General features: G+C 32.5%; 2 protein-coding genes and 1 long non-coding RNA gene across 5 annotated transcripts; all 3 read right to left on the reverse strand.

Moving 5' to 3' along the window:
• Nucleotides 1–10,858: 10,858 nt before the first annotated feature.
• LOC127703757 (uncharacterized) lies at nt 10,859–18,092 on the reverse strand. Its single transcript, XR_007983027.1, has 4 exons — nt 18,023–18,092; nt 14,693–14,865; nt 12,548–12,697; nt 10,859–10,936 (listed from the first exon to the last, which is right to left on the reverse strand). It is a non-coding gene; the product is annotated as an uncharacterized LOC127703757 (long non-coding RNA).
• A 14,948-nt stretch (nt 18,093–33,040) lies between these two features.
• On the reverse strand, nt 33,041–60,575 carry LOC127703753 (uncharacterized). Of its 3 annotated transcripts, XR_007983024.1 has the most exons (5): nt 60,499–60,575; nt 59,597–59,705; nt 47,268–47,314; nt 45,756–45,905; nt 44,738–44,830 (listed from the first exon to the last, which is right to left on the reverse strand). XR_007983024.1 is itself a non-coding variant. In XM_052207838.1 (4 exons), exons 1-4 carry the CDS (start codon nt 60,554–60,556, stop codon nt 57,107–57,109), a joined length of 372 nt encoding a protein of 123 aa, XP_052063798.1. In that variant the 5' UTR covers nt 60,557–60,569; the 3' UTR covers nt 57,022–57,106. The 3 variants fall into 3 exon arrangements, 1 of the variants encoding a protein (XP_052063798.1); XM_052207838.1 differs by lacking the exons at nt 44,738–44,830; nt 45,756–45,905; nt 47,268–47,314 and adding exons at nt 57,022–57,114; nt 58,037–58,186 and having other exon boundaries at nt 59,550–59,705; nt 60,499–60,569; XR_007983023.1 differs by lacking the exons at nt 44,738–44,830; nt 45,756–45,905; nt 59,597–59,705 and adding an exon at nt 33,041–33,160 and having other exon boundaries at nt 47,268–47,423.
• Nucleotides 60,576–65,568: 4,993 nt separating this feature from the next.
• On the reverse strand, nt 65,569–66,546 carry LOC127703759 (uncharacterized). Its single transcript, XM_052207840.1, has one exon. It carries the CDS (start codon nt 66,544–66,546, stop codon nt 65,569–65,571), a length of 978 nt encoding a protein of 325 aa, XP_052063800.1.
• Between the last annotated feature and the right edge of the window lie 805 nt (nt 66,547–67,351).

Below are 67,351 nucleotides of genomic sequence, written 5' to 3' on the forward strand. Positions count from 1 at the left end.
GTGAAAACATGTATGTGTTGATTTTATTCGTCCATTATATATATCTTATACTAGTTTTGTATTGAAAGTATAAGTAATGATTTTGATTTTTTTTCGAATTTTAATCAGTAATCTTTTTTCAACTTTTCTTTTATCTTTATTTTGTCTCATAGGTAACCCATACAGGAAATTCAATTATTACTGCACCAACAAATATCGATGTCCTAAAAATTATTATTTTTATAACAACAAAGGATACTATTATTATAATAGCAAGAACTACTACAATTGTCGTTATTACAAGGGATGTTGTCTTCGTCGTGGTAAGTAGTAATATAAAATAAGGAGATGTGGCTAGTCAGCTGTCCAACAAAGTCTAAATAACGTTAATATAATTAATAATTAATGAACCGAACAACCTTAAACAATGTAAAAACCCATACCAAACAGTCATCTATAAAATGCCCCCAAATAACAAAATTTCAAACAAAATACCATTGACATGATTTACGAAAAACAGATATAACAGACGGCAACAAATGACAACCATTCAATTACAGGCTCCAGACTTGGTACAGACACATAAAGAACGTGATGGAGTCGAACAGGTTTGTGATCACTCAATCCTCCACCCTTACCTGGGACTATAGTGTTACAGTACAACTTAGACTTTTCAGCTTAGTGATTAGCAGCCAAAGTTTTCAAAAAAATGATCACAATCTTTGTTTTTAACCCTGATATTCGGAACTTTACTGATTTTAACCCAGATATTCGGAACTTCACTTAGAGTTTACAAACTAATTAAGGTTGTAAACCTGCCATTTTAGAGCTGCTTACATATTCTTTTCCAATTTTCCAATTTCATTTTTTCCATATATTCAAATGTTCACTTAAGAATGTTCTTCATTGTCTCAGAAACGATCTGCGCAACCCAGATATTTGAATCTTTGATCCCCTTCATTTAACCAAAAATCAATGATCTTTTTCGACTTGACCCTAAAATAGTAGTTCATAATACGTACATTACTTTTTAAGCATAATCATTTAAAGAGTAATTGATAATAAGTCATCTAAACATTCCTTTCATAATATGGTAGAAAAACCGTTTATGCATATAGTTCAACACCATAATAATTTTAATCCATGGTTTGATATGAAGACCCACTGAAACCTTTACATCTTTTAACAACTACAATCTAAATTAAATTGTATTAAAAATCATTAGCAACCTTCGTGTCGTGTGCACTCACATAATTAACGACACAAACTCTGGGAATGCACGGAAATTATAATTTTAAGATGAATTATCTTATGTTTATGCTCTGAGATTCAAGCAAATTACTAAATGAAAAAGGAATGATTTAAATTCAGAATTATCACGCTTTCTATTCTTACAAAAAGTTATACCTGACTTGTATAAGCACCATTTTATAATGCTCGATCTTGATCACATAGAAACATCCCAAAACAGTTAAAACAGGAAAAAAGGATCATAGCAAAACTTAAAAAGATACATAAAGAAATTATATTTAATCGTATACTTTATTCACATTCCTATTCCGTGGACACTGAATAACAAATGCCGAAGTCTGATCCATTCATTAAATCAAATGAACTAAACCGATATAAACGCATATTGAATGATGTTGATTTTAATTATATCAACAAAATCGCAAGGAATTTCGAAAATGTACCCAAATTGGAAGTGAGACATTGAAATCAAAACAAACAAATAAAGTTAAAGTATAGGCATTTTACTATATGAGTTGTATTACATAAACATGTGAAATCTTCATAAAAGAATGGAGCGATACCAAAGGCATATTCAAACTCATAGGTCGACAACCAAAAAAAAGCCACGGCATTGTCATTTACTGGTATGTTGTTTTATGAAGCTACATGCTTGTCATGAAGGATAATATTTGGTACAATGTACATTATGTTATTCGAGAATAACTCAGTTTTCATTTTTCAGTTTACTAAAGGTCAAGCCAGTATTGTAAACAGTTCGTCGAAGAATTATCCAAACCTGCAGTCGATATTTGATGATGATTTTAAATAATTTTTAAGACACTTTGATTCGTCTGAATGTATACGAATTATTTTTGATTTCAATATATGAAACTACAGCATGGATAATTTTTTTTCAAAAATATATTTTATTTGGTGTTCCTTATCAATTGAATAATGAAATATATATTAAAATAACAGCATTTATCACGTTTTGTTGTTATTTACTGTCACTAAATGTCTAAAAAACTAAAAATGTAAACCTGTCAGACTAAATCTACCTTTAAAATTACACTTGTTTTAATGTTAATGAAGGAGATGTGTGTATAAATATATGGAGATGAGACAACTATCTACCAAAGTTAAAAAAAGTGGATGTAAGCAATTATACTAAATGAGACAGAAGCCCAACAAACAAAAACTCAGAAATCTACATGACAACATGAGACGTTTAGAAAGGTTTTAAACAATATGCCAAGTTGTAAGTATATAAAAGTGGAAAAATTCAGTAGAGATTATCGAATATCTATCATCAACATCAGGCTTCCATGTTGGCAAAACTCATTAAGATATAACAAAAAAAAACTTTGGAAATATAATGGACATGCGAGGAGGTTAGGATGGTCCTTAACATATCACAATCTTCCCTTTTTAATATCGATCAGTGTTCCTTTTTATTTATCTCCCCATTTATCATGTTTATTTCTGTACAGTTCGGTATCCAAACTTTCGAGCATGATTTTAAAAATTAAGGTAATTTCAGTAATGCACAAAAATTATCCATATCATATTTGAAGAGTTCTGTGGATTGATATTTCAGCAAAAAGTCGCTATTCCAATGGATACTGATTTTGCCCCCTCACTTGCTGACTTGTTTTCGTACTCATATGATTTTTTCGTACAGAACCTTTTCAAAGACAAACGAAAATGCATTTTACAAACTTTATTAATTTCATGTGCAGATATATTGACGATGTCGTGTCACCTAATAACTAATGTTGTCAAATTGATAATTTTACCGTAACCGGTTACTCGAATAAACTTTCGACCCATTACCGGTTAACTTATATGACAATTTACGTTCAAAGAAAATGTACCTAAGGTTGACGAGGTGTAGAATTACGGAAATGTTTTGTCTTCTTTCGACCAGCCGTAAAAACCTGGGCCTTTTTTTTGCTGTGCAGAATGTGTGAATTCAGAATAGGGACGAAAAATATGATGTTTTGTGTAGTGAAATGTTGATCTCTTAATAACGTTAATAACCTTAGAGGCAACTGTTGGAAGGTTTATAAGTTGCTTGTTGCCTGTCAATATATACCAATTTTCCAGTGGCATTCCAAAGGTGATATCCTTCATGTCGGTCGACCATTTATTTTGGGATCTATTGTTTTAATTCTTAATTTTTCTCATCCTGAACGTGCATGGAATATTTGCCACTGGACGTTACCAAACAAAAACAATCAATAAATCAAAGACAATGCCTGCAGTACTTTATCACGAATGAATGGTTGTATTATTCAATGCATTAAAATTTATCGTCACACTTTTCTAGAACGCTATGTTTTGTTCATCTCTACACCTTGCGTGATCGACAAGTATACATGAAGTTTGCTTTAAATGATTTGTGTATAAGCATTTTGTTGGAAATATGAACAAGCATTGTGTGTGTGTGATTTGCATTTATACATTGACACCCACTCATGAAATAAGGAACTACATCGTAAAATGTTTATCAGCTGACAACTGTCCAATATATTTTTGTTTTATAGGTTAGATAATACTTGGTCATGTTTTATGAATATTTAACGCCTTAGGCAAAGCCGAGGGTTTTAAATGTTTATAGAACATGACCAAGTATTGTCTGACCAATTTAGAACATATTCACACCTTCTAGTGACATAACAAAATTAGCCTCTCATTGTAATTTTCACATGGTTATTGTAATGAATGTAAACCATTTTGTGGTCATTTCAACTAATGGAATGAAGGAGCAATGAGATAGTTTTGTGAAACAAAAGAAGGATAAATTATTCAAAAATGGAGATTCCTACAGCTACAGGTACAATTTACTTTATAAATCTAGGAATCCTTCATCTCAAAAAAGCACACAATTTTATATAAATCATCATCCATGAATATTAATTAACAATCGTTTCAACATCAGATGCTTGCTTTTTTCATTGATGAATGTATTGTTTTTTTTTAAACTTTCATTTTTATGAACAGTTTTTATTTCTTAAAACATTGAGTGCAAGGTCTCATATAAAAATTAGATTAAATACTACATGTATTTTACCCGCACCTTTGCCCCATTTTCAATTCTTTTTTTAAGGGGGGGGTCATTATTTGTACTAATAAATAACATTTACAATGTTAAAATCTCAACTTAAAATGCTTTTATAGTTCTATTCTCCTGAATTCATCTATAATGAATAGACAAACAACAGTACTCATGATTTTTTTCTTTTGCTCGTTTCCTTTGGAAATTGCCTTGGGGATTGTACACTTCGTTAGTGCAGTTTTCAAGAGTTCACTTTAATAATCAATCTACAATGAAAAGCCAATCATGTATAGCATTATATAGTGCATGGTAAGCCATGTACTATGAAAAATAGAAGGGAAATTACTGATTTTCCATTGGACGAGAAAGGGTGTGTATGTTCTAATGACGTATATGTAAGAGAACGATAACCCCTTTCTTTATGAAAATTAGTGAAAATTGTATTCATTATTACTTAAATTGTTAATAAAACCACAATTATACTGTAAAACGATCTGATTATGTACTACGATGATCATATTGAAATTTAGAACTGTTTTTTTATGATTTGAATATATATTTATATCAAAACTATTAAAATTGAAGAAAGGTACGATTAACTGGTTAATGATTTTGGTATTCGATATTCGGTCCTTCCGACGGTTAACCGGTTAACCGTTGACAACACTTTCAATAACCCATATTTCAGCAAGAATTGACTCGGCATTTATAACAGTGATCTTGATAATCAATTAAGATCAACGTTTCCCCATGTTATGGCAAGCCATGAAGGGTGCGATCATTCTTGATCTGCAACCAAATGGAAACCTTAACCTTCTACATTATTCTCAACCATGTTGCTGGTGTGCCTCAAATAATGCATTGTTCACTAATGTTTACTCAGTTTACTTAAATTAAAACAAAATTGGTTGTTTGTGATTGCAGATGAAAACATGGTTAGTTATATTTATTCCATAAAAAAGGGATTAAAAGTCACCTTGCCAAGATTCAAGTAGGAATTTTTATATATTTCAAGTATGCATTGGATTGCAACCGTAATTTCCACAGAAATTTGCTTGTTAGAATTACACTGAAAATACCGTTGTCATTCCGATTCTAAAAAAAAGGGAAATTCTATTCAAATATCCGTAACTGTCGTAGAATAAGATTCAATAAAGCTATCACTGGACTTCCATCAAAATATCAAAAGAAAAAGCAACAATATATGTTTTACTCATTTTGTGTGGGTACTTGTATAGCTGCGCCTGATGCAAATCAATCTGCTTTGTAACCTATTCAACTTCGAAATATCATAAACAACAAAAGCCAGCAAAGTTGTTAATTTCTGTGTCATTTGGTCTCTTGTGGAGAGTTGTCTCATTGGCATTCATACCCACCTTCTTTTTATAAAGCCAGCACTGTTAGTAAATAACTTCAAGTAGATTCACTAGAATCCAAGCATATAATATTTTTGTAAAGTTACTGTTTATAAAATGTTGAATATTCGATACACTACGGTTTTTAGACCCCCAGGTATAGATTGCCTAAGCCTTATTTGACACGACTTTTTGGAAGTTTCTTTTTTTCAACAGTACTTAACTTTATATTTGATTTGGCAATCCAACTGTTTTTATTCGAATGCCATTATTGAGTCTTGTGTTGACGAAACGCCCTACTGGCATATCAAATTATGTCTGGTATCTTGGGTTTTTACCATAACCGGGTCAATGCCGCTGCTGGTGGTGGTTTCTCCCCGACAGTATCAACAGCCCAGAAGTCAGCAGCACTTTTTTGTTGACATGAAATATCATTGATATATTCATATTTCTGGTTTCTTTGATGAGTTTTTACTTACACTGTTAACGAGTGATAAGGTCCCATATTAGAATCAAACAATGATCTACCAACGGAATTTCATTCACACAGAAAATTTTCTATACCAAAGTATGGTTGGATGGGTTTATTCATGTATGCCTACCTCCTTTGATTTGCCGCCAAAGAACCGTTATAATATGTTAACATTGAAGGAATAGTGTCCAACACAAAATTAAGCGTAGTCAAAACCCACAGTGATTATAATTTGTGCAGGTAAGCTTATTTATCTTCCAATTAAACCTCCAGGTAATGTTATATTCTTCTTGCAATGAATATAATTTCTAATATTTTTACCTGTTTGTTTAAAACGAGGAAATATTTTGTTTTTGGAAAAGATTGATAAAAAACAATCAGCTCACATTGACAGCATAGTAAATAAACTCATCATAGATACCAGGATAGAAATTGTGTACGTCAGACGCGCGTTTCGTCTACAAAACATTCATCAGTGACGCTCGAATAAAAAAAAGGTAAATAGGTAAAAAGAAGTACGAGGTTGAAGAGCTTTGAGGACCCAAAATTCCTAAAAGTTTTGCCAAATACAGTTAAGGTAATCTAGTCTTGGGGTAATTCAGTGAAAGCATATCGTAGATAACTAGAATAAGGAGACCCAAAGAATGAATGAGAAATAGACATAAAGTCTCTCTTAGTCTTCTTCAAACTGTCAGTAAAAACTCTTGTGAAAGTGGGGCGTCCGTTTTATTGTGCGGGAAGTATGAATTCGCAGCCATGTCCGGTCAGAATGCGGACGAAAAATGCGATGACTAATGTAAAGAGAGAGAGTGCCACGCTCCCTGCACGTTTAAAAAACCTTTACCAAAATGGAGTGGTCTGTTGGTGGCCTTTTGCCAGGAAAAATTTAAGTCCCTATGTGTCTGCAGTTGCATTCTAAATTCACACCCTTCATCCCGGTCGACCCCAATTACAGGTCCTTCCTATTGTATGTATTGTTTATTTGTTCTCGTCTTGCACGTGAATGCAATATTTGCCACTGCACGTTAATCAACCAACAAGCAGTCATTAACCTGATAGATATTTTATTCGCTAACAAATTATATTACCTAAAATACAATACTTTATGGAACAAATTGGAGCATTTTGTATGCAAAAGAGTTGACATTTACAAGGTAGTGTTGTATCTAGGGCAGACAAAAAAAAACTAAAAAGAATCACAACAAAATACAAGAACTTTTAGAATGAACAACTTTGTTTTATTTACTGATATTGAAAGTTTGATTATAATTGATGATTTTGAAATTTTTGATACTTTTGTATCGGGATGCATAAGATGTATTTGCTGATGATACACCCAAGTGATGTCGTCACTTGCTTTTATTTCGGTTTTTCATATTTTTAATAATATTTATGAAATTAAAATAAAATTTTATCTACGAATTAGTGTTATAGTATACTATTTTTTTGGCGCAAATGAAACTTGGTATTCTAAAACCTAGTGGCGTAAACGTATTATAAGCCCAAATGAGTTGTAGCATAAACGGACGCAATTTGGCGCAAACAGATTTTTCCCCCAATAATCATGTAAACAAACAAATAGATATATATATAAAGATAAAAAGCACCAACATATCAAAGCATATGTCACAATCACATATATTTAGAATTTACAACATGAATGTTCACATTTCACAAAGTTACCTTTTTTCTAAATAACAGTTTATTTCGATTATTCAAAAACATCTACAAATGCAAATTATTTCATTTCTTTGTAATTTTTTTTAACTTTTCATATAATTTTTGCTAAATATTCCATTCAATTTAAATTTGTGTTTTGTATTAAAAAAAGTTGTAGTTGCTGCATGTTTATGTCCCACTATGCTGTTATTAAGAATAGTTTGTCTAAACAAAAATCTGACCTTTATGTTTGATTTCTTAAAGTAAAAGGGAATAACGACGCACAGATTGATAATCGATATAAATTGTCCTACTACCAATTCAAAAACAAAATAGAAAAAAAAAACAAATACCATAACGGACGTATTCAAAGTTCACCATAAGGTACATTTAACATATTAAGGCATTGGAACCATCACTGATAAGGAATTAAAAACTAATTAAATTTAATTTTCTAATTTATTAATTCATAGGACAAAATCCTTTCACACGCTTTACAATCTTCACAGCAAAAGAACGACATTCTTATTGATGCATCTCATTTCAAAATTTAGTTAGGACTGCCCTTCAGTTTTTGACCCAATGGCTGTATCCATCCATGCAAAACATGGTGTGATTATAACTGCCTCTATGCACAAGGAAACCACTGCTGCACAGGCAGTTGAGATAAATTTCAACAAATCACAGATAGAGTACGTCTATGAAAATGCAACGGTGCTTTCGGTGACGCAAACGTTGTTTCCTTTGTGTTATGTTAAGTTAGCTGAGGAAGCAGCTAGTTCTCTCGTGTATTAAGGTATTATACACGCAGTCAAACAACTGGGACTGTCTTATCAAGCATTTTAGGGGATCACATTATCCAACCTTATCAAGAGCAACAACAAAATGATATCTTTTGAGCTTTGGACAGACGAATGAAGTATCCCCATGTGCAAATCAGGACAATTTTTTATGATAAATGAACACCATAAGATTGGGATCTAAATGTACTTTCATTAGTCGAAAGTTGTATGTGGAACAATTAGGCTTACCCTTCAAGCTCTTAGGTAGTTATAAATTCAGATTTTGGTTGTTGTACTCGGTGGATGAGTTCAAACATATTGATTTTGTTTAGAAAGGTGCAGAATGCTTGATGAATTATAACGGATTCTGTCCAAATACCGTTGATCACTATAGCCACACCCTGTTTTCATTTGTGTTCGTCTAAGTCCGGTCAAGTTCTGTTCACGACTAAATGTAGAACAAATTCAGACACCTCTTCACTGATTGTCTTTTTGTTATATCCTAATAGTTTTTGCCAACACGGAAGCCTGTTGTTGATGATAGGTATACGAAACTGTCAAATAGTTACAGATTTTTAGTGTCAATGGAAGATTATTGCAGTACCCCAGACATGCATGACTACTAGCATTAAGAGGTAGTAGGAATCAAAGTTGATTTTTTTTTAATATGACTTACAATAGAGTCGACTTTGGAATGAGCAATTTTGTATAGTACTACCACATGTAGGTAATGGTAACACGTGCCTTTTATCGAAGGTATTCATATTCCTCATTTAAAAAAGAAGTCATGGCAGGATTTAGGTTTTACTCCAATTAACACAGACAATTTATGTATATATCTGAATATGATATATTACAGATGTTAGTAGGAACTCACAGGTTAGAGCATTTTTACGGAGATTTCGTCACTTGCTTCAGTGCGGGTTCGAAAGTTTCAGATATAAAGACAATTGGATGTTCAGGTTTGGTTATTCTATTAAGATGAATTCAATGTGTAATGTTATTTGCATGAAAATATTCATCTAAGATACCAGACATTAAGAGCGATGGCTAAGGCAATGTAAACATGGGGGTAGAAAGACCTTAGTAGTTCAAATAATTCAACGTTTTATCAACAATTATTTTACAGAAAATTCTAATGACAATTTAAAGCTTATTATTGAGATTGCCGGTTTGCAAGCTTTTGTTGTTTGGGATATTTCAAAGTTGAAAGCGTTCAAAAATAGATCAATTCGAATGAGGTGTAACTTATCAAGTACCCAAACATAACGAGTGAAACATATGTTGTGGTAATTTTGAAGAGTTGTGTTTTTTTTTTTGTGCGGTTCTTTTTTGTATTTGGATGGCATTCCTTTGACAAGTTACCAATTGTCCGCCTTATTGAAATTAATTCTACCACAATTTGGGATCATTGAATGAAATCTAACGTCTTACTTTTTTTTAAATTCGGACTGAGATTTGCAATTCAGTGTTATTCTGAAAATAAATTACTGTGGAAATTTGGGTGCAAATTCAATGCATACTTGAAGTAATTAAGAATCCCTACTTGAATCTGGCCAAAGTGACTTATAACCCCTTTCTATCGAATTAAATTTATCTCTCTATAGGTTGCACTTTGTAAATACAGCTGTTTTACAAACCACGCCTTTTTTTAGGAGATATATAACATTCATATATATTTTGCTTGGTTTACGTACTGGTTCCCAGATATCATATTTATGTTTCATATCATAGAGACATAACTTACAAATGTTACCAATTTAAACACACATGGACAGCGGCCAAATTTAATTCTGAGAAAGACCCAATGTGAAGGGAGGGGTAGTTCATAATTTTATTATAAGTTTAAACTCTTAGAAGTTCGTAGCATATAATTGTTGAAAATATGCACCACAGCCCTATTTTTTGACGTTTGAAAAAAATAGAAGTGCATATAAACTTTCCATTCTAGGATGTGATTTTGTACGAAACACCATAGTCAAAGTGGCACAGTTTTAGTCGAAAAGGAGTTCCTATGGGAAATGGCATTGTCTGTATTTGCAGAAGTGCAACCTTTATCTGCAATTATCAATCACAAAAACTTTGTGAGATTTAGTTACGTTTTCAGTTTCCTGTCGGTTCACGGGTGCATGTTAGGATTAATATAAATGAACATTGTATTCTTTAAGGCCAACTAGCAACCTAGTGAAGAACATAGTATATATATGTCTTTATTCAATTGATGAGGACACAAAAAGAAGTATATTTTGATACCCTTGTTTTATATGTTGAAAATAAAATGAATTCAGACGAATAGTTGTGTCTAAATAATTTTATTTGAAATCATTATAAATGTAGACTGCACTTTTTGATGTTCTCTTCGACGAACTGTTTCCATATTAGTTTCACCTTAAGTAACCTAAAAATATAATAGAAAATTATAGACGTATAACATAATGTACCGAATATTGTCTATCACGACAACCATGTCGCTTTTTCTGAAATGTAACAAAATGGCAGTTAATGAAAATGTCATGTCTTTTCCGGTTTGTCTTTCACAGTTTGAAAATCCCTTTGGTATCTTCCTCTCTCTTTTCTGGACATTAACAATTGTGTTGAATACAACTCATATAAATAAATAAAAAAAGCCTAAACATTTACTTTATTTAGTTATATTGATTTCAATGTCTTATTCCCAATTAGTGTACATTTTGGAAGTTCCTTGTAGTTACGTTTACTGAATTGAAAGCAACATTATTCAGTTGTCGTCTTGTTTTATATCAGTTTAGTTTAGTTGTTTGAATGAATGGTCCAAAACTTCAACAGTAATAATACAATTGTCCAACGAGTAAGAGCGTGTTTAAGGTTAATTTTAACCTCATTATGAATTTGCAATCCATTTATTCTGTTTTAATTGTTTTGAGATGTTTCTATGTAATAAAGATCCTGAAATATTAAAATAATGCTGATACAAGCCAAATATTTACTGTTGGCAAGAATGGAAAGCTTGATAATTTCTTATTTAAATCAATTCTTTTTCATTTAGTGAATTGCTTGAATCACAGAGCTGCAGTATTTCTATATGTAATTCATCTCAACAGTTACAATTTTTCGTGCATAATCAGAAGTTGTTTCGTTAATTTCGTAAGTGCACAATAACGTATAAAATATTTTTTTAATATAATTCATCAGTGGATTGCAGATGTCTAAAGATGCAAAAGTTTAGAATGATTAAATAATATGCATATAAGGGTTTTCTAGGAATAGCTGAAAGCAATCTTCAAATAACTGCTTTATAAGTGATGTACATATTATGAACAAGTATTGTTAGGTCAATTTAAAAAGGTGGAATAGGTGATTAAGACTGAAATGGCTGGGTTGTGCTGATCGTTTCTTAAATAATGCAGAATGGTCTATAATGAACACTTAACTTTATGGAAAATATAGGATTTAAAAATGGGGAATTTAATCTTTACACAACTCTATATTCGGACATGCACAACCTCAGTAAGTATTTAAACTCTCTGTGAAGTTCCAAAGATCTGGGTTAAAATCTTTTAAAAATTATGGTTGAAAATCACAAAGCTAAAAAGTCTAAGTTGTACTGTAACAACATAGTCCTATGTAAGGTGGAGGGTTGAGCGCTCACAAACATGATTGACCACGTAACATTCTTTATGTGTCTGGTCCAAGTCAGGACCTTGTAATTTAATTGCCGACCGTGCGAGAGCTAAAAAGCTAGTCAAGGTATTAAAACACACCCACTATCTATCTGTAATTTAATGGTTGTCGTTGTTGCGTTCTATCATATATCTGTTTTTCATTTGTTATTTTGTCATAAATCAGGCCAATAGTTTTCGTTTGAATTTGTTTCACATTTTGTCATGTCGGTGCATTTTAAACATGACTGTTCGGTATGGATGTTTTCATTGTTGAAGGCCGTTTCATTTATTGTTGCTTATATTGAACTTATTTAGACTTTGGTAGATAGATGTCTAGCCACATCTACTTATTTTATATTACTACTTACCATGACGAAGACAACATCCCTTGTAAGAAAGACAATTGTAGTAGTCCTTGTTATTATAATAATAGTAGCCTTTGTTGTTATAAAAATAGTAATTTTTAGGACATCCGTATTTGTTTGTGCAGTAATAATTGAATTTGCTGTATGGGTTACCTATGAGACAAAATAAAGATAAATGAAAAGTTGAAAAACGATTACTGATTAAAATTCGAAAAAAAATCAAAATCATTACTTATACTTTCAATACAAAACTAGTATAAGATATATATAATGGACGAATAAAATCAACACATACATGTTTTCACTCACTTTTCTATAATGTTTTAGTATATATTTATATTACCTATGAGACAAAATAAAGATGAATGAAAAGTTGAAAAACGATTACTGTTTAAAATTCGCAAATAAAACCAAAATCATTACTTATTCCTTCAATACAAAACCAAATATGAATTAATTGATAAAGATATATGTTGTGGATGAATAAAATACAGTCGACTATTGTTATCAACTTCTACGTCATCGGGTTTTTGGTGGAGAGTTGTGTCATTTGCTATCATACCACATCTTCCTATTTTTTATGTTTTCACTTGCATTTGTATCATGCTTTATTTGTTTTATAATATATATAAAACAAACTCATGATAGACAACAGTCTTATAATGCTGTACACCAGACGTGCGTTTCGTCTACAAAAGACTCATCATTGAAATTTGAATCAAATAATTGGAAGGTCAAATAAGATAATAAACGGGTTAAGAAAGGGATTAAAATATTGCGCTGGTGATAAATACCAATACCGATGCAAGATTGTAATGCGGGTTTTCTCAAAATACAATTGCATTGAAAGGTAACCATGCGTAGCATAGTTTACTTTTGTTGCAAAAATTAAGCAGGCCTTTCAACAAGTGAAAATGAATATTCTGTTTTAAACATTTCCTTTTATCATATCCTTAAATTAAAGATAATAAAATAGACTTCTATTACCTTTGAAAGCTTAGCGCCACTTCCAACAATATTTCAGTTATATTGTGGTGTTCAGTTTTATAGTTCGAGGAAACGGTGATACTCAAGCTTTTTTATTAGAATTTAACGCTACATATTTCTGGAAACATGATATGAAATAAGGAGATGGGGTATGATTGCCAAATTAGAAAATTATCCACCAGATACCAAATATAAAAACTGTATAGATCACTGTAAGGCCTTTAAAAAGGAGCAAAAGCATACCACATAAAAGCTTAAGCTTTGACATGAAAAGTATAAATTTCAAATAAACATGCATTTTGAACAAAAAGATTGATTCGGATGTGATTTGATTGCAGTGATTTTCTATTCCTTTTTTTATCAGTTTGCTGATTTTCCTTGTAGTCGTTCAACAAAACAGTAGGAAAAGGGGAACAACGATCTTACACTTAATCGATCACTACTATGCAAAAAAGTAATTTTATGATAATGATATTAATATATATATGAAGAATGATCGGGTTGTTTTGCTTGATCCTCGTCCGTGAATGGCGGAATCAACTGTTATTATTCTATTGATTAAAAATCATCTCATCTGTATAAAATGCACCCATACAGTTAACATAATGAATGATTATCTGTGCTTTTTGAGATAGTCGCCACTATAGCCTGAAGAAGTATTGGTAGTTAACATCAGCGCCAGAATGGTATCGACTTTTATAACACGTCTAATAAATTGAAGAGGAATGACGACCCAAAACTCCGAAAGGTTTTGCAAAATACAGCTTAAGTAATTACAACTCAGAAATCTTTTTAAAAACACATCAATTCTATACATCAAACATTGAACACAAGTACGATCATAAGACACCACACACAAAATATTAAGTATGTCACGGCGTAGTTGACAAGACAAAATATTTTTTTTTTTGGGGGGGGGGGGGGGGGGGGGGGGTATTATAACTCTGTTTCTTTATTTGATTCAAGTTAAGTTTTCCTCTTAAGGTAATGAATTGACTAAAAAAATACAATTACATTTTCTTTGTTCACGGTTCAAAATGTTTATCGCTTCGAAGTGATTAAGACGAATTCGATAATTCACGCTGCCGATCAAGCTTGGTGTTATCTATAATGGTAATTGCTGTTGGTAAACAGCTGATATATGAAGATGTTTATACTCACGCGGAAGACAGCATCCAGCATAAAAGTTGCATTTATAGTTGTAAGACCTATTGCCATATTTTTGCAATATCCTTTGTTGCCAAAATAAATATATCCGGATCGTCAACCTTTATTAGTGCAATATCCTCTTCCTTTGTAATCATAATCACTCTCGTCGGAGCCGTCAGATTTAACTACAAGAAGAATTTTAAAATATTTGTAAATATTACTAAATGAAAAAGTAAACGAAAATTAAATTGCACTTTTCTAGAAAAGCAATACACATCTTTTTACCGACATCAGGTGTGTAATATTTACACTTGTAAATGTGCGAACTTTTGTATTTCTAAGTACCTTGAAGACAACATTTGTGTCTCCTGAACAGTCGTATGAGTACTTCTTGTCACAAGTGTACCCTCTAATTTTTGCAATATCCTCCATTTGCGTAGCATTTTGACTAGTAATCGTCACAAATAAAATAGCAAATATTAAGATGGTGACAAAACAAATATGAGTATAGCAAAGAAGCAAAACAAGTATCAGTAACAGAGACGAATGGCATACGTAAAGTCTAATAAAACATAGAATACTAAAAGAGAGGCGAAAGTTACCAAAGGGACATTCAAACTTATAAGTCAAAAATAAACTGACAACGGCATGGCTAAAAAAAAGAAAAAGACGAACAGACAAACAACAGTACACAACATAGAAAACTAAAGACTGAGCTACACGAACCACACCAAAAACTGGGGGTGATCTCAGATGCTCCGGAGGGGTAAGCATATCCTGTTCCACATGTGTCAACCGTTATGTTGCTCAGGTAGCAATACACAGGAAAAACCTAAAAATTTACACTCCTAAATTTTATCCATCCTCTTTCCCTTGCTTTCTAACAAATAAGGCCTAATGTTTGTGTTATGTATGTGCATATGAGCATTTTTCATATATTTGATTTCCAAAAGTTAAAATGGTGAAATATAATCTCTTTTAAGTGTAACCATGGCAACAATCTGCATTTATTTGATACACAAAATTGCAAAAAGGGGGTTGAAAATGTCACAAAAGTTCCCAAAATTTGGTCCACAAAGAATTTCAATCCATTAGAGTGATACCTTTTCTAAAACCATTTATCTATCAGGAGGTCAAAAAAAAAATCATATGCATTTCACCTCATTTTTTCATAAAATTGAATTGAAAAGTCCGAGGGTCAAATATTTGTTGACAAACACTACAACAGTTTCTGGACATATGGGCGGTACGGTTGACTAAGACGAACTGTTAAACAGAAAAATGGCCTATAAAACATGTATAAAAAAAATCTTGATGTTCATTTAAAAACACTTTGAAGGCTAAATTATTCTTCAGCTGTCTAAAAATCAGTTTTGTTGCACAAAAACTTTCATATCTAAAAAGTTCACCATGGCCAAAATGCGAAACTAAACTCTTAACTGTGTATTACTACCTCATGTTACGACAATTGGAACATATCCGTCGTCATCTGTGAAATAGATATTCCAAAACGATCAACCAACTCATGATGGCGTTTGCAAAATTTACGAAGGGATGAAATCAACTTCACCACTTAGAACTCTTGGTTTAATAACTTCCTTGTGAGCAACAACCCTCTATCAAGGAAATCATGATAGGAAATACAAGACCTGGAATATCGTATCAACTGGGAGATATATACTCCGTATGCAGGCGCTGCTAGAATGTTGCTACATAGAAAAGGAAAGTTCACAATTAGGAAGCTTCTTCTGTTGTAAATTTTGTTTTCAATCGACTCTCATTGTCGATTTCTAGATGTAAGTCAAGATATGAGGCAGACTTAACTGTATCTGTTGTATCCTTTATCTCAAGTTCGATGGGAGATTGTACATCAGTTTTTGCTAAGGGGTAAGCTATTTCTTCTTGCAAATTTGGGAGAGAGAAAAAAGAATTAAAAATGTTCCATAAAACAATACTTCGTCCATTGCACACAGTAACATACCTCTTCTCAATTCATATTAGTTATGTACCAATCACATTAGTGAAATGAATTATATATATTCCAATATAACATCGCACGCCTTACATAAACTTTCCCTTATATCCATTTCGTATCTATTGTACCTTTACTTATATCCTTCTTCGGTCACAATTTGTGCATTATTTCTCAGAGATATTTAAGATTGCAAGCTGGTATTTGCAGAGTTTATTTGGGTCCTTAAGAGTGACATTAGTGAGCAGGAACATGATTGTGTGTTTTAGTTACGACAGGGGAAATAAAACTTTTTAATACTATTGCATGAGAAAAAGGGAATTTGTTTATATTCGATCAAACAAACCATTGTTATTTTTAGAACCGCATCTGAATCGCATATCGTGTGAGTAGGTAGCTTCAAAACAACGTTTTATATCGGTTTTTTTAATGCTGATATATTTAGAAGAGGTTACGGGGAGTATTCAGTGGACCGAAATGTTTAGCTACCTTGCACGAACTGTTCTGTAATTTGGGAATACAGTATATTAAGAAACGATCAAGATGTTCATCTGAAGTGGTGTTCGTAAAATATTTTGGAATTGTGGAGTAAAAACTTTTATACTTATTATAAGTATATTTATCACATTTTGATAATACTTAATTAGTATTCAGTATATGTAGCAGATGTACATGCAACTACAAGCCCCTTTTTATAGTAGTGAAGTATTAAATATTTTGAATTGTTTGAGAAATATTGAAAAATGTATTTGTTCTTTGTAAGGTGATGGTTGAAGGAGTCAGACCGTTTAGCGTTTGTATATTTATCGACAAACTAATACTGTAAACACATAATTTTCGCGAGCGATTTTTTTTCGCGACTTTGGCAGCGAGTAGAAAAAATAACAGGAATATAAATCGTCGCGTATATGTAAAACTTGGATCTTTCCTTATCTAACTACATCAAGTAAATTAGAAAAGCGCGAAATTAAATCGCCGCGAAGTGGACTAGGAAGGGCTTAACGCGAAGTAAAGTATCCGCGAAAATAAGTTGGTTTACAGTAATCTTATATGTTATAGGAAATTCATCAATATTATTTTGAATCAAGATAATCGAAGATCAACTATGATTTCCCAGAACAGTGTAATGAAGATTAATCCTCTCAAGCATTTAACATTGAGTTAAAAATATTTTGAAATGAATATGAGTCAATTATACTTGAAAATTAAACATTGAACACAATATTTTCCCTTACAAATCTTTCAGATTCGTTAAACGAAATCATAGACCCTGTATTCAATGTTTGACACCTCCAACCCATTCTTATTAGATATCTACTGAGTACTAGAATAATAAAGAAAAAAATATGTAAAAACCAAAGCTCTCTTACCTATTCCGCACAGTGAGGTGATCACAAAGACTGCGAGCATCATCTGGATTGACTTCATCTTGCAAGTGGGTGAGCTTCCATGTTGATGCTGCTTTAAATATGAAAGTAAAGTCAGTTTTGCTAACAGATGCTTCACTTATTACATGCAAGATTTAGCAAAACATACTTAAAAATTGGATTAACCTATAAAACAACCACACATTCATGTCGTAATTATAAAAAAAAATTGTTTAGTTTATAGCTCGTGGCTAAACACAAGATTAGTTTTTAAGTATGAACATATTGAAACAGGATAATATTATATTACATGTATTAGTAATTTTAGTTTACAATACATAAACATTACAAGCAATTATTATTATAACATCGGATAAAATCTGCCTGTAATGTGCATAATAAATCTGCAGTTTCTTCACTCATGGAAATATGATTACAAAGAGATTAAATATGACATTCAGGTAGATATTTAATACCACTGCTTCATCAGGCATCCGACAGTAGACATGTGAATATTTACTAAACCAGGCGTCATTAGTTTGAAATCAAAACTTTGATTCTTTGACGATTTCATATCTTTTGGGCTGGAAAAGTCAAATTTTTTTTTACAAAAAAAATATTTGATTATGCAGTTTTATGAGAATTTGTTTTCCATTTAACCTAACAGGATTTTTCCTATTTGAAGGACCTTTTTCCTTTATCGAATTCACTAATTGCCACGTTTTGATTGTTGATCTTTAAATACTTCAACCAGTCAGTCTACTTTGGATACCAAGTACAGAAAGAAAACGAAAGTTAAAATTGCATATGTTTTCCAAATACAAATGTCCTTGATGACATTCTAAAAAGTATTATATTAATGGCGATTTAAAGTGCGACATATTGAAAAGACACTGCCGCATTGATGTATAACCCGTCTCTTCTTTCATTTAAACCCCCACAGTACACCCCATAATGCAAAACCATCTTCAAATTGGAAACCTACATTAGAACAAATTATGGGAAAGATGACCCTTTGTATACATGTATTTACAAGGCTGATGTCATCGAAACGAACTCAACTCTTTAGTCGTGCAACTACTATAAAATGGAAACATTTTCGATTATATTTTTTTTTAAACCCCAAGTTTTCTTTTACCTGCATTTTTGATATGTTGTTACCGACAATAAGCAAATCAAGGTGTAATTTGGCTCTGTTTGAAGTTAATAACTCACAAGTGTCATGCCATATACTAGTCATCTATTTAATACGTAGTTATCAGATCAATTGTTTGTTCTTACAACATTTTCTCATATATTTCTTATTCGAACCATATACGTGCTCTTGAGACGAAAAACGTGCGCCTGGCGTACAAAATTTCAATCATGGTATCTATGATGAGTTTCTTTGGTGGTGTTTCAAACTTAATGAGTTGTTGTATACAAATTGCATGTATGATTTAACCCGTTTCATGAAAGCATACAGGAGAACTACTTTGTGAGGGAAAATATTTTACAAGAAAGTACTTAATTATGCTACAAATGAAAAATGAGCTTAAATTCAATAAGATAGAGAGTTATATTAGTGTACGAATTGTTATACATAAACACTCATTGGACAAAAGTGTGTTCCTAAAATGACAAATGGATAGTTGGGCAATTGTCCACTGGGTTTTTACCGATGCTTCTCTAAGAGTTATCCCTCTTTATATACTAAACGTCGTTACTGACGGTGCCCCTTAGTGCCAAATATTTAGTTGATTACGTCATTTATGTTGCACTGACGTAAATAAACAAATAATTCGTATGTTTTAAAGATTGCATCCCACGGGAAAGAGATGACACCAGTGGAGAAAAAAAAATGATTTTAGGATTGTCAGAACATGGCAATTCTAGGCAGGAGATAAGGAAATTGTAAGGAAGGAATAGGAGAACCATAAACAAGAGGTTTGAAAGAGGTTTCCCGACCGTGGGTCAAAGGAAAACAATGGGAGAAGTTTCCGGAAGAAAAAGAAAGATCCCAGGCGATAGAAATGACCGGAAGCTTTAACGACTGTTGCGTTCAGACCGGCGACAAACTCTAGGTGAAATCACTGCTGTATTTAATTATCAGACATTGAATCCTGTTTATTCAAGGACAGTCAGGCAACAGCTATAAGTAAGTGGTTAAAAGAGGCACCAAGTTTCGAAGAAAACAACGATTTCCCCAGTAAATCGCCATAAAATGAAACGATTTTGTCGTGAAAAACTTCATTGGACAGTGCGGGAAAACTGGAAATTTTACTGATGAGACAAAAATAAAGATTGGAAACAACAAAAACGTTTTTGTGTTGCGTAAAATTGATGAACGATTACGACCAGAATGTAATAGACTGTACCATGGGAAAAACCTACAAAGCTAAATTTTCTGTCATGTTTTGGGGGTGCCTTTTATTACATGGAGTGGGAACTCTTACACCAATCAAAGAAAACTTAAACAGTGTGGGATATATAAAAATTTTTGATGAGAACTTGTGGCCTGTTATTTCTTATTTCAAGTTTCATTCTGTCCCTCCATAATAGATCGTAATGATGCATCCGCCATCTTGGGAACTCACATTTGTCCAATGACAAAATTGTTATGTGTTGATTTTATTCATCTACCACATAAATCTTTTTCATCATATTTTATTTTCTATTAAAAGTATAAGTAATGATTTTGATTTTATTTCTGAATTTGAAACAGTTTTCTTTTTTCATGTTTTCTTTTTGTTTAATTTTGTCTTATAGGTAACCCATAAGGCAAATTCGTTGATTATTGCACAAGAGATTACGGGTGTCCAAAAGATTTCTATTTTGATAACAACAAAGGCTACTATTATGATGATACCACGAAATACTACAATTGTCGTTTCTGCAAACAATTTTTTATTCGTTCTAAGTAGTTTTATCTTTAAGTCTGTTTTCGCAGATAACTTTACCAGCAATTGTCACAGGCCGCGATATAGCTTTGTTGTGCTGATGCGGCGGGAAGCAAACACCTATCAATCACGGAGACAATCTAGAAATAAAACGATTTTGTATAATTTCTAATTATACAACTTTCTACCAGTGACCAAATGACTTAGAGGTTAACAACTATAGGTAATCGTACGGCCTTCGACAAAGAGCTAAACCCATACCGCAAAGTAAGCTAAAAAATAAAAGGCCCAAAATGGGGTTCAGCATATTTTCCGGTGCCATACCCTCCCTCTAACATGAGACAGTGGTGTAACAGAACAATATAAGAACAAGCAAACAAAATCAGTTGAACAAGGATTTACTCTTCCGATCGATACAAAGCACAAATAAACACAAGCAAAGACACAAAATAGAGATCTGGGAGTACCGAAGTTACTGACAGCTAGTTCAAAGCCAATAACAACTAATAAAATGAATCATGTATCTAAGACTAAAATGTCAATCAGTACATATCCAACATCCAATGAATTTAGTGTAAAGACGTCATTTACAGTCAGTGAAAAACATTACCTTGTGCAATGCAAAAATATAGGTATCGAAAGATTGTAGAACTATGAATGTTTATACAAAATTATGTGTATAACAATATCTAGTTGGGTTTTAATTTATTGATAACAAAATTATAATCTAAACCAATGAAATTCAAAGATTTAGTTAGAGTGTTGAATTGGTAACATTTTAGAATAAGTTTATCTAAAGGATCGATAAGTTACTCGGATCGTATCTAAATTTACGGGCTCGGTAATCAACATCATCATAAAAAATATGATGTACTATCCCGTTTGTAATAAGTTTTCTTCAGGTACAGTCAATCTTCCAAACCAAATCTCTGAATCTTTGAAAGAATTAAGTAGCTGAGATTGTCGGCCAATATATATGACATTATTGATTTATTGTAAGATTTCTTACTCCTTTATAGTCTATAATTTGATCTGTCTTTTTCAATTTGGTACAGATGAAGCGCCTTCAAAATCTAGCAAAGGATTTCGCTAAAAAGGGTGCTACGGACCGTTTTGAACTTCCAGTAAGGTTAAAGTATTCCCTCTGTATTAAAGGCTTCACTGTGACCTACATTTGATCAAGCGGCGATTAAAACACTATTCCTTGGCGCTTGGTTTTGTTTAGTGCGTAAATGGAGGTAGTTCTAAAAAATTGCCCCGTCATTATCAAGTTTATTATAGGAAAATCTTTTTAAAAGATTTTTTTTTTAAATCTTTACAATCATGACAATTAAAGAAATGAATTTTAGAAACTAAATTTATTGACCATAATAAAAACAACTTACATTTTAAACTAATATTACAATACTAGTAAATGATATGAAAATTATCGGCCAGAAATAGTTTGCAATATCGCATGGACTCAGTTTGCTTATAAATCTATGTCTGCCTCAATGTCAGTTTAAATTACATTTATGTCGTCATATGGAATGCCACAGCTGTCTTATGTGGAACTCTGATATTACGTTTTGTTGTTCTATTATTACTTGATGATAGTTTGTCTTTACATAATATGGTTTTGACATTACGTAATGATGTTTTGATATAACTCAGTATGGAAAAGTCATTACTTAATGATATTCCCATATTACATGATATGGTTTTTTATTGACTTGATATAGTTTTGTCATTACTTAATATGGTTTTGTCATCACTCGATGTGGTTTCACCATTATTTAATGTGGTTGTGTCATTAGGCAATGTGGTTTTAACATTACTGGATGTGTATGTGACATAACGTAATGTAGTTGTTTCATTACATGATATGGTTTTGTTATTTCGTAATGATGATTTGCCAATTCTTTATATGGCTTTAACATTACGTAATGATGTTTCAAAATTTAACGATTTTACACTACATGATGTGTTTGTTTCAGTATTTGATGTGGTCATGTCATTCTTTGATGTGGTTATCCCTTTACTACTACGAAGTAAAACCACGTGACCATTTTGGAAAAAATATGTTCTATTTTTACACCGATTTCCATATGTCGTTTGTGTAATGCGCTTTGGATGAGTACCGCTATCCATTAAGTTAGAGTTCAAATTTAAATTCAAGTTGTTTTTCATAGTTATTTGGTATGAAAAAAAGGAACGACAGACAAAAATAAGAAAAAAAGTACTAAAACATTAACAGTAATTTGGACATATCCCAAACCATTTGGTCCTGCCGTTTTTTCCTTAGTTCTTAAATGGAAGCTGTAGATTAATAAATAAATTAAAGATTCTCATTAACCCTGTGTCTCGCCGGATAATTCTGCTGTCAGTGTAAAAGCGTAAATTAAATGTTGACTGACTGTACATTAACCGGTACACTTAACGGAGGAAAACATGTTTTTCTGTAGATGCTTTTATCTTGATCTTGAAGAATAACTCCTATACAAGTTTTATAGCAATTCATGGAGGTTTACAAATTTATCATGTCAAAACAGTTTAATTCGGTAATAATTGAAAAAACCTTATATAGAAATAAAAAAAATGTGGTATGATTGCCAATGAGACAACTCTCAACCACATACCAAATTTCGAGTTGAACTTCGAGTTTGAGTCATATTTAAAGATAGAGTTCCGAATTACAATTGGACTTCAACTATTAAATTGAGTCACCTTTTAGCTTAGAGTTCGAGGTAAACCCTTATTTGAGTCTCATTTAGATTAAGATTAAGAGTTGAAATTCGAGTTATCTAATATGAGTTCTATTTTTTTATCGTGGATCAAGGGCTTTTGCTCGAGCTTCCGAAAAGAGGGTTCAGGGGTAGGTATGTGTACAAAAGATAAACAATTTTACAGCATACAAAACACAACATAGAAATTGAAATAAAGTTAGATGTGGTGTGATTGCCAATGAGAAAATTATCCACCATAGTTTAAATGCATTGGATGCAAGCAATCCTGGGCGACCTAACAGCCTTCAACACACCGTATAGTCGGCCACAAAAGACCACCACGTGAAAATGTGAAACAATTCAAACGAGAAAACTAACGGTCTAGTTTATAGCTAAACAATCTACGAATAAACAGCTGCGCCATGAGCGCATGATACGCCCGTCGTCTTGTGTGTGAATTTTTATGCAATAATCATAAATAGATTCTGACATACGGCGCTACATGCGAAAACCCCCCTTTTTTTTACAAAAAACTCAATATCTCTAAAATGAAATTTTGAATCAAAACCAAAAAGTATACAGATCTTTAGATTATTACATCTAAGAAGTGTATAAAATTTTAAGCAATAATCATAAATCGTTTTTGAGATACGGCGCGACATGTGAAAAACCCCTCCCCCTTTTTTACAGAATACTCAATAACTCAAAAATAAAATTTTGAATCATCACCAAAAAGTATATAGATCTTAAGATTAATATAACTAAGAAGTGTGTAAAGTTTTAAGCAATAATTAAAATTGCTTTTGAGATACCTTGTGAAAGTACAAACCCAGTGATTTGGTTTCATTTGGTAGTTTCCATTCGAGGAAAAGATGACGGGATTGTGGTTACGACAACAACATATTCGTCGTCACCTGTGAAACAGATATTTCAAAAAGTTTTTTTTTCAATTAGTGCGTGGTATATCAGAAACTGCAATTAATAAAAAAAAAGTTTAATATTCATATGTTCAAATGAACATACACGCTAAAAAAAACCTGGAGAATTCTTATTTTATAGAATTGATGTTTTGTTGCTTAGCCCCCCCCCCCCCTACCCCCCCCTCCCTCCCAATCCCCCCCCCCCCCCCAAATTCCCTTTAACTTTAGTGCGAGTTGATTTAAAGTGTCCCATTTGTTGTAAATACAGTACAAGTCTTTTGATTTGTGTCGTACCTGCGACAATAATGTAGCGACAGTGAGATACAACAAACCTATATGCCGACGTCGGTAGTATCGTCGGCGTTTTCATCATTTAGGTTGTTAGGTTTCTAGTTTGAACTGTTTTTATATTTTTCATTTCGCGACCTTTTTAAACTTACTATATGGTATGAATTATGCTCATTCTTTAAGACCATACAGTCACACATATATGTTAACTTCATCGTCATTTGGTATGTGGTTGAGAGTTGTCTCATTGGCAATCATACAACATTTTTTTTATTTCAATGTAAGGTTTTTTTTTGCATTAAATATTACCGAGTTAAACTATTTTGACATGATAAATTTGTAAACCTCCATGAATTGTTATAAAACTTGTATAGGAGTTATTCTTCAAGACCAAGATAAAGCAGTGTTCCTTGGAATCATTTACGAATTTATTATAATACTGCTTCCATTAGAGAACTAAGGAAAAACCGGCAAGTGGTTTTGGGATATCCCCCTTATGTCCGAATTACTGTAAATGTTTTAGTACTTTTTTTCTTAATTTTGTCTGTCGTTCCCCTTTTTCATACCAAATAACTATGAACAACAACTTGAATTTTAATTTGAACTTTAACTTAATGAATAGCGGTACTCATCCAAAGCGCATTACACAAACGACATATGGAAATTGGTATAAAAATAGAACATTTTTTTTTCCAAAATGGTCACGTGGTTTTACCTCGTAGTAGTAAAGGGATAAACACATCAAAGAATGACATGACCACATCAAATACTGAAACAAACACATCATGTAGTGTAAAATCGTCAAATTTTGAAACATCATTACGTAATGTTAAAGCCATATAAAGAATTGACAAATCATCATTACGAAATAACAAAACCACATCATGTAATGAAACAACTACATTACGTTATGTCACATACACATCAAGTAATGTTAAAACTACATTGCCTGATGACATAATAACATTAAATAATGGTGAAACCACATTGAGTAATGACAGAACCATATTAAGTAATGACAAAACTATATCAAGTCAATACGAAACCATATCATGTAATGAATTTTCCATATTGAGTTATATCAAAACATCATTACGTAATGTCAAAACCATATTATGTAAAGACAAACTATCATCAAGTAATAATAGAACAACATAACGTAATATCAGAGTTCCACATAACACAGCTGTGGCGTTCCATATTGTCAATATATCCATTTTGAAACAGTTTAGTGTATTTAAGATTAAGTCAAAGTAACTGAAAATGCCTTATGAAATTTCTTTTTTAGAACTTTTGAGGAAGAAAATTCCGGTAAATTAACTAAAATATTTATACATGTCTAAGCTCTTTCATGAAAACTTTTATGTTAAAGCTTTCATGAAAATAAGAAAAGCATTCGGGGTACCCATGCTTGAGTTTTTAAACTTTTTTAAGATTTCTGTATTTTACTTTTTAAATATCAAATAAACAAATGTTCATGCGTCGTAAGTCCTAGTGACTTCATTACCCTAAAGTTATACAATCACGAAATGCTACAATACATGCCAAGTAATAAATCTTCAAAACTGTCACTTGATTATATTTCCGATAAAATCGACATGTCGAACACAATTTTAAACAGTTCGTCGAAGAAAACATTTAAAGTCGATATTTGATATAATGTTTCCCAATGAATAAATGGATAATTGATAACAGATATATATCCAAGGCACCAAGTTTTGCATGTTTCACTGTTGTCTGTTACAATTGTAGGTACAACAATATCCTTTGATATACAGCAACGAGCGACAACCACTGAATTACAAGCTCATAATTTGGGACAAGCACATACATAATGTTTGATACTGAGATGACCGCTGTGGTCAAATTCGAGGTATATGTCTAGAAACGAGACAGAGGAAGCTGTATCTGTGGTTCCTGTAATCTCTGGTTCAGAAGGATATATTAATGAAACAAAATCAGAAAAGTTTGGATTGTCAATGGAAAGAACTTCATTCTACATGTTCTACTAAAACAAAATCAAGACTGATTTAAATAATACTCAAACATCTATAACGGACAAAAAATAAACAAAAATGCTATTAAAGTTTTTTAACCCAAATCCGAACGACAGAATTATCTAGTAAAAATAGTAACAATTTATCAAAATAGTGCATTTTCTCAGTTAAGACATGTTCTGATTATCTGACTTTGTGCTGGTGTGTCCTAATATTGTATTGATGATTTGTGACAAGACTTTAGTCCTATTGGAATCAAATCTTACAGAATAAACTGGGCACAGAATTGAATTCAATCGGATTTGTGAATCCTACTTTTCCTTTTGACATCTATTTGACTGTATAATAATCGTTTTCGAATAACCGTCACTTCATACTACTTACAGGGCAAAAACGTCACTTCTTCAAAAGTAAAGGAAACACAATGAATTAAAATAGTTTTCATAAAGTATTTAATACCCTTATAACGGTAATTATCACCAACATAATATGCTTACTAAAACACATTTTAAATGATACCTAAGTGCATAAGTTTGAGCGGCATTTTTAACGACATTGTCCTTTTGACATTGATATGTGTTTCATCTCAAAAAAGACCTTTTCTTTAAGATCTTGTATTAGATCTGTCCAAACCCGAATTGCAGGATACGTTTTTTTTGAGAAAAAGGACGCGACGCATTTTGACAAAACTTTGGCTCATCAATCTTTTGCTAAGACACCGATGACGTTCTACAAAGTCTGAGTAGCAACTGCAAGCTTTTGAATAACGTATGAGTTGAGAAATGTTTACTCCATACGCGGTTGAAGTTTGTATATTGCTGCTAAGGTGAGGCAAATTTATAATTTCACAATTGAAATCATCTCGTTTATCATAGATTTTGGTACTTAGATGACCGCTGTAGTCAGATTCGAGGTATATGTGTGTCTAAAAAAGAGGCACACCCCTTCTTATTTGGGACAGTGTTCACTATAATATGCTTATTAAAACACATTTTAAATGATATACAAGTGCATAAGTTTGAGCGACATTTTTAACGACATTGTCCTTTTGACATTGATATGTGTCTCATCTCAAAAAAAAGTTTTTCTTTTAGATCTTGTATTAGATCTGGCAATACCCGAATTGCAGGATACGTTTATCATATCGAATCGATTATGCTCCGTTTGGAGTCGAACAATGTGTTTGCTTGGTCTATTGTAATTGGGTATACGAGTGTAGATAATCTAACTACTTATGCGCTTGGTCTGATTTCCCAAGTTAATATTTACGTTGTCTCGAATAAATTTCGACAGGAAAAACAACATAAACTTGTTTTAAATATATGACCGAGAAAAACTGACTTGTATTGATAAAAATGTTAACAAGTACAGATCGCCGTACGGCTTTCAACAACGAGGAAAAAAATCAAACCGTATATTAGTTATGATAGGCTGTGATAGGACAAAATATAGAAAGATTAAAAATGAAGATCATTGGTCTTATTTATACAACAAATGAAAGAAAAACAAATATGGCGCTCAGCAACCACCGACCAACGACAACCACTTGTTTGTGGAACTTGTGACACAGTTTAACATGCGTGTGTGCGCTCACCACACCCCTACTTATTTAGGACAGTGATAGTAATAAAACAACATAAGAACATACTGCAAAAATCATGCAGTTTGAAAGGGCTTTGCTAGAAATATCGGTAATTAGCACACAAAAATTAACAAATTAAATGTAATAACTAGCAAATGGACATTAGAAGATGTGGTATGATTGCCAATGAGACAACTCTCCACCAGATACCAAATGAAATAGACCATAACAATTATAGGTTACCAAACGTCCTTCAACCATTAGCGAAACCCATACCGCATAGTCAGCTTTAAAAGGCCCCCAAATGACAAATGTAAAACAATTCAAACGAGAAAAACTAACGGCCTGATTTATGTACAAAACAATGAACGAAAAATAAATATGATTTACAGCAACAAACGACAACCACTGAATTACCGGCTTATGATTTGGGACAGGCACATACAGATTGTGACGGGGTTAAACTAGTTTGTTGTTCCCAAACCCTTCCCATCATCTGGGACAGTGGTGTTACCGTACAACATAAGAACAAACTATAAAAATCAATTAAAAAGGGCGTAACTCATCAGATCGATACAAAGCAGTAACACATCTAACAAAAACACAGACCGGACGTGGCAGGGTATGTTTACTTATGAATTAATGATTGCAACAGAATGTTTGTGTTGAAAGGAGTCTTTGATTAATTGGTGTTTAACGCCACTTTTAGCACTGTTGTGCTATTTCGTGGCGGTCAATTTTTATTGATGGAGGAAGCCGAAGTGCCCAAAGAGAACCCCCGACCTTCGGTAGGAAAACTAACAATCCTAGTCAATTAAGGTTGGAGTCGAGTGCACCTGCCGCGTACGGGATCCGAACTCAAACCTCAGTGTTGACAGGCTAGTGATACAGTAGTTCGACCACTTAGACCACTCGGCCGCGAAGACCCAACGGAATCTATGTGTATTGCCGATAAGTTTTAATACAATTGCCAATTTCATTCAGACTAACGTAAGTATAGGTCTTGAGTTTCTAGTTTTGGTTTTTTCCTTTTTGAGTTTAGGTCTATTTTTTGTAGCTTACAAGACATAGGGTAAAACAACCAAAATATCAATTAATGACAATGACACTTATAATGTGTCAACTGACGATTTCAGTCACTTTCATTTATTGGTAGAAATTACTCTGTCGATTATTTTACTATTTAAATCTCTTCTCTTTCTATCTACTATAGTTTCTGTATAAAAAAAATCACAAACACAAAATGGGAGAAAACATCGTCATTGAAGAGCAGTAACTCTTATGAGGAGTAGACTAATGATTCTGGTTGTATTGACTCCGTAAATTTTATCTGGCAGATAGTTTTAGCGGACCAAAGTATTTCTCTTTTTATTATTTCTCTATTTATTATAGTTTTCAATATTATAGCCAAATACACAAAAAGGGTAAACTTATTCGTTGGTTAGTTGTCTCATACCAAATCTCCTTATTTTATTTTCAATGGCAATAACTCTTATAAGGTATCACATGACTATTTCGGCAATTTAATTTATTTGTAGATCATAATGTTCTGACCATTTTTTTTTTTACAATTTTACTCTTTCTACTATCAAGTTTCCGAAGAAATCATCTAAAAAAGGTAAAAATCGTAATTCAAGGGCAACTTCTACAATCAATGTCGGGCATGTTGACTGATTTCTAGAGCTTACTTTGTTGGTTAGTTTTACAATATAAAGTTTCCCTCTATCCATAAAAATAGTCAAGAGAATAACTAGACCCTGCGTAGTTTGCTAAAAACGGACATCTCAGGGGCAATAACTCAAATCATAATTTTCTAAAATGTACAAGGTTGAAAATCATAAACCTGTTGAACAATTTGTACGCCAGACGCTTGTTTAGTCCACAAAAGACTTATCATTGACGCTTAAACCAAAACAGTTGGGTTGTTAAATCAAGTACGAAGTTGAAAAACAATAAAAAACGGAAATTCCAAAAAATTGTGCCAAATAGGGCTTAGACAATGTATACCTGGGGGTATAAAAACCTTAGCGTTTTGAATAATATCAACAGTAAATTTACAGAAAATATCAACATTTCGAATTCCACTGACAACTTAAAGCTGTTCACTGACAGTGCTGGTTTACAAGCTTGTGTTGTTTGGGATATTTCAAAGTTCAATGGGTTCAAAACAATTCAATTCGGATGAAGCGCAACTATTTAGGGAACCCACACAAAATGAGTCAGACATATGTTCTGATAATTTTTAGGAATTGTGTTTTTTTGTGCGTTTTTTTTTATAATTATGATTGCCTTGCTTTGACTAGTTGCCAATTGTCTGCCTTATTGCAACTTATATATAAGTCTTTCTTTATAATCATAAACCACAAATGTATTGGAGTTTTATGTTGACAATGTTGACTACTGTACCCCTATTTTTGACATTTTTCCCCATAATGTCTGTTTGTTATGTTTACACATTGTTGTCAATATAAGGGAATTTTTACGACTGTCATACAAGTGACAGGTTTAGCTACCTATAAAACCAGGTTTAATCCACCATTTTCTTCATAAGAAGATGCCTGTACCAAGTCAGGAATATGACAGTTGTTTTCCATTCGTTTCATGTGTTTGAGCTTTTGATTTTGCCATTTGATAAAGGACTTCCCGTTTTGAATTTTCCTTGGAGCTCGATATTTTTGTTATTTTACTTTTTAGTTAAGATTGCAGAGTCTCCTGTAAGTGTACGGGTGATATGATCAATATAAGTGAACAATGTATTCTGCGAGGCCTTCTGGCAACCTAGTGAATAACATATGTTGCTTCAGAGGGTTTCGGTTTCTATTAAATTTTGGTCACAGATCAAGAGTCGTCGTATCCTTCACAGATTGCAATTACATGTTGTACGATGATCTTAGTTAAATTTCAAGTTCACTTGTATAACTGACATGTCAGTACTTGCTAAAATATGGGTTATTCAGTGACCCAACAAATTAAATATATCTGCACATGAAACTAATGAAGGTTACTCTATCTTTCATTTGGTCTTTGAAACGTTTTGATATAAAAATAATCAAATGAGTAAAAAAAACACAAATCGATAAGAAAGGGAGCCGAATCAGTACTCATTTGAATAGCGACATTTCGTTGAAATATCAATCCACAAAACTCCTAAAATATGAGATCGATAATTTGTTCATTTTTTTAATAACCTTAATTTAGAAAATCGTGGTAGAAAGTTTAGACAGCGAAAAGTGTTTAAATACACCTATATTTGAACAACAACAAAAAACACTGATCGAGATTAAAAGGGAAAGATTGTGATTAAAAAATCATCTTTGATGATCTCTATTAAATTTATCTACTTTTGTAGACTGAAAACTTGGCATATTGTATTGAAACCGGTGTTCAGTTCTCATGTAATTTCTATGGTTAATTTTGCCTGACAGGTTTACACTTTATTTTTTAAACATATAGTGGCGGTTAAGAACATGCCAACTGTTGTTCGTTTAAATATCTTTCTTTATTCAATTGATTAGGAACACAAAATAAAGTATATTTTGAAATGTTACCATTGCAGGAGTTTTATATCTTGAAACTGAAAAACAAAAGTACACAATCAATAATGCTTAATAATTTTATTTGAAATCATAATTGAATATCGAGTGGACTTCTCTTTGACGAACTATTTCAATATAGGATTGACCTTTAGTAACCTGAAAAAATGAATAAAAAATCATATGTGTCATTTTTTCTAAAATATATATAAAAAAAATGCAAGTCAATGAAAATGCTATGGCTTTTTTGTTTGTCTTCCATAATTTGATTATCCTTTTTGTGTCGTCCCCTCTCTTTTACAAAGTTTGACTGTTGTATTTAATACAACTCATATAGAAAAAATGCCTATACATCTACACTTTGATTTCAACGCCTTATTACGAATCAGTGCACATTTTGGAAATTCTTTGCAGTTACGTTAACTGAATTGAAATCAACATTTTTCAGTTGTTGTCTGGGTTTATATCGATTTGGTTAGGCTGTTACAATGAATGGTTCAAATTTAAGCTTTAATAAAACAAGTGTCCAACAAGTAAGATGCTATTAAAGGTATATGATTAAATTTAATTTCATTATGTGTTTTGTTTTTAATTTTTGCTGTCGATTTTTTTTCTGTTTTAATTGTTTTGAGATGTTTCTATGTGATCATGATCGAGAAATTTTAAAAGTGGTGCTGAAACATGCCAAATATTTAATGTTGGCAAAAATGGAAAGCTTGACATTTTATTTTATCTAAATCGACCCTTGTTCAAGCAGTGGGAGGGTTGAGCGCTCATAAACATGTTTAACTCCGCCACGTTCTCTATGTGTCTGTTCCAAGGCAGGCGCCTGTAATTTGATAGGTATCGTTTGTAGCTGTCTATTATATATCTGATTTTCATTTGTATTTTGTCATAAATCACACCAATAATTTTTTCGTTTATATTGTTTTACATTTTGTCATGTTGGTGCATTTTCTAGATGACTGTGTGCTATGGATTTTTTATTATTGAATGCCGTTTTTTTTATTATTGCTTATATCGACATTATTTAGACCATGGTAGATAGATGTCTAGCTACATCTCCTTATTTTCTATTTCTACTTACCACTACGAAGACAACATCCATTGTAAGAAAGACAATTGTAGTAGTCCTTGTTATTATAATAATAGTAGCCTTTGTTGTTATAAAAATAGTAATCGTCAGGACATCCGTATTTGTTGGTGCAGTAATATTTTACTGTGCCGTATGGGTTACCTATGAGACAAAAAAAAAAAAGAAAAGAAAAGTTGAAAAAGATTACTGTTTAAACTCCGCAAATAAAATCAAAATCATTATTTATACCTTCAATACATAAACAAATGAGTTACAAGATATATATTGTGGATGAATAAAACGGTAACCTATATCATCAACTTTTTCATCATTTGGTCTCTAATAACGAGTTGTCTTATTGGTCATCATACCACATCTTTTCTTATATTTATGCACACACGTTTTCATTTGCATTTGTATTTTCATTTGTTTAATTATATATGTTAAACAAAACCACGATAGATAGCAGTCTATAATGTTGTACACCAGACGAGCGTTTCGTCCACAAAAGACTCATCATTGAAATTTGAATCAAATGATTGGAAGGCCAAATAAGATTATAGAGGTGTTAGGAATGGGATTTCAAAGAAGGAGCAAAAACCATATACAAAGCTTTAAAAGGCCCCGACATGAAATGCACAAGTTTCAAATAAACGAACATTTTGAATAAAAAGATTGATTCGGATGTGATTTGATGGAATGTTTTATTGTTCATTTATTTTTTATCAGTTTGCAGATTTTTCTTGAAGTCGTTCAACAAAATAGTAAGAAAAGGGGGTACATCGATCTGAAACTTTATCCATCACTACTATGAAAAAATCAATTTTAAGAAAATGATATTAATATATATATGAATAATGATCGTGTTGTTTTTCTCGATCTTCGCCCGTGTATTGCGGAATAAATTTTTATAATTTCATTTTGTCAAAAATATTCTTGGCTGAATCAAACACTCCCAAACAGGTAACTTTAATGTATGATTATTTTCGCCTTTTCAGATAGTTGCCACTATAGGCTGCATTAGTATTGGTAGTTACCATCGTATTGACTTTTCTAACACGTCTAAATAGTTGAATAGCAGTGACGTTCCAAAATTCCGAAAGGTTTTGACAAATACAGCAAAGTAAATACAACTCAGAAATCTTTTTTAAAAAACACATCAGGTGAATACATCAAGCATTGAACACAGGTACGATCATAAGACATCAACTGTAACATATTAAATATATCTTGGCATAGTTGACAAGTCAAATATGATAATTTCAATTTCTCGAGGTAATGTATTGACTAAAGCAAATACATTTTCTATGTTCATGATTCAGAGTTTTTATCGCTTCGAAATGATTGAAATGAAGTTTATCATTCATGTAGTCGAACAAGTTTTTATTTATGGTGTGTCTTGTATCTGTTCTTTAAGTTTTCTATTTCAGTTTGAATGAGGTCTTGGATACAAGCACTGCGGTAGTATCTATTATTGTCATTGCTGTTGGTAAACAGGTGATATCTAAAGATGTGTATACTCACGCGGAAGACAGCATCCAGCATAAGAGTTGCAATTATACTTGTAAGACCTAGTGCCATAATTACAATATCCAGTGTTGCCATAAAAAATATATCCTGATCGACAACCCTTATTAGAGCAATATCCTCTGTAATCATAATCACCGCCGCCAGATTTAACTACAAGCAAACATTTAAGACATTTGTAAATAAAAAAGTAAATGAAAATGAAATTGCATTTTTATACAAAACAATACACTTTTTTTTTACACACACCAGGTGTGTAATAAATACAATAAGTCTTGTAAAATGTGCAAATGTTCGTATCGCTACGTACCACGGAGACAACATTTGCTTCTCCTGAACAAGCTCAAAGAAATATGTGTAAAGAAAGAGGGATAGACGATTTTAATTTCTTATGCCTTCCAACTCATTTTATTGCATGGTCATTTTTTTGGACTGTTTTCTGGCAATAATGAGACCTTACTTTATATCTCTAGATAGTAAAGAAAAAAAATATGTAGACTATAGACTTACGAACTCTAAGACACTGTATTAAGAATGTGTTGTCACCATTACTATTAACATGGAATCCGCTTGTATTAAGGCTGCGTTATGAACAAAGTGTAGTAGTCAGCCGAGAACCAGCTTACAATACATTAATCATTAATCATTTTTCTTGTCTGCAATAACGTTAATTTTTCTACACTAGATACGGATTTCGACAATAAATATCTTCTTCAGTGATCATCGAATCGAACATATTTGAAAATACAACACTTACTGAAATGCAAATTATGAAACTTCTGCGAAATAGGAAATAAAATTATGAAATTTAAACAAATGTTCGTATCGCTACGTACCACGGAGACAACATTTGCTTCTCCTGAACAAGCTCAAAGAAATATGTGTAAAGATAGAGGGATAGACGATTTTAATTTCTTATGCCTTCCAACTCATTTTATTGCACGGTCATTTTTTTGGACTGTTTTCTGGCAATAATGAGACCTTACTTTATATCTCTAGATAGTAAAGTTAAGAATGTGTTGTCACCATTACTATTAACATGGAATCCGCTTGTATTTAGGCTGCGTTATGAACAAAGTGTAGTAGTCAGCCGAGAACCAGCTTACAATACATTAATCATTAATCCTTTTTCTTGTCTGCAATAACGTTAATTTTTCTACACTAGATACGGATTTCGACAATAAATATCTTCTTCAGTGATCATCAAATCGAACATATTTGAAAATACAACACTTACTGAAATGCAAATTATGAAACTTCTGCGAAATAGGAAATAAAATTATGAAATTTAAACAGTGAACGATTTTTTTTCCTCTACAATTTTTTCAGATTCGTTCATCGGAATCATAGGCCCTTATCGAAGGTCAGAATTTTTAAAACCATTCCTATTAGAACGCCAAAGAATAGATATATGAACAAACATGAAAAACTACTTGAATAATAAATACAGAAAATGTGAAAACTAAAGCTTTCTTACCTATTCCGCACAGAGCGGTGATCACAAAGACTGCGAGTATCATCTGGGTTGACTTCATCTTGCAATTGGGTGAACTGGCATGTTGATGCTGCTTTAAATATGAAATAAAAGTCTTTTTTTTCAAACAGATGTTTCGCTTATCATATGCAAGAATTAGCATGACATACTTAAAAATTGGATTAGCTATGAAACAACTACACATATGCATGCATGTCAAAACTTAAATGAGAAATTCCTGTAATAATAAAAAAAAATTAAATCTGTCTTTGTTAGTATATCAATCGTGGCTGGACACAATTTAAGTGTTGATGTATTTACATATTGAAACAGGGTTATATCATATTACATGTATGAGTAATTTTATTTTACAATACAAGCAATTACAATTATGATATTGGATTAATTCTGCTTTTAAAGCGCATACTAAATCTGCAGTTTCTGCAGTTATGAAAATATGAATACACAGAGATTAAACATGACATTCAGGGATAAATCTAATGAAAGCTAATTTTAAACACTACATTATCTGGGTTACCGGCAGTAGACATGTGAATATATACTAAACCAGGCTTCATAAGTTAAAAAAAAACTTTGACTCTCTGACGATTTCATACTTTTTGGAATGAGAAAATCATACCTGTTTTAAAAAAGTCTTATTTAATTATGCCGTTTTTATGAGGATTTGTTTCCATTCAAACTAACAGGATTTTTCTGTTTGGAGGACCCTTTTTCTTCCTTTGAATTCGGTAATTATCATGTTTTTGGTTGTTGATCTTTAGTTACTTCTATATTGGATACCAAGTACAAAAAGAAAACGAACTTTGAAAAATGCATTGTTTTCTCGTTTACATTATTTCACATTTTTAATGTCGGGGCCTTTTATAGCGGATGATACGGTATTCGTTTTTCTCATTGTTGAAGGCCATGTGGTGACCTATCATTGCTTACATCGACATAATTTGAACCCGTTGGATTTTTATCTCATTGGAAATCATTCCATATCTTCTTATTATTTTTTATATTGATGGCGATTTAAGCGCGACATATTGAATAAACACTTTTTTATAGTTTCAAATGGTATGTCAACCCTCTCATGTCCTTTAGATTTATGTATCGTATGTGTTGCTGTCTATTTTGCGTATAATCAGTCTCTCCTTTTTTCAAAAACACAGTACATTCCATAATACAAAACCATCTTCAAATTGGTAAGCTGCTTAAATTCAAAATAAAGGAGAGTTGACCATTTGCATATTTGCAAGGATTATTTCACCGAAACAAACTCAACTCTTTCGTCGCACGAATACGTTAAAATGGAAACGATTGACATTTTCCTTTATAGTTCCTTAAAAAAACCAAAAGTTATATATTACCATTAAATGTTCGTGTTTTTTTTTATTATAATTTGTTACTGAAAATAAGGAGATCGAGGTGTTATTGGATGCTGTATAAAGTTTACAACTCACAAGTGACAAGCCATATACTAGTCGTGTATTTAATACGTAACTATCTAATCAATTGTTCGTTCTTACAACATTCTCTCATCTATTCCTTCTTCGAACCATACAAGTACTCTTGGTAGTGTTAAAAACTTTATGAATTTAGTGAAAACTACATAGTATGATTTAACCCATCTCTTGAGAACATACACGAGAACTACATTCTTAGGGGAAATATTTTACATGAACGTGCTTGATTATGCTACAAAGCAGAGGAACAACTAGCTTATATCAAATGAAAGAAAGTTATAATAGCGAACGAATTGAATTTGCTATATATTATAAACATATGAAACCAAAAGTTTATGTGTTGACTTTATTCATCCATCACATATACCTTTTTCACCATATTTTAGGGGCCTCGTCGGCCGAGTGGTCAAAGTAGTCGAACTGATGTATCACTAGCCAGTCAACACTGAGGTGTGAGTTCGAATCCCGCACGGGGCAGGTGCACTCGACTCCAATCTTAATTGACTAGAATTGTCAGTTTTCCCACCGAAGGTCGGTGGGTCTCTCCGGGCACTCCGGCTTTCTCCACCAATAAAAACTGACCGCCACGAAATAGCACATTAATGTTTAAAGTGGCGTTAAACACCAATCAATCAATCAATCACCATATTTTATATTTTATATTCTAATTCGCCAGCTCAAACGAATATAAATTATTTAATATATAAAACAACACATAAATAGGATAAGTGTGCTTACAGGTGTAGCAGCCTTTCGAAAGACGAAGAAAGCCAAACAGATCTGAGCAAAGAATAATACACATATATAGTATAACTATAAAAATTAAATTCCCAAACTTTTAGACACTATCAGTTTTTCTTTAACATTTTCTCTTACATAGCCATCTTTTGCTTTATCTGAAGCCCATCTACCATGCTTCTTAAATAATCTATCATGAATGCCAGCTGATGCAGCTGCAGTAGCTCCACCTGATCTCAAGCTATGTAATCCAATTTTTGACTTATCTAAACTGATAGATTCCAGAGCTGATAATATAATTTCTCTAACTCTAGTATATGACAAAGGTTTAAGACCTCTCAGTCTATAAGATCTAGATTTTTTACATAAATAAATGGATCTCAATATATAATCTGAAGATGATGCATCTATATTGGATAATAACAAATATTTCTCCAACATACTAACAGGGCATGTTTGTGTATCTGTTCTAGCAATTAAAACTTGTGTGCCTTCTCTATAACGATCAGTTTTGCTTTTCTGTATGAGCAAAGAGACATGTGTATCAGCAAATTTTAAATCAGATCTTTTTAAATTTACCATTTCAGAAAATCTTAAAAACCCTGCGTAACTAATAAGACACATACAACAAATTCTAATTTCTATAAGATTGTTACATTCTTTACCATATTTATTAACAATTTTCTTTAAAATATCTGGCGTAATAGGTTCTTTTTTATTTACAATAATATGTCCAATCTTTCTATGAGCTCCTTCTTTAACCGATATACACAACTGTAAATTACACGGATTTGAATAGCCAGCTAGTTTGTGAGCCCAGCTTATTGAATAATATGCTTCTTCAACCTTAGCATACGAGTTAAATGTCTTTGATATATGTATTAAATACAATGAAACATAAAAATCTGAAGCTGGTAAAGGTTTAACATAAGAATAGTATTACACCACTTACAGAAATTGTTAAATGCATAAGAGTATTTTGTTTTGGTATTCTCGGCTTTCGAATGGAGACAGAACTCAGGTAGGCAGTTAGATAAAGATGACAAATCTTGGTCAACTGGCTTAGGCAAGGATTTCCAGACTCCACATGAAAAAATATCTGAAAAACGTGCATATCAAATAGAAATATAATCTACTATACTACTTTTAGCTTACATTATATTAAAATGACCTTGCCAGATTTATTTTTCACACTGGCCATGTCAGGTGAGACCTTGCCTATTTAATTTGGCCTTGTCATCAGCATACGACCTTGCCATTAGATTGGCCTTGTCTTTACCATACGACCTTGCTCAACAGCCTTGTCGTAAATTCTTACATGAACTGAGCGTTCAATCTAATAGCTAAAACACTAGAAACGAATTCAGAAGATCCCAACAAGGACTTATTATTCATACCATGAATAAAAAATGTTCTGATTTGGTTGAAATTCTAAAACATCAGTTACATAGGGTTGCAAATGCGAACCTTTTTTAAAAATCATTGTCCAATATGACGAGGAAGGCCACTTTGGAACTATCAAAGTGCCTCTAGCCTTACATAAAATCAAATGTTTGATTGCTCTACAGACAACGGAAATTGGAGGAACAATCCAATTTACTTCATTTTTCCAATTTTGCGTGAACGCATCAACTGCTTCAACACCTGGATTCCAGAATTTGGAATTAAATCTTGGTAATTTTTTATTCAAATTACTCGCAAACCTGTCCACAGTATGCGGACCCCACATATTATCTACTAATTTAAAAAATTCTTTATTTGTTCCCTAGTCTTCTATATCAATCATTTTAGAAATATAATCAGCTTTTGTATTCTTAGATCTCGGGATCCAAACATCATCTAAAGTAATATTCAATTCAGAACACAACTTAAAAATATTAATAGCTATCTCTTGTAAATGTACTTTTGCACTTCCTTTCTGAACAATGGAAACACAGTTATTATTATCTGTATGCCATTTAACACATTTATTTCTTAAATGGTTCTTAAACGACATCAAAGCCAACAAAAAAGCTTGAAGTTCTCTCCATGTAGAACTCTTTAGGGACTCTTGTAAAGTCCACATCTGATGAAAAATATTAGAGTCAATATCCTTTTGACATTGATATGTGTTTCATCTCAAAAAAGACCTTTTCTTTAAGATCTTGTATTAGATCTGTCGAAACCCGAATTGCAGGATACGTTTTTTTGAGAAAAAGGACGCGACGCATTTTGACAAAACTTTGGCTCATCAATCGTTTGCTAAGACACCGATGACGTTCTACAAAGTCTGAGTAGCAACTGCAAGCTTTTGAATAACGTATGATTTGAGAAATGTTTACTCCATACGCGGTTGAAGTTTGTATATTGCTGCTTAGGTGAGGAAAATTTATAATTTCACAATTGAAATCATCTCGTTTATCATAGATTTTGGTACTGAGATGACCGCTGTAGTCAGATTCGAGGTATATGTCTAAAAACGAGGCACATCCCTTCTTATTTGGGACAGTGTTCACTATAATATGCTTATAAAAACACATTTTAAATGATATACAAGTGCATAAGTTTGAGCGACATTTTTAACGTCATTGTCCTTTTGACATTGATATGTGTCTCATCTCAAAAAAGAGTTTTTCTTTTAGATCTTGTATTAGATCTGGCAATACCCGAATTGCAGGATACGTTTATCATATCGAATCGATTACGCTCCGTTTGGAGTCGAACAATGTGTTTGTTTGGTCTATTGTAATTGGGTATACGAGTGTAGATAATCTAACTACTTATGCGCTTGGTCTGATTTTCCAAGTTAATATTTACGTTGTGTCGAATAAATTTCGACAGGAAAAACGGCATAAACTTGTTTTAAATATATGACCGAGAAAAACTGACTTGTATTGATAAAAATGTTAACAAGTACAGGTCGCCGTACGGCTTTCAACAACGAGGAAAAAAATCAAACCGTATATTAGTTATGATAGGACAAAATATAGAAAGATTAAAAATGAAGATCATTGGTCTTATTTATACAAAAAATGAAAGAAAAATAAATATGGCACACAGCAACCACCGACCAACGACAACCACTTGTTTGTGGAACTTGTGACACAGTTTAACATGCGTGTGTGCGCTCACCACACCCCTACTTATTTAGGACAGTGATAGTAATAAAACAACATAAGAACATACTGCAAAAATCATGCAGTTTGAAAGGGCTTTGCTAGAAATATCGGTAATTAGCACACAAAAATTAACAAATTAAATATAATAACTAGCAAATGGACATTAGAAGATGTGGTATGATTGCCAATGAGACAACTCTCCACCAGATACCAAATGAAAAAGAACTTAACAATTATAGGTTACCAAACGTCCTTCAACCATTAGCGAAAACCATACCTCATAGTCAGCTATAAAAGGCCCCAAATGACAAAATATAAAACAATTCAAACAAGAAAACTAACGGCCTGATTTATGTACAAAACAATGAACGAAAAATAAATATGATTTACAGCAACAAACGACAACCACTGAATTACCGGCTCATGATTTGGGACAGACACATACAGATTGTAACGGGGTTAAACTAGTTTGTTGGTCCCAAACCCTTCCCATAATCTGGGACAGTGGTGTTACCGTACAACATAAGAACAAACTATAAAAATCAATTAAAAAGGGCGTAACTCATCAGATCAATACAAAGCAGAAACACATCTAACAAAAACACAGACCGGACGTGGCAGGGTATGTTTACATATAAATTAATGATTGCAACAGAATGTTTGTGTTGAAAGGAGTCTTTGATTAATTGGTGTTTAACGCCACTTTCAGCACTGTTGTGCTATTTCGTGGCGGTCAATTTTTGTTGATGGAGGAATCCGGAGTGCCCAAAGAGAACCCCCGACCTTCGGTAGCAAAAATAACAATCCTAGTCAATTAAGGTTGGAGTTGAGTGCACCTGCCGCGTACGGGATCCGAACTCAAAACCTCAGTGTTGACAGGCTAGTGATACAGTAGTACGACCACTTAGACCACTCGGCCGCGAAGGCCCAACGGAATCTATGTGTATTGCCGATAAGTTTTACTATAATTGCCAATTTCATTCACTCTAACGTAAGTATAGATCTTGGGTTTCTAGTTTTTGTTTTTTTTCTTTTTGAGTTTAGGTCTTTTTTTTTGTAGCTTACAAGACATAGGGTAAAACAACCAAAATATCAATTAATGACAATGACACTTATAATGTGTCAACTGACGATTTCAGTAACTTTCATTTATTGGTAGAAATAACTCTGTTGATTATTTTACTATTTAAATCTCTTCTATTTCTATCTACTATAGTTTCTGTATAAAAAAAACCACACACAAAATGGGAGAAAACATCGTCATTGAAGAGCAGTAACTCTTATGAGGAGTAGACTAATGATTCTGGTTGTATTGACTACGTAAATCTTATCTGGCAGATAGTTTAACTGACCAAAGTATTTCTCTTTTTATCATTTCTCTTTTTATTATAGTTTTTAAGATTATAGCCAAATACACAAAAAGGGTAAACTTATTCGTTCGTTAGTTGTCTCATACCAAATCTCCTTATTTTGTTTTCAATGGCAATAACTCTTATAAGGTATCACATAACTATTTCGGCAATTTAATTTATTTGTAGATCATAATGTTCTGACCATTTTTTTTTTTACAATTTCACTCTTTCTACTATTAAGTTTCCGAAGGAATCATCTAAAAAAGGTAAAAATCGTAATTCAAGGGCAACTTCTACAATCAATGTCGGGCATGTTGACTGATTTCTAGAGCTTTCTTTGTTGGTTAGTTTTACAATTTAAAGTTTCCCTCTATCCATAAAAATAGTCAAGAGAATAACTAGACCCTGCGTAATTTGCTAAAAACGGACATCTCAGGGGCAATAACTCAAATTCTAATTTTCTAAAATGTACAAGGTTGAAAATCATAAACCTGTTGAACAATTTGTACGCCAGACGCTTGTTTAGTCCACAAAAGACTTATCATTGACGCTTAAACCAAAACAGTTGGGTTGTTAAATCAAGTACGAAGTTGAAAAACAATAAAAAACGGAAATTCCACAAAATTGTGCCAAATAGGGCTTAGACAATGTATACCTGGGGGTATAAAAACCTTAGCGTTTTGAATAATATCAACAGTAAATTTACAGAAAATATCAACATTTCGAATTCCACTGACAACTTAAAGCTGTTCACTGACAGTGATGGTTTGCAAGCTTTTGTTGTTTTGGATATTTCAAGGTTCAATGGGTTCAAAACAATTCAATTCGGATGAGGTGCAACTATTTAGGGAACCCACACAAAATGAGTCAAACATATGTTCTGATAATTTAAGGAATTGTGTTTTTTTGATCGTTTTTTTTATAATTATGATTGCCTTGCTTTGACTAGTTGCCAATTGTCTGCCTTATTGCAACTTATATATAAGTCGTTCTTTATAATCATAAACCACAAATGTATTGGAGTTTTATGTTGACAATGTTGACTACTGTACCCCTATTTTTGACATTTTTTCCCATAATGTCTGTTTGTTATGTTTACACATTGTTGTCAATATAAGGGAATTTTTACGACTGTCATACAAGTGACAGGTTTAGCTACCTATAAAACCAGGTTAAATCCACAATTTTCTTCATAAGGAAATGCCTGTACCAAGTCAGGAATATGACAGTTGTTTTCCATTCGTTACATGTGTTTGAGCTTTTGATTTTGCCATTTGATAAAGGACTTCCCGTTTTGAATTTTCCTTGGAGCTCGATATTTTTGTTATTTTACTTTTTAGTTAAGATTGCAGAGTCTCCTGTAAGTGTACGGGTGATATGATCAATATAAGTGAACAATGTATTCTGCGAGGCCTTCTGGCAACCTAGTGAATAACATATGTTGCTTCAGAGGGTTTCGGTTTCTATTAAATTTTGGTCACAGATCAAGAGTCGTCGTATCCTTCACAGATTGTAATTACATGTTGTACGATGATCTTAGTTAAATTTCAAATTAGATATAAAAATAATCAAATGAGTAAAAAAAAAACAAATCGATAAGAAAGGGAGCCGAATCAGTACTCATTTGAATAGCGACATTTCGTTGAAATATCAATCCACAAAACTCCTAAAATATGATATCGATAATTTGTTCATTTTATTAATAACCTTAATTTAGAAAATCGTGGTAGAAAGTTTAGACAGCGAAAAGTGTTTAAATACACCTATATTTGAACAACAACAAAAAACACTGATCGAGATTAAAAGGGAAAGATTGTGATTAAAAAAATCATGAAAATTTGGCATATTGTATTGAAACCGGTGTTCAGTTCTCATGTAATTTCTATGGTTAATTTTGCCTGACAGGTTTACACTTTATTTTTTGTAAACATATAGTGGCGGTTAAGAACATGCCAACTGTTGTTCGTTTAAATATCTTTCTTTATTCAATTGATTAGGAACACAAAATAAAGTATATTTTGAAATGTTATCATTGCAGGAGTTTTATATCTTAAAACTGAAAAACAAAAGTACACAATCAATAATGCTTAATAATTTTATTTGAAATCATAATTGAATATCGAGTGGACTTCTCTTTGACGAACTATTTCAATATAGGATTGACCTTTAGTAACCTGAAAAATGAATAAAAAATCATGTGTCATTTTTTCTGAAATATATATAAAAAAAATGCAAGTCAATGAAAATGCTATGGCTTTTTTGTTTGTCTTCCATAATTTGATTATCCTTTTTGTGTCGTCCCCTCTCTTTTACAAAGTTTGACTGTTGTATTTAATACAACTCATATAGAAAAATGCCTATACATCTACACTTTGATTTCAACGTCTTATTACGAATCAGTGCACATTTTGGAAATTCTTTGCAGTTACGTTAACTGAATTGAAATCAACATTTTTCAGTTGTTGTCTGGGTTTATATCGATTTGGTTAGGCTGTTAAAATGAATGGTTCAAATTCAAGCTTTAATAAAACAAGTGTCCAACAAGTAAGATGCTATTAAAGGTATATGATTAAATTTAATTTCATTATGTGTTTTGTTTTTAATTTTTGCTGTCGATTTTTTTTCTGTTTTAATTGTTTTGAGATGTTTCTATGTAATCATGATCGAGAAATATTAAAAGAGGTGCTGAAACAAGCCAAATATTTAATGTTGGCAAGAATGGAAAGCTTGACATTTTTTTTTTATCTAAATCGACCCTTGTTTAAGCAGTGGGAGGGTTGAGCGCTCATAAACATGTTTAACTCCGCCACATTCTCTATGTGTCTGTTCCAAGGCAGGCGCCTGTAATTTGATAGGTATCGTTTGTAGCTGTCTATTATATATCTGATTTTCATTTGTATTTTGTCATAAATCACACCAATAATTTTTTCGTTTATATTGTTTTACATTTTGTCATGTTGGTGCATTTTCTAGAAGACTGTGTGCTATGGATTTTTTCATTATTGAATGCCGTTTTATTATTATTGCTTATATCGACATTATTTAGACCATGGTAGATAGATGTCTAGCTACATCTCCTTATTTTCTATTTCTACTTACCACTACGAAGACAACATCCATTGTAAGAAAGACAATTGTAGTAGTCCTTGTTATTATAATAATAGTAGCCTTTGTTGTTATAAAAATAGTAATCGTCAGGACATCCGTATTTGTTGGTGCAGTAATATTTTACTGTGCCGTATGGGTTACCTATGAGACAAAAAAAAAAGATAAAAGAAAAGTTGAAAAAGATTACTGTTTAAACTCCGCAAATAAAATCAAAATCATTATTTATACCTTCAATACATAAACAAATGAGTTACAAGATATATATTGTGGATGAATAAAACGGTAACCTATATCATCAACTTTTTCATCATTTGGTCTCTAATAACGAGTTGTCTTATTGGCAATCATACCACATCTTTTCTTATATTTATGCACACACGTTTTCATTTGCATTTGTATTTTCATTTGTTTAATTATATATGTTAAACAAAACCACGATAGATAGCAGTCTATAATGTTGTACACCAGACGAGCGTTTCGTCCACAAAAGACTCATCATTGAAATTTGAATCAAATGATTGGAAGGCCAAATAAGATTATAGGGGTGTTAGGAATGGGATTTCAAAGAAGGAGCAAAAACCATATACAAAGCTTTAAAAGGCCCCGACATGAAATGCACAAGTTTCAAATAAACGAACATTTTGAATAAAAAGATTGATTCGGATGTGATTTGATGGAATGTTTTATTGTTCATTTATTTTTTATCAGTTTGCAGATTTTTCTTGAAGTCGTTCAACAAAATAGTAAGAAAAGGGGGGACATCGATCTGAAACTTTATCCATCACTACTATGAAAAAATCAATTTTAAGAAAATGATATTAATATATATATGAATAATGATCGTGTTGTTTTTCTCGATCTTCGCCCGTGTATTGCGGAATAAATTTTTATTATTTCATTTTGTCAAAAATATTCTTGGCTGAATCAAACACTCCCAAACAGGTAACTTTAATGTATGATTATTTTCGCCTTTTCAGATGGTCGCCACTATAGGCTGCATTAGTATTGGTAGTTACCATCGTATTGACTTTTCTAACACGTCTAAATAGTTGAATAGCAGTGACGTTCCAAAATTCCGAAAGGTTTTGACAAATACAGCAAAGTAAATACAACTCAGAAATCTTTTTTAAAAAACACATCAGGTGAATACATCAAGCATTGAACACAGGTACGATCATAAGACATCAACTGTAACATATTAAATATATCTTGGCATAGTTGACAAGTCAAATATGATAATTTCAATTTCTCGAGGTAATGTATTGACTAAAGCAAATACATTTTCTATGTTCATGATTCAGAGATTTTATCGCTTCAAAATGATTGAAATGAAGTTTATCATTCATGTAGTCGAACAAGTTTTTATTTATGGTGTGTCTTGTATCTGTTCTTTAAGTTTTCTATTTCAGTTTGAATGAGGTCTTGGATACAAGCACTGCGGTAGTATCTATTATTGTCATTGCTGTTGGTAAACAGGTGATATCTAAAGATGTGTATACTCACGCGGAAGACAGCATCCAGCATAAGAGTTGCAATTATACTTGTAAGACCTAGTGCCATAATTACAATATCCAGTGTTGCCATAAAAAAAATATCCTGATCGACAACCCTTATTAGAGCAATATCCTCTGTAATCATAATCACCGCCGCCAGATTTAACTACAAGCAAACATTTAAGACATTTGTAAATAAAAAAGTAAATGAAAATGAAATTGCATTTTTATACAAAAACAATACACTTCTTTTTTACAGACACCAGGTGTGTAATAAATACACTAAGTCTTGTAAAATGTGCAAATGTTCGTATCGCTACGTACCACGGAGACAACATTTGCTTCTCTTGAACAAGCTCAAAGAAATATGTGTAAAGAAAGAGGGATAGACGATTTTAATTTCTTATGCCTTCCAACTCATTTTATTGCATGGTCATTTTTTTTGGACTGTTTTCTGGCAATAATGAGACCTTACTTTATATCTCTAGATAGTAAAGAAAATAAATATGTAGACTATAGACTTACGAACTCTAAGACACTGTATTAAGAATGTGTTGTCACCATTACTATTAACATGGAATCCGCTTGTATTAAGGCTGCGTTATGAACAAAGTGTAGTAGTCAGCCGAGAACCAGCTTACAATACATTAATCATTAATCATTTTTCTTGTCTGCAATAACGTTAATTTTTCTACACTAGATACGGATTTCGACAATAAATATCTTCTTCAGTGATCATCGAATCGAACATATTTGAAAATACAACACTTACTGAAATGCAAATTATGAAACTTCTGCGAAATAGGAAATAAAATTATGAAATTTAAACAGTGAACGATTTTTTTTCCTTTACCATTTTTTCAGATTCGTTCATCGGAATCATAGGCCCTTATCGAAGGTCAGAATTTTTAAAACCATTCCTATTAGAACGCCAAAAAATAGATATATGAACAAACATGAAAAACTACTTGAATAATAAATACAGAAAATGTGAAAACTAAAGCTCTCTTACCTATTCCGCACAGAGCGGTGATCACAAAGACTGCGAGTATCATCTGGGTTGACTTCATCTTGCAATTGGGTGAACTGGCATGTTGATGCTGCTTTAAATATGAAATAAAAGTCTTTTTTTTTCAAACAGATGTTTCGCTTATCATATGCAAGAATTAGCATGACATACTTAAAAATTGGATTAGCTATGAAACAACTACACATATGCATGCATGTCAAAACTTAAATGAGAAATTCCTGTAATAATAAAAAAAAATTAAATCTGTCTTTGTTAGTATATCAATCCTGGCTGGACACAATTTAAGTGTTGATGTATTTACATATTGAAACAGGGTTATATCATATTACATGTATGAGTAATTTTATTTTACAATACAAGCAATTACAATTATGATATTGGATTAATTCTGCTTTTAAAGCGCATACTAAATCTGCAGTTTCTGCAGTTATGAAACTATGAATACACAGAGATTAAACATGACATTCAGGGATAAATCTAATGAAAGCTAATTTTAAACACTACATTATCTGGGTTACCGGCAGTAGACATGTGAATATTTACTACACCAGGCTTCATAAGTTAAAAAAAAACTTTGACTCTCTGACGATTTCATACTTTTTGGAATGAGAAAATCATACCTGTTTTAAAAAAGTCTTATTTAATTATGCCGTTTTTATGAGGATTTGTTTCCATTCAAACTAACAGGATTTTTCTGTTTGGAGGACCCTTTTTCTTCCTTTGAATTCGGTAATTATCATGTTTTTGGTTGTTGATCTTTAGTTACTTCTATATTGGATACCAAGTACAAAAAGAAAACGAACTTTAAAAAATGCATTGTTTTCTCGTTTACATTAAATCACATTTTTAATGTCGGGGCCTTTTATAGCGGATGATACGGTATTCGTTTTTCTCATTGTTGAAGGCCATGTGGTGACTTATCATTGCTTACATCGACATAATTTGAACCCGTTGGATTTTAATCTCATTGGAAATCATTCCATATCTTCTTATTATTTTTTATATTGATGGCGATTTAAGCGCGACATATTGAATAAACACTTTTTTATAGTTTCAAATGGTATGTCAACCCTCTCATGTCCTTTAGATTTATGTATCGTATGTGTTGCTGTCTATTTTGCGTATAATCAGTCTCTCCTTTTTTTCAAAAACACAGTACATTCCATAATGCAAAACCATCTTCAAATTGGTAAGCTGCTTAAATTCAAAATAAAGGAGAGTTGACCATTTGCATATTTGCAAGGAATATTTCACCGAAACAAACTCAACTCTTTCGTCGCACGAATACGTTAAAATGGAAACGATTGGCATTTTCCTTTATAGTTCCTTAAAAAAACCAAAAGTTATCTATTACCATTAAATGTTCGTGTTTTTTTTTTATTATAATTTGTTACTGAAAATAAGGAGATCGAGGTGTTATTGGATGCTGTATGAAGTTTACAACTCACAAGTGACAAGCCATATACTAGTCGTGTATTTAATACGTAACTATCTAATCAATTGTTCGTTCTTACAACATTCTCTCATCTATTCCTTCTTCGAACCATACAAGTACTCTTGGTAGTGTTAAAAACTTTATGAATTTAGTGAAAACTACATAGTATGATTTAACCCATCTCTTGAGAACATACATGAGAACTACATTCTTAAGGGAAATATTTTACATGAACGTGCTTGATTATGCTACAAAGCAGAGGAACAACTAGCTTATATCAAATGAAAGAAAGTTATAATAGCGAACGAATTGAATTTGCTACATATTATAAACATATGAAACCAAAAGTTTATGTGTTGACTTTATTCATCCATCACATATACCTTTTTCACCATATTTTAGGGGCCTCGTCGGCCGAGTGGTCAAAGTAGTCGAACTAATGTATAACTAGCCAGTCAACACTGAGGTGTGAGTTCGAATCCCGCACGGGGTAGGTGCACTCGACTCCAATCTTAATTGACTAGAATTGTCAGTTTTCCAACCGAAGGTCGGTGGGTCTCTCCGGGCACTCCGGCTTTCTCCACCAATAAAAACTGACCGCCACGAAATAGCACATTAGTGTTGAAAGTGGCGTTAAACACCAATCAATCAATCAATCACCATATTTTATATTTTATATTCTAATTCGCCAGCTCAAACGAATATAAATTATTTAATATATAAAATAACACATAAATAGGATAAGTGTGCTTACAGGTGTAGCAGCCTTTCGAAAGACAAAGAAAGCCAAACAGATCTGAGCAAAGAATAATACACATATATAGTATAACTATAAAAATTAAATTCCCAAACTTTAAGACACTATCAGTTTTTCTTTAACATTTTCTCTTACATAGCCATCTTTTGCTTTATCGGAAGCCCATCTACCATGCTTCTTAAATAATCTATCATGAATGCCAGCTGGTGCAGCTGCAGTAGCTCCACCTGATCTCAAGCTATGTAATCCAATTTTTGACTTATCTAAACTGATAGATTCCAGAGCTGATAATATAATTTCTCTAACTCTAGTATATGACAAAGGTTTAAGACCTCTCAGTCTATAAGATCTAGATTTTTTACATAAATAAATGGATCTCAATATATAATCTGAAGATGATGCATCTATATTGGATAATAACAAATATTTCTCCAACATACTAACAGGGCATGTTTGTGTATCTGTTCTAGCAATTAAAACTTGTGTGCCTTCTCTATAACGATCAGTTTTGCTTTTCTGTATGAGCAAAGAGACATGTGTATCAGCAAATTTTAAATCAGATCTTTTTAAATTTACCATTTCAGAAAATCTTAAAAACCCTGCGTAACTAATAAGACACATACAACAAATTCTAATTTCTATAAGATTGTTACATTCTTTACCATATTTATTAACAATTTTCTTTAAAATATCTGGCGTAATAGGTTCTTTTTTATTTACAATAATATGTCCAATCTTTCTATGAGCTCCTTCTTTAACCGATATACACAACTGTGAATTACACGGATTTGAATAGCCAGCTAGTTTGTGAGCCCAGCTTATTGAATAATATGCTTCTTCAACCTTAGCATACGAGTTAAATGTCTTTGATATATGTATTAAATACAATGAAACATAAAAATCTGAAGCTGGTAAAGGTTTAACATAAGAATAGTATTACACCACTTACAGAAATTGTTAAATGCATACGAGTATTTTGTTTTGGTGTTCTCGGCTTTCGAATGGAGACAGAACTCAGGTAGGCAGTTAGATAAAGATGACAAATCTTGGTCAACTGGCTTAGGCAAGGATTTCCAGACTCCACATGAAAAAATATCTGAAAAACGTGCATATCAAATAGAAATATAATCTACTATACTACTTTTAGCTTACATTATATTAAAATGACCTTGCCAGATTTATTTTTCACACTGGCCATGTCAGGTGAGACCTTGCCTATTTAATTTGGCCTTGTCATCAGCATACGACCTTGCCATTAGATTGGCCTTGTCTTTACCATACGACCTTGCTCAACAGCCTTGTCGTAAATTCTTACATGAACTGAGCGTTCAATCTAATAGCTAAAACACTAGAAACGAATTCAGAAGATCCCAACAAGGACTTATTATTCATACCATGAATAAAAAATGTTCTGATTTGGATGAAATTCTAAAACATCAGTTACATAGGGTTGCAAATGCGAACCTTTTTTAAAAATCATTGTCCAATATGACGAGGAAGGCCACTTTGGAACTATCAAAGTGCCTCTAGCCTTACATAAAATCAAATGTTTGATTGCTCTACAGACAACGGAAATTGGAGGAACAATCCAATTTACTTCATTTTTCCAATTTTGCGTGAACGCATCAACTGCTTCAACACCTGGATTCCAGAATTTGGAATTAAATCTTGGTAATTTTTTATTCAAATTACTCGCAAACCTGTCCACAGTATGCGGACCCCACATATTATCTACTAATTTAAAAAATTCTTTATTTGTTCCCTAGTCTTCTATATCAATCATTTTAGAAATATAATCAGCTTTTGTATTCTTAGATCTCGGGATCCAAACATCATCTAAAGTAATATTCAATTCAGAACACAACTTAAAAATATTAATAGCTATCTCTTGTAAATGTACTTTTGCACTTCCTTTCTGAACAATGGAAACACAGTTATTATTATCTGTATGCCATTTAACACATTTATTTCTTAAATGGTTCTTAAACGACATCAAAGCCAACAAAAAAGCTTGAAGTTCTCTCCATGTAGAACTCTTTAGGGACTCTTGTAAAGTCCACATCTGATGAAAAATATTAGAGTCAATATCCTTTTGACATTGATATGTGTTTCATCTCAAAAAAGACCTTTTCTTTAAGATCTTGTATTAGATCTGTCGAAACCCGAATTGCAGGATACGTTTTTTTGAGAAAAAGGACGCGACGCATTTTGACAAAACTTTGGCTCATCAATCGTTTGCTAAGACACCGATGACGTTCTACAAAGTCTGAGTAGCAACTGCAAGCTTTTGAATAACGTATGATTTGAGAAATGTTTACTCCATACGCGGTTGAAGTTTGTATATTGCTGCTAAGGTGAGGAAAATTTATAATTTCACAATTGAAATCATCTCGTTTATCATAGATTTTGGTACTGAGATGACCGCTGTAGTCAGATTCGAGGTATATGTCTAAAAACGAGGCACATCCCTTCTTATTTGGGACAGTGTTCACTATAATATGCTTATAAAAACACATTTTAAATGATATACAAGTGCATAAGTTTGAGCGATATTTTTAACGACATTGTCCTTTTGACATTGATATGTGTCTCATCTCAAAAAAGAGTTTTTCTTTTAGATCTTGTATTAGATCTGGCAATACCCGAATTGCAGGATACGTTTATCATATCGAATCGATTACGCTCCGTTTGGAGTCGAACAATGTGTTTGTTTGGTCTATTGTAATTGGGTATACGAGTGTAGATAATCTAACTACTTATGCGCTTGGTCTGATTTCCCAAGTTAATATTTACGTTGTGTCGAATAAATTTCGACAGGAAAAACGGCATAAACTTGTTTTAAATATATGACCGAGAAAAACTGACTTGTATTGATAAAAATGTTAACAAGTACAGGTCGCCGTACGGCTTTCAACAACGAGGAAAAAAATCAAACCGTATATTAGTTATGATAGGCTGTGATAGGACAAAATATAGAAAGATTAAAAATGAAGATCATTGGTCTTATTTATACAAAAAATGAAAGAAAAATAAATATGGCACACAGCAACCACCGACCAACGACAACCACTTGTTTGTGGAACTTGTGACACAGTTTAACATGCGTGTGTGCGCTCACCACACCCCTACTTATTTAGGACAGTGATAGTAATAAAACAACATAAGAACATACTGCAAAAATCATGCAGTTTGAAAGGGCTTTGCTAGAAATATCGGTAATTAGCACACAAAAATTAACAAATTAAATATAATAACTAGCAAATGGACATTAGAAGATGTGGTATGATTGCCAATGAGACAACTCTCCACCAGATACCAAATGAAATAGAACTTAACAATTATAGGTTACCAAACTTCCTTCAACCATTAGCGAAACCCATACCTCATAGTCAGCTATAAAAGGCCCCCAAATGACAAAATATAAAACAATTCAAACAAGAAAACTAACGGCCTGATTTATGTACAAAACAATGAACGAAAAATAAATATAATTTACAGCAACAAACGACAACCACTGAATTACCGGCTCATGATTTGGGACAGACACATACAGATTGTAACGGGGTTAAATTAGTTTGTTGGTCCCAAACCCTTCCCATAATCTGGGACAGTGGTGTTACCGTACAACATAAGAACAAACTATAAAAATCAATTAAAAAGGGCGTAACTCATCAGATCGATACAAAGCAGAAACGCATCTAACAAAAACACAGACCGGACGTGGCAGGGTATGTTTACATATGAATTAATGATTGCAACAGAATGTTTGTGTTGAAAGGAGTCTTTGATTAATTGGTGTTTAACGCCACTTTCAGCACTGTTGTGCTATTTCGTGGCGGTCAATTTTTGTTGATGGAGGAATCCGGAGTGCCCAAAGAGAACCCCCGACCTTCGGTAGCAAAAATAACAATCCTAGTCAATTAAGGTTGGAGTTGAGTGCACCTGCCGCGTACGGGATCCGAACTCAAAACCTCAGTGTTGACAGGCTAGTGATACAGTAGTTCGACCACTTAGACCACTCGGCCGCGAAGGCCCAACGGAATCTATGTGTATTGCCGATAAGTTTTACTATAATTGCCAATTTCATTCACTCTAACGTAAGTATAGGTCTTGAGTTTCTAGTTTTTGTTTTTTTCTTTTTGAGTTTAGGTCTTTTTTTTGTAGCTTACAAGGCATAGGGTAAAACAACCAAAATATCAATTAATGACCATGACACTTATAATGTGTCAACTGACGATTTCAGTCACTTTCATTTATTGGTAGAAATAACTCTGTTGATTATTTTACTATTTAAATCTCTTCTATTTCTATCTACTATAGTTTCTGTATAAAAAAAACCACACACAAAATGGGAGAAAACATCGTCATTGAAGAGCAGTAACTCTTATGAGGAGTAGACTAATGATTCTGGTTGTATTGACTCCGTAAATCTTATCTGGCAGATAGTTTTAGCTGACCAAAGTATTTCTCTTTTTATCATTTCTCTTTTTATTATAGTTTTTAAGATTATAGCCAAATACACAAAAAGGGTAAACTTATTCGTTCGTTAGTTGTCTCATACCAAATCTCCTTATTTTGTTTTCAATGGCAATAACTCTTATAAGGTATCACATAACTATTTCGGCAATTTAATTTATTTGTAGATCATAATGTTCTGACCATTTTTTTTTTTTACAATTTCACTCTTTCTACTATTAAGTTTCCGAAGAAATCATCTAAAAAAGGTAAAAATCGTAATTCAAGGGCAACTTCTACAATCAATGTCGGGCATGTTGACTGATTTCTAGAGCTTTCTTTGTTGGTTAGTTTTACAATTTAAAGTTTCCCTCTATCCATAAAAATAGTCAAGAGAATAACTAGACCCTGCGTAATTTGCTAAAAACGGACATCTCAGGGGCAATAACTCAAATTCTAATTTTCTAAAATGTACAAGGTTGAAAATCATAAACCTGTTGAACAATTTGTACGCCAGACGCTTGTTTAGTCCACAAAAGACTTATCATTGACGCTTAAACCAAAACAGTTGGGTTGTTAAATCAAGTACGAAGTTGAAAAACAATAAAAAACGGAAATTCCACAAAATTGTGCCAAATAGGGCTTAGACAATGTATACCTGGGGGTATAAAAACCTTAGCGTTTTGAATAATATCAACAGTAAATTTACAGAAAATATCAACATTTCGAATTCCACTGACAACTTAAAGCTGTTCACTGACAGTGCTGTTTTGCAAGCTTTTGTTGTTTGGGATATTTCAAGGTGCAATGGGTTCAAAACAATTCAATTCGGATGAGGTGCAACTATTTAGGGAACCCACACAAAATGAGTCAAACATATGTTCTGATAATTTAAGGAATTGTGTTTTTTTGATCGTTTTTTTTTATAATTATGATTGCCTTGCTTTGACTAGTTGCCAATTGTCTGCCTTATTGCAACTTATATATAAGTCTTTCTTTATAATCATAAACCACAAATGTATTGGAGTTTTATGTTGACAATGTTGACTACTGTACCCCTATTTTTGACATTTTTTCCCATAATGTCTGTTTGTTATGTTTACACATTGTTGTCAATATAAGGGAATTTTTACGACTGTCATCATACAAGTGACAGGTTTAGCTACCTATAAAACCAGGTTAAATCCACCATTTTCTTCATAAGGAAATGCCTGTACCAAGTCAGGAATATGACAGTTGTTTTCCATTCGTTTCATGTGTTTGAGCTTTTGATTTTGCCATTTGATAAAGGACTTCCCGTTTTGAATTTTCCTTGGAGCTCGATATTTTTGTTATTTTACTTTTTAGTTAAGATTGCAGAGTCTCCTGTAAGTGTACGGGTGATATGATCAATATAAGTGAACAATGTATTCTGCGAGGCCTTCTGGCAACCTAGTGAATAACATATGTTGCTTCAGAGGGTTTCGGTTTCTATTAAATTTTGGTCACAGATCAAGAGTCGTCGTATCCTTCACAGATTGTAATTACATGTTGAACGATGATCTTAGTTAAATTTCAAATTAGATATAAAAATAATCAAATGAGTAAAAAAAAACAAATCGATAAGAAAGGGAGCCGAATCAGTACTCATTTGAATAGCGACATTTCGTTGAAATATCAATCCACAAAACTCCTAAAATATGATATCGATAATTTGTTCATTTTTTTAATAACCTTAATTTAGAAAATCGTGGTAGAAAGTTTAGACAGCGAAAAGTGTTTAAATACACCTATATTTGAACAACAACAAAAAACACTGATCGAGATTAAAAGGGAAAGATTGTGATTAAAAAAATCATGAAAACTTGGCATATTGTATTGAAACCGGTGTTCAGTTCTCATGTAATATCTATGGTTAATTTTGCCTGACAGGTTTACACTTTATTTTTTGTAAACATATAGTGGCGGTTAAGAACATGCCAACTGTTGTTCGTTTAAATATCTTTCTTTATTCAATTGATTAGGAACACAAAATAAAGTATATTTTGAAATGTTATCATTGCAGGAGTTTTATATCTTGAAACTGAAAAACAAAAGTACACAATCAATAATGCTTAATAATTTTATTTGAAATCATAATTGAATATCGAGTGGACTTCTCTTTGACGAACTATTTCAATATAGGATTGACCTTTAGTAACCTGAAAAATGAATAAAAAATCATGTGTCATTTTTTCTGAAATATATATAAAAAAAATGCAAGTCAATGAAAATGCTATGGCTTTTTTGTTTGTCTTCCATAATTTGATTATCCTTTTTGTGTCGTCCCCTCTCTTTTACAAAGTTTGACTGTTGTATTTAATACAACTCATAGAAAAATGCCTATACATCTACACTTTGATTTCAACGTCTTATTACGAATCAGTGCACATTTTGGAAATTCTTTGCAGTTACGTTAACTGAATTGAAATCAACATTTTTCAGTTGTTGTCTGGGTTTATATCGATTTGGTTAGGCTGTTAAAATGAATGGTTCAAATTCAAGCTTTAATAAAACAAGTGTCCAACAAGTAAGATGCTATTAAAGGTATATGATTAAATTTAATTTCATTATGTGTTTTGTTTTTAATTTTTGCTGTCGATTTTTTTCTGTTTTAATTGTTTTGAGATGTTTCTATGTAATCATGATCGAGAAATATTTAAAGAGGTGCTGAAACAAGCCAAATATTTAATGTTGGCAAGAATGGAAAGCTTGACATTTTTTTTTTATCTAAATCGACCCTTGTTTAAGCAGTGGGAGGGTTGAGCGCTCATAAACATGTTTAACTCCGCCACGTTCTCTATGTGTCTGTTCCAAGGCAGGCGCCTGTAATTTGATAGGTATCGTTTGTAGCTGTCTATTATATATCTGATTTTCATTTGTATTTTGTCATAAATCACACCAATAATTTTTTCGTTTATATTGTTTTACATTTTGTCATGTTGGTGCATTTTCTAGAAGACTGTGTGCTATGGATTTTTTCATTATTGAATGCCGTTTTATTATTATTGCTTATATCGACGTTATTTAGACCATGGTAGATAGATGTCTAGCTACATCTCCTTATTTTCTATTTCTACTTACCACTACGAAGACAACATCCATTGTAAGAAAGACAATTGTAGTAGTCCTTGTTATTATAATAATAGTAGCCTTTGTTGTTATAAAAATAGTAATCGTCAGGACATCCGTATTTGTTGGTGCAGTAATATTTTACTGTGCCGTATGGGTTACCTATGAGACAAAAAAAAAGATAAAAGAAAAGTTGAAAAAGATTACTGTTTAAACTTCGCAAATAAAATCAAAATCATTATTTTTAAACCTTCAATACATAAACAAATGAGTTACAAGATAAAAATTGTGGATGAATAAAACGGTAACCTATATTATCAACTTTTTCATCATTTGGTCTCTAATAACGAGTTGTCTCATTGGCAATCATACCACATCTTTTCTTATTTTTATACAGATACGTTTTCATTTGTATTTGTATTTTTATTTGTTTAATTATATATGTTAAACAAAACCACGATAGATAGCAGTCTATAATGTTGTACAACAGACGAGCGTTTCGTCCACAAAAGACTAATCATTGAAATTTGAATCAAATGATTGGAAGGCCAAATAAGATTATAGAGGTGTTAGGAATGGGATTTCAAAGAAGGAGCAAAAACCATATACAAAGCTTTAAAAGGCCCCGACATGAAATGCACAAGTTTCAAATAAACGAACATTTTGAATAAAAAGATTGATTCGGATGTGATTTGATGGAATGTTTTATTGTTCATTTATTTTTTATCAGTTTGCAGATTTTTCTTGTAGTCGTTCAACAAAATAGTAAGAAAAGGGGGGACATCGATCTGAAACTTAATCCATCACTACTATGAAAAAATCAATTTTAAGAAAATGATATTAATATATATATGAATAATGATCGTGTTGTTTTTCTCGATCTTCGCCCGTGTATTGCGGAATAAATTTTTATTATTTCATTTTGTCAAAAATATTCTTAGCTGAATCAAACACTCCCAAACAGGTAACTTTAATGAATGATTATTTTTGCCTTTTGAGATGGTCGCCACTATAGGCTGCATTAGTATTGGTAGTTACCATCGTATTGACTTTTCTAACACGTCTAAATAGTTGAATAGCAGTGACGTTCCAAAATTCCGAAAGGTTTTGACAAATACAGCAAAGTAAATACAACTCAGAAATCTTTTTTAAAAAACACATCAGGTGAATACATCAAGCATTGAACACAGGTACGATCATAAGACATCAACTGTAACATATTAAATATATCTTGGCATAGTTGACAAGTCAAACATGATAATTTCAATTTCCCGAGGTAATGTATTGACTAAAGCAAATACATTTTCTATGTTCATGATTCAAAGTTTTTATCGCTTCGAAATGATTGAAATGAAGTTTATCATTCATGTAGTCGAACAAGTTTTTATTTATGGTGTGTCTTGTATCTGTTCTTTAAGTTTTCTATTTCAGTTTGAATGAGGTCTTGGATACAAGCACTGCGGTAGTATCTATTATTGTCATTGCTGTTGGTAAACAGGTGATATCTAAAGATGTGTATACTCACGAGGAAGACAGCATCCAGCATAGGAGTTGCAATTATACTTGTAAGACCTAGTGCCATAATTACAATATCCAGTGTTGCCATAAAAAATATATCCTGATCGACAACCCTTATTAGAGCAATATCCTCTGTAATCATAATCACCGCCGCCAGATTTAACTACAAGCAAACATTTAAGACATTTGTAAATAAAAAAGTAAATGAAAATGAAATTGCATTTTTATACAAAAACAATACACTTCTTTTTTACAGACACCAGGTGTGTAATAAATACACTTGTAAAATGTGCAAATGTTCGTATCGCTACGTACCACGGAGACAACATTTGCTTCTCCTGAACAAGCTCAAAGAAATATGTGTAAAGATAGAGGGATAGACGATTTTAATTTCTTATGCCTTCCAACTCATTTTATTGCACGGTCATTTTTTTGGACTGTTTTCTGGCAATAATGAGACCTTACTTTATATCTCTAGATAGTAAAGTTAAGAATGTGTTGTCACCATTACTATTAACATGGAATCCGCTTGTATTTAGGCTGCGTTATGAACAAAGTGTAGTAGTCAGCCGAGAACCAGCTTACAATACATTAATCATTAATCATTTTTCTTGTCTGCAATAACGTTAATTTTTCTACACTAGATACGGATTTCGACAATAAATATCTTCTTCAGTGATCATCAAATCGAACATATTTGAAAATACAACACTTACTGAAATGCAAATTATGAAACTTCTGCGAAATAGGAAATAAAATTATGAAATTTAAACAGTGAACGATTTTATTTCCTTTACAATTTTTTCAGATTCGTTCATCGGAATCATAGGCCCTTATCGAAGGTCAGAATTTTTAAAACCATTCCCATTAGAACGCCACAGAATAGATATATGAACAAACATGAAAAACTACTTGAATAATAAATACAGAAAATGTGAACACTAAAGCTCTCTTACCTATTCCGCACAGAGCGGTGATCACAAAGACTGCGAGTATCATCTGGATTGACTTCATCTTGCAATTGGGTGAACTTGCATGTTGATGCTGCTTTAAATATGAAATAAAAGTCTTTTTTTTCAAACAGATGTTTCGCTTATCATATGCAAGAATAAGCATGACATACTTAAGAATTGGATTTAGCTATGAAACAACTACACATATGCATGCATGTCAAAACTTAAATGAGAAATTCCTGTAATAATAAAAAAAAATTAAATCTTTCTTTGTTAGTATATCAATCGTGGCTGGACACAATTTAAGTGTTGATGTATTTACATATTGAAACAGGGTTATATCATATTACATGTATGAGTAATTTTATTTTACAATACAAGCAATTACAATTATGATATTGGATTAATTCTGCTTTTAAAGCGCATACTAAATCTGCAGTTTCTGCTGTTATGAAAATATGAATACACAGAGATTGAACATGACATTCAGGGAGAAATCTAATGAAAGCTAATTTTAAACACTACATTATCTGGGTTACCGGCAGTAGACATGTGAATATTTACTAAACCAGGCTTCATAAGTTAAAAAAAAACTTTGACTCTCTGACGATTTCATATTTTTTGGAATGAGAAGTCATACCTGTTTTAAAAATGTCTTATTTAATTATGCCGTTTTTATGAGGATTTGTTTCCATTCAAACTAACAGGATTTTTCTGTTTGGAGGACCCTTTTTCTTCCTTTGAATTCGGTAATTATCATGTTTTTGGTTGTTGATCTTTAGTTACTTCTATATTGGATACCAAGTACAAAAAGAAAACGAACTTTAAAAAATGCATTGTTTTCTCTTTTACATTATTTCACATTTTTAATGTCGGGGCCTTTTATAGCGGATGATACGGTATTCGTTTTTCTCATTGTTGAAGGCCATGTGGTGACCTATCATTGCATACATCGACATAATTTGAACCCGTTGGATTATTATCTCATTGGAAATCATTCCATATCTTCTTACTATTTTTATATTGATGGCGATTTAAGCGCGACATATTGAATAAACACTTTTTTATAGTTTCAAATGGTATGTCAACCCTCTCATGTCCTTTAGATTTATGTATCGTATGTGTTGCTGTCTATTTTGCGTATAATCAGTCTCTCTTTTTATTCAAAAACACAGTACATTCCATAATGCAAAACCATCTTCAAATTGGTAAGCTGCTTAAATTCAAAATAAAGGAGAGTTGACCATTTGCATATTTGCAAGGATTATTTCACCGAAACAAACTCAACTCTTTCGTCGCACGAATACGTTAAAATGGAAACGATTGACATTTTCCTTTATAGTTCCTTAAAAAAACCAAAAGTTATCTATTACCATTAAATGTTCGTGTTTTTTTATTATAATTTGTTACTGAAAATAAGGAGATCGAGGTGTTATTGGATGCTGTTTAAAGTTTACAACTCACAAGTGACAAGCCATATACTAGTCATGTATTTAATACGTAATTATCTAATCAATTGTCCGTTCTTACAAAATTCTCTCATCTATTCCTTTTTCGAACCATACAAGTAATCTTGGTAGTGTTAAAAACTTTATGAATTTAGTGAAAACTACATAGTATGATTTAACCCATCTCTTGAAAACATACATGAGAACTACATTCTTAAGGGAAATATTTTACATGAACGTGCTTGATTATGCTACAAAGCAGAGGAGCAACTAGCTTATATCAAATGAAAGAAAGTTATAATAGCGAACGAATTGAATTTGCTATATATTATAAACATATGAAACCAAAAGTTTATGTGTTGACTTTATTCATCAATCACATGTACCTTTTTCACCATATTTTAGGGGCCTCGTCGGCCGAGTGGTCAAAGTAGTCGAACTAATGTATCACTAGCCAGTCAACACTGAGGTGTGAGTTCGAATCCCGCACGGGGCAGGTGCACTCGACTCCAATCCTAATTGACTAGAATTGTCAGTTTTCCCACCGAAGGTCGATGGGTCTCTCCGGGCACTCCGGCTTTCTCCACCAATAAAAACTGACCGCCAAGAAATAGCACAATAGTGTTGAAAGTGGCGTTAAACACCAATCAATCAATCAATCAATCACCATATTTTATATTTTATATTCTAATTCGCCAGCTCAAACGAATATAAATTATTTAATAAATAAAACAACACATAAATAGGATAAGTGTGCCTACAGGTGTAGCAGCCTTTCGAAAGACAAAGAAAGCCAAACAGATCTGAGCAAAGAATAATACACATAAATAGTATATCTATAAAAATTAAATTCCCAAACTTTTAGACACTGTCAGTTTTTCTTTAACATTTTCTCTTACATAGCCATCTTTTGCTTTATCTGAAGCCCATCTACCATGCTTCTTAAATAATCTATCATGAATGCCAGCTGATGCAGCTGCAGAAGCTCCACCTGATCTCAAGCTATGTAATCCAATTTTTGACTTATCTAAACCGATAGATTCCAGAGCTGATAATATAATTTCTTAAAAGACCTCTCAGTCTATAAGATCTAGATTTTTTTACATAAATACATGGATCTCAATATATAATCTGAAGATGATGCATCTATATTGGATAATAACAAATATTTCTCCAACATACTAACAGGGCATGTTTGTGTATCTGTTCTAGCAATTAAAACTTGTGTGCCTTCTCTATAACGATCAGTTTTGCTTTTCTGTATGAGCAAAGAGACATGTATATCAGCAAATTTTAAATCAGATCTTTTTAAATTTACCATTTCAGAAAATCTTAAAAACCCTGCGTAACTAATAAGACACATACAACAAATTCTAATTTCTATAAGATTGTTACATTCTTTACCATATTTATTAACAATTTTCTTTAAAATATCTGGCGTAATAGGTTCTTTTTTATTTACAATAATATGTCCAATCTTTCTATGAGCTCCTTCTTTAACCGATATACACAACTGTGAATTACACGGATTTGAATAGCCAGCTAGTTTGTGAGCCCAGCTTATTGAATAATATGCTTCTTCAACCTTAGCATACGAGTTAAATGTCTTTGATATATGTATTAAATACAATGAAACATAAAAATCTGAAGCTGGTAAAGGTTTAACATAAGAATAGTTATTACACCACTTACAGAAATTGTTTAATGCATAAGAGTATTTTCTTTTGGTATTCTCGGCTTTTGAATGGAGACAGAACTCAGGTAGGCAGTAAGATAAAGATGACAAATCTTGGTCAACTGGCTTAGGCAAGGATTTCCAGACTCCACATGAAAAAATATATGAAAAACGTGCATATCAAATAGAAATATAATCTACTATACTACTACTAGCTTACAATATATTAAAATGACCTTGCCAGATTTATTTTTCACACTGGCCATGTCAGGTGAGACCTTGCCTATTTAATTTGGCCTTGTCATCAGCATACGACCTTGCCATTAGATTGGTCTTGTCTTTATAAAATGTACCATACGACCTTGCTCAACAGCCTTGTCGTAAATTCTTACATGAACTGATCGTTCAATCTAATAGCTAAAACACTAGAAACGAATTCAGAAGATCCCAACAAGGACTTATTATTCATACCATGAATAAAAATGTTCTGATTTGGTTGAAATTCTAAAACATCAGTTACATAGGGTTGCAAATGCGAACCTTTTTTAAAAATCATTGTCCAATATGACGAGGAAGGCCACTTTGGAACTATCAAAGTGCCTCTAGCCTTACATAAAATCAAATGTTTGATTGCTCTACAGACAACGGAAATTAGAGGAACAATCCAATTTACTTCATTTTTCCAATTTTGCGTGAACGCATCAACTGCTTCAACACCTGGATTCCAGAATTTGGAATTAAATCTTGGTAATTTTTTATTCAAATTACTCGCAAACCTGCCCACAGTATGCGGACCCCACATATTATCTACTAATTTAAAACATTCTTTATTTGTTCCCCAGTTTTCTATATCAATCATTTTAGAAATATAATCAGCTTTTGTATTCTTAGATCTCGGGATCCAAACAACATCTAAAGTAATATTCAATTCAGAACACAACTTAAAAATATTAATAGCTATCTCTTGTAAATGTACTTTTGCACTTCCTTTCTGAACAATGGAAACACAGTTATTATTATCTGTATGCCATTTAACACATTTATTTCTTAAACGGTTCTTAAACGACATCAAAGCCAACAAAAAAGCTTGAAGTTCTCTCCATGTAGAACTCTTTAGGGACTCTTGTAAAGTCCACATCTGATGAAAAATATTAGAGTCAATATCTATCGAGTAAGCACCAGCAGCTACGTTACTAACATCAGAATATACAAGCACGTGAGGAAAAAAATAACCTGCTAAATGTTTTCTGTTCAATCTTCTAATGTTATTCAGCCAAAATGTGAGCTCATTAAATACAAGAGTCAGGACATTCCAATATTAACTTTAAATCCCACTTTACTCTGTATTCAATTGCCCAGGGTAAATAACGGGTCATTAAACTTGTTATGATACCCATGACTGGACACATAGAAATTACCTTTACCGTTACCTGAGACAACTTACGTGCTGTGAAATTAGGAAAGTTATTCAAAATATCAATGTAAGTGTATTATCAATCCGTCTATCTGATATACTAATTGAAAAATCAGACGAATCCCAAACTAAACCTAACCACTCTAAACATTGTACTGGCTCAAAAATAGATTTATCCATGTTAATTAAAAACCCTGCTTCTAACAAGGAGGTTTTCACGAAAGATGAACATTCGGAAGCTTCTTGTTTATTTTTACCCATTCCAAGTCCATCATCTAAGTAAAGTACAATATCTACGCCATTTTCTCGCCAATATTTTACGATTGGTCGTAGACATTTTGTGAATAGATATGGAGCAGATGATAGACCAAAGGCTGACTCTGTAAAACAGTAAAATTTATCGTTCCAGCAAAATCCTAAATATGTTTGTTGTTTAGTACATACGTCATAATGAAAATATCCAGACTTAAGATCAAATTTAAATTGATAGCAATCTTTTGTGAAATAATTTAAAGCCACTTTCCAGTCCTCAAATTTTATTCTTTCTTTTTGCCCGAACTTTGAACTGCAACACTGAGCGGATTTACAACAAACGGTTGAAATGGAGTTTCAATAACACATCCGATATTCAGTAATTCTGAAATTGCTTCATTTACAAATTTAGAATGGACATTTGCAGATTTGTTATTCTTAAATGACATAGTTGTAGGAGTCTTCAAAAATGGAATAACGTAACCATGTTTGATAGTTTTGATAACAAATTCATTTGCACCTGGGACAGCTGGTTTTGTACTGAAAAGGGGGCACTGAGTTCGCCAGTGACCAAGCTGGTTGCAGTTGTAACAGATGTCATGAGATGAGGGTTCCCTCCGTCTGCTGGTCCGAAAGGGCGGCTGTTGATAATTGTTTTGTCGAACATTATGTTGATTGGGCATTGGAGCAGGAGGAGCAGAAACAGTAGCTGTAACGGTTCTATAAGGATGAGGTCTTTTCTTTTCCTTGATACTCCTAATGGCACGGCTTTCTGCAGAACAAATGCGTTTCTCATCTTCTGAGTCGGAGGCAAGGTCGTCACTCTCATATTCACGGACGGTTTTCCAGCCTGCGGGAGATTTGTCTGCAATGCGGATGAGTTTATTACGCTTCTTAACTTTGAGGTTAGCACCAGATACCAATTTAAGACATGCTGCATCTTCATCAGGAATACGCTTCTGAAGCTTAACAAGGTCGGCCATAATTTTACAATTGAAATTGAACTGTATCTGGTTACCCTCACCTTTAAGTTTAACTGACACTTCTTGCTTGAGTTTGGTAGCAAAGTTCTCATTGCCAACGGCCAAGTCTTTGTGAAGAGTAGCGATCTTCCCGTCAAGATAGGTTTTAAACAGCGAGAATGTATCCACCAAGTCGTTATTACCAGTATGATGTGTAGAACTACCATCAGGCAACGAATGTACACTAGGACCAGGCAAAGATTCATGGTCAGAATCTAGAAGTTTCTCGGAGTCAGACATACCACAATAACGAACTGCTGCTACGTTAACTATAGGCAAACTTCGAATAACTTTATTTTCTCAAACGAACCCCTTAAGTAATACTTAATCATGCTTTTCACGAATCTCATGAGCGCATATACCCGTAAAAACCGCATTGCGGGTATATGCCATCCAATCAAATAGAACATAAACACACACCATGTGCTTGATATAAACACACACACGTTTTAATAGTAAACAATCACTTGACCGTAACTACGTCATGTGACCAATACCTTTAATAAATATATGTATTTAAAGTCTTAGTCATAATTTTGATTATATTTCTGTAATTCTAACAGTATTCTTTTTCGGGTTTTCTTTGTGTTTTATTTTGTCATATAGGTAACCCATGCATCAAATTCAGTGATTACTGCACCAGCGATTTCGGATGTCCGAAAAATTACTATTTTGATAAAAACAAAGGGTACGATTATGATGATAACATATATTTATGAATTTCGAATAGCGGTATACTACTGTTGCCTTTATTTATATACCAATAAGTATTACAATTGACGTTTCTGCAATAAATATTGTATTCGTTTGATTTAGTTTTATCACCATTAGTCCGTTTTCTCAGATAACTTTACAAGCAATCGTCACAGGCCGCATTAAAGCCTTTTTTGCGCTGATGCGGAGTAAAGTAAACACCAATCCATCACAGAGACTAGCATGTTTTTTTATGTATACATAATTTTATCTGTCAAGTTCTCAAAAAAATATCAGGACGCCTTCCGTATTTTGTTTTATTTTTGAATGTTTGTTTATCTTAACGCTAAGA

The sequence above is a fragment of the Mytilus californianus genome, unplaced genomic scaffold (assembly GCF_021869535.1).
Source record: "Mytilus californianus isolate M0D057914Y unplaced genomic scaffold, xbMytCali1.0.p SCAF_50, whole genome shotgun sequence".
Taxonomy (NCBI): Eukaryota; Metazoa; Mollusca; class Bivalvia; order Mytilida; family Mytilidae; genus Mytilus; species Mytilus californianus.

Excerpts from the sequence above, each read along its gene's own strand:
- LOC127703753 (XM_052207838.1), bottom strand. The coding sequence starts at position 60,556 with ATGAAGTCAATCCAGATGATACTCGCAGTCTTTGTGATCACCGCTCTG. Across the intron at positions 59,706-60,498 it reads CACCGCTCTGTGCGGAATAG|TTAAATCTGGCGGCGGTGAT; the intron begins GTAAGAGAGCTT and ends GTTTGCTTGTAG. Across the intron at positions 58,187-59,549 it reads TGCTGGATGCTGTCTTCCTC|GTAACCCATACGGCACAGTA; the intron begins GTGAGTATACAC and ends TTTGTCTCATAG.
- LOC127703759 (XM_052207840.1), bottom strand. The coding sequence starts at position 66,546 with ATGTCTGACTCCGAGAAACTTCTAGATTCTGACCATGAATCTTTGCCT.